This window comes from Silene latifolia, chromosome 3 (genome assembly GCF_048544455.1).
Source record: "Silene latifolia isolate original U9 population chromosome 3, ASM4854445v1, whole genome shotgun sequence".
NCBI classification, from domain to species: Eukaryota; Viridiplantae; Streptophyta; class Magnoliopsida; order Caryophyllales; family Caryophyllaceae; genus Silene; species Silene latifolia.
Window position 1 is genome coordinate 11079676 of NC_133528.1, and position 71937 is coordinate 11151612.

At 37.0% G+C, this 71937-nt stretch overlaps 6 protein-coding genes and 1 non-coding gene across 7 annotated transcripts; 4 read left to right on the forward strand and 3 right to left on the reverse strand.

The window, feature by feature from the left end:
* The first annotated feature begins 22845 nt into the window (after positions 1-22845).
* On the forward strand, positions 22846-29930 carry LOC141647179 (putative magnesium transporter NIPA6). The gene is made up of 9 exons (XM_074455276.1): positions 22846-23405; positions 23527-23583; positions 24459-24549; positions 24644-24804; positions 24887-25014; positions 25127-25264; positions 27535-27627; positions 27723-27837; positions 29494-29930. Exons 1-9 carry the CDS (start codon positions 23285-23287, stop codon positions 29622-29624), a joined length of 1035 nt encoding a protein of 344 aa, XP_074311377.1. The 5' UTR covers positions 22846-23284; the 3' UTR covers positions 29625-29930.
* Positions 29931-36053: 6123 nt separating this feature from the next.
* On the forward strand, positions 36054-40762 carry LOC141647180 (ammonium transporter 3 member 2). The gene is made up of 3 exons (XM_074455277.1): positions 36054-36761; positions 39437-39722; positions 39989-40762. Exons 1-3 carry the CDS (start codon positions 36147-36149, stop codon positions 40537-40539), a joined length of 1452 nt encoding a protein of 483 aa, XP_074311378.1. The 5' UTR covers positions 36054-36146; the 3' UTR covers positions 40540-40762.
* Positions 40763-41922: 1160 nt separating this feature from the next.
* TRNAA-UGC (transfer RNA alanine (anticodon UGC)) lies at positions 41923-41995 on the reverse strand. The gene has a single exon. It is a non-coding gene; the product is annotated as a tRNA-Ala (tRNA).
* Positions 41996-43776: 1781 nt separating this feature from the next.
* LOC141647181 (uncharacterized) lies at positions 43777-46869 on the forward strand. The gene is made up of 2 exons (XM_074455278.1): positions 43777-43981; positions 44962-46869. The coding sequence occupies exon 2, from the start codon at positions 44983-44985 to the stop codon at positions 46573-46575; it is 1593 nt and encodes a 530-aa protein (XP_074311379.1). The 5' UTR covers positions 43777-43981; positions 44962-44982; the 3' UTR covers positions 46576-46869.
* Positions 46870-51524: 4655 nt separating this feature from the next.
* On the forward strand, positions 51525-56358 carry LOC141647182 (fatty-acid-binding protein 1). The gene is made up of 4 exons (XM_074455279.1): positions 51525-52021; positions 53708-53957; positions 55591-55682; positions 56049-56358. The coding sequence occupies exons 1-4, from the start codon at positions 51628-51630 to the stop codon at positions 56204-56206; spliced, it is 894 nt and encodes a 297-aa protein (XP_074311380.1). The 5' UTR covers positions 51525-51627; the 3' UTR covers positions 56207-56358.
* A 764-nt stretch (positions 56359-57122) lies between these two features.
* LOC141647184 (ribosome-recycling factor, chloroplastic) lies at positions 57123-64186 on the reverse strand. Its single transcript, XM_074455281.1, has 11 exons — positions 64018-64186; positions 62532-62679; positions 62357-62426; positions 62162-62257; positions 61870-61967; positions 61017-61128; positions 60251-60292; positions 59736-59792; positions 59187-59237; positions 58113-58169; positions 57123-57421 (listed from the first exon to the last, which is right to left on the reverse strand). Exons 1-11 carry the CDS (start codon positions 64091-64093, stop codon positions 57404-57406), a joined length of 825 nt encoding a protein of 274 aa, XP_074311382.1. The 5' UTR covers positions 64094-64186; the 3' UTR covers positions 57123-57403.
* A 507-nt stretch (positions 64187-64693) lies between these two features.
* Positions 64694-70001, reverse strand: LOC141647183 (uncharacterized). The gene is made up of 8 exons (XM_074455280.1): positions 69588-70001; positions 68260-68395; positions 68039-68108; positions 67870-67963; positions 67123-67336; positions 66199-66340; positions 65396-65566; positions 64694-65255 (listed from the first exon to the last, which is right to left on the reverse strand). Exons 1-8 carry the CDS (start codon positions 69871-69873, stop codon positions 65064-65066), a joined length of 1305 nt encoding a protein of 434 aa, XP_074311381.1. The 5' UTR covers positions 69874-70001; the 3' UTR covers positions 64694-65063.
* Between the last annotated feature and the right edge of the window lie 1936 nt (positions 70002-71937).

Genomic DNA, 71937 nt, shown 5'->3' on the forward strand with positions numbered 1-71937 from the left:
CACAATCAATATAGATAACAATAATAAGATAAACAGAGACAATTTGAACTGTCATCACACACACACACACACCACCACCAACCAATTCCCATCATCTCAATCCGACGTCCCTTTGGACCGCCCCGCCATGGGGGACCGCACCCGTTCCCACCTAAGCCCCGCTCATCATACCGAGCGATAACCCTGTCCATTAATGTGCACATCCCCTTCCATGGCGGGTTCCACGAAGGGCGAAACTAGGGCGTGAAGTCACTCCCGCAAGTGACCCCACTCAGCCGAGAACGCATCTCGAGAACCATCAACAACAATCACAACCACAAACACAGTACAATCATTATATCAAACAACCAAATACAGCACATCACCAATATCCCATTATGGGACTAATGCTGAGTAGGAAATCCTACCGGAAAGCACACATGATCGGACGGTATCAACGGTGAGTCAAAAAGCCTCTTCTACGAACCCTCCTCCTATCATATAACACATAGAGGCTACTCATCACATACTACACACAAAAACCCCCAATCCCTAAATTAGGGTTTAACCAAACTTAACAAAACATTATAAAAATTATATTAAAAGCTTACCCTCGACGCAAGGAACTCAACGATACGAATAACGACAAGAACGACCGTCTCGAACTCCGGAATTGCTAAGAATGCGATAAGGAAGATGAACTGGTTGCTTTCTCTCTTAAACAGGGTTTTAGGTTTTGTAAAAGTGATTTAAAACAATGACGACTATGTTTAAATACCTTAATCGCATAATTAACAAAACCCGAGAAAACTCCCCGTAAAACCGGACACTCGATCGAGTACCCAAGGTACTCGATCGAGTACCCCCTTACTCGATCGAGTACCCCAGCTACTCGATCGAGTACCCAACAGGTCAGAAACTATTTTATTTCGCAACTTGCCCTTACTCGACAGAGTAAGGGCTACTCGATAGAGTACCCCAAGACATATAAATACGGAGTATTACAGTCTTCCCTCCTTAAAAGGAACTTCGTCCCCGAAGTTCAAACCACTACTAAACAAAGGTACTCCCATAAGCTTCCCGACTCGGCAACCAAAACAAAATTCAACGTAAAAACATGATACTAACCCAACTTATCCCGACAAACATACCGACACAACATATAAAAGGGGTATAAAACTCTTAAAAACTGCTCGCGATCATCTCCTACCCCCCTAAAAGAAACAAGGTTACGTCCTCGTAACCATACATACCTGATCAAAGAGGAAAGGGTAACGCTCTTTCATAGCTTCCTCTGGCTCCCATGTAGCTTCCTCGGTCTCGTGGTTAGACCAAAGGATCTTAAGCAAAACTGTCTCACCACTCCTAGTCTTTCTAACCTTTCGGTCTAGAATCTGCTTAGGCACCTCCAGATATGATAAGGACTCATCTAGCTCTAAGCTCTCTGCCTCCAACACATGTGACGGGTCACTCACATACTTCCGCAGCTGCGATACATGAAACACATTATGCACTCTCTCCAACGCAGCTGGTAAAGCCAAACGATAAGCAACTTCCCCAACTCGCTCTAAGATCTCATAAGGCCCTATAAACTTCTGACTTAGCTTGTCTTTCTTCCCAAATCTCATAACTCCACGCATCAGAGACACTTTCAGAAGAACCTTGTCCCCAACTTGAAACTCTATGTCCCGACGATGTAGATCTGCATAACTCTTTTGTCGATCCTGGGCTGCTCTCATCCGTTCCCTGATCATCTTAATCTGTTCCACCATCTCATGCACCATCTCTGGTCCTAAAACCCTTTGCCTCAAGACTTTGTCGTCCCAACAGTTTGGACTCCTACATCTCCTCCCATACAAAGCCTCAAACGGTGCCATACCAATCTTTGGTATGATAGGCATTGTTGTTGTAAGAAAACTCTATCAAGTCCAACCTCTGCTCCCAGCTACCACCAAAATCCATCACACAAGCTCGCAACATATCCTCAAGAGTCTTGATTGTTCTCTCAGTATGCCCGTCTGTCGCAGGATGAAATGCTGTACTCATCTTCAAAGTTGTTCCCAACGATTCCTGCAACTCCTTCCAAAACCTTGATATAAACCTCGCATCTCTGTCAGACACTATGTCCTTAGGGACTCCATGTAACTTAAGCACGTTCTTTCGATAGGCCATAGCCAATTGTGCCTTAGTCCATGTATCTTTCATTGGAACAAAGTGAGCTGACTTGGTCAGACGATCCACTATCACCCAAATCATGTTATTACCTTGTTGACTCTTAGGCAAACCCAAAATGAAATCCATGGAAATGGATTCCCACTTCCACTCAGGCACCTCTAAAGACTGAATCTTACCTTGTGGTCTTCTCTGTTCCCCTTTAACTCTCTGGCATGTCAAACAACGGGACACAAACTCAGCTGTCTCTTTCTTCATCCCAGGCCACCAAAACGTTTTCTTCAAATCCTTGTATAGCTTGTCTCCACCGGATGAATGAATATGGTGTGCAATGCGCCTCTGTCATGATCGTCTTTTTCAACTCCTCATCATTAGGAACACACCACCTACCATCAAACCTCAAACTACCATCTGTATGAATAGAAGCAGGGACACTTTGTCCCTTTCTCTACTCGACTCTCCACTCAACTATCTTAGGATCCAAAGCCTGTTTACCTCGAATATCATCATAAAACTCAAGTTTGTCTTGTCATATCACCCATGGCATCTCCTTTCGCATCATATGTATCCCAAAGCTCGCTACCTCATCCCTCAACCTCATCAAAGATAGAGTTGTACACAAGGAATGTACACTCTTCCTACTCAAAGCATCAACAACAACATTGGCCTTCCTTTCATGGTAGATGATTTCCATGTCGTAATCGCCAATCAACTCCATCCACCTCCTCTGTCTCATGTTCAACTGCTTCTGCGTGAAGATGTACTTAAGACTCTTGTGATCAGAAAATACCTTAAAGATTGCTCCATAAAGGTAATGTCTCCAAATCTTGAGAGCAAACACCACTGCACCCAACTCCAGATCATGATTAGGGTAGTTCTCCTCATAAGGCTTCAACTTCCTAGAAGCATAGGCAATCACTTTACCATTCTGCATTAACACACATCCCAGCCCATTGTTCGAGGCATCTGTATAAACCTCGAAATTCTCGCTCCCTTCAGGCAATGCGAGGACGGGAGAGCGTGGTCAAACGCTCCTTTAATGTTTGGAACGCCGTCTCACAACTCTCATCCCAGCGAAACCTGTTCTCTTTCCTCATCAACGCTGTCATCGGTCTAGCTATCTTGGAGAAATCTTTCACGAACCGTCTGTAGTATCCAGCTAAACCCAAGAAACTCCTAACCTCAACAACATTCTTCGGTGCTTCCCACTTTGTCACTGCCTCAATCTTCGCCGGATCCACAACTACCCCATCTTTAGAGATTACATGCCCCAGAAAAGCAACTTTCTCTAACCAGAACTCACACTTGGACAGCTTGGCATACAACTCATGATCCCTCAAAGTCTGCAACACGATCCTCGGATGCTCCTCAAGCTCCTCCTTAGTCTTAGAGTAGACTAAGATATCATCGATAAACACTACTACAAACTGGTCCAAGAACTGTCTGAAGATTCTATTCATCAAATCCATAAACACTGCCGGTGCATTAGACAACCCAAACGGCATCACCACATACTCATAATGGTCATACCTTGACGTGAAAGCTGTCTTTGGTATGTCCACCTCTCTAATCTTCACCTGATGGTACCCCGACCTCAAATCAATCTTAGAAAAGACTGTTGCACCACTCAACTGATCAAACAGGTCATCTATCCTTGGCAAAGGATACTTGTTCTTTATCGTCACACGGTTCAGCTCCCTGTAATCTATGCACAGCCTCAAGCTCCCATCTTTCTTCTTCACGAAAAGAACTGGTGCTCCCCAAAGCGATACACTTGGTCTAATGTATCCCTTCTCTATTAAATCATCCAACTGCTTCCTAAGTTCCTCCATCTCCTTAGGACCCATACGGTACGGTGCCTTAGAGATTGGCCCCGTCCCTGGCTTCAACTCTACGGTGAAATCTATCTCCCTCTTCGGTGGCAACCCCGGAATCTCTTCGGAAAAACATCTCGCAAACTCTCCCACCACTGGTATCTCATCAACTGTCGGGCTCTCTATCCGGTCATCTCTCACATGGCACAAGATCAGAGGACATCCCTTCCTCAGATAAGACTTCAAGGTAACAGCTGCAATCAACTTAACTTTGGGTTTGACTAGAAACCCACGATAAGACACACTAACACCCTTTGGACCTCTTAAGGACACCTTCTTTTGATGACAGTCTATCTTAGCTTTATACTTTCCTAACCAATCCATCCCAACTATCATCTCAAAACCGTTAAAAGGAAACTCTAGCAAGTCTACAGGGAAATCAACTTGCCCAACTATCAAAGATACATCTCTAAACAATCTCCCACACGATACAGACTCACCCGAAGGTATGCAAACTTGCTCACTAACGAGACTCACATACTCTCAAACCCAAACTGTTTTACATGACTCAAGACACAAACGACCGAGAAGCCCCCGAATCAAACAAAACAAACGTAGGAATACCATTAACAAGGAATGTACCGGTGATAACGTGCGCATCTTCCTCAGCTGCCTTCTTCTCCATCATGAATAACTTGCCACTGGTCTTCTGTCCACCTCCCTGGACAGTACTGGCTGATGCGGTCGGCTTAGCACCCGACCCTTGATTGTTGTTGTTGTTCGTCGGTGTTTTCTGATAAGAATTACCTCCGTTGCGGTTGCCTCCACTCGATAACTCGACTTCCCGGTTTGGCCATGATCCGCCCGGTCATTGTTGCTCGCGAAGCTCGTGCGGGTCTCGAAAAGATCTGGTGCACTCGTGCACTCATGTCTCTTGTGGCCTACACCACCACAACCAAAGCAGATCACTCCCCAACTATTACTCACACTTCCACGGCCACGCCCAAAGGAAGTCCCAAAGACTAAACCAGGACCCAGGAAGAAAATCCTTTAGGCGATTGTGGTTGCCTTTCTTGTGATTCGATTGGCCACCACCCTCGCTCTCGAACTTCCTCTTCTCACCACCCGACCTCTCCGAGCCATCTCCACCAACTTCTCCGCTCTCCCGGCCCCTCTCATAAGCTTCCTTAACATCGGTAAGGATCCCCACGGGTAACTTATCCATAATCTTGGTGGTCAACCCCCTCTCAAACCTCAATGCCAAATTCTCCTCACTCAAACCCATGTCCTCAAAGATACCTAGACTTCTCGTTGAACGACTGTAGTACTCGACCCACGGACATCTCAGCGATCATCTTAAAACCATCAAACTCTTCTCTCATCTTACTCCTCACATGTTCCGGTACAAACTCCTTCCTCACGGCCCTACGAAACTCCTCCCAAGGTATAGCAGGTAAGCCTTGGTTTGCATATATCTCCCTAGCACTCACTTTCTTTGAATCCCACCACTTGCCTGCGCCTCCCTCGGATAGAACGCGGCTGTTCCACTCTCATCTCATCAGGACAATGAACCAAGTCTAAGATGTTCTCCATCTCTCTCAGCCAACTATCAAGAAGGTTAGGTTCCCCAACCCCCTTGTATTCCTTCGGGTTAAACCTCGCAATGTAAAGGCTGATTTTTGAATGATCAACCTCCTTTTCCTTATCCTTATTCTTGTCCTCATTCACTCTCTTCAGGGTCTCAGTAAGAGCATCCTGGTGCTCTAACATCTTAACGATGTCATCCACGGTCATAAGCTCAGCTCTCGCATACAAAGCAGTTCTCTTGGGCGGCATCTTGAAACTATACATATATAAGAAAAGGGGTAGATATGAACATACGTACTAAACTTCAAAACACGAAGACGCGACCCCCAGAACCTACTCGATCGAGTTCCCAAACCCACTCGATCGAGTAACGGGCTACTCGATCGAGTGCCCCACGTACTCGATCGAGTACCCAAACTCAGGACCCCAAACGGACCTTCGATCTCTTACCTACTCGATCGAGTATCTAGGCTACTCGATCGAGTGACCCCCTACTCGATCGAGTACCCCTAGTTACTCGATCGAGTGCCCCAAAACTCGATCCTGGACTCAAAATCGCCAAAAACCCACCCGATCGAGTCAGTCCCACTCGATCGAGTAACACTAATTCGTAAGAGCTACCCGCATGTTACGTCATATGCTAACATGTTAAACTTTATAAATCACATATTATATCATAACAATCATGCTACACATCTTTTCTATATCTACGAGATCATTTCATCATACTATTAATTGCCACGTTGTAAAACATTCAACATGTTATCATTTTATCAACAGTTTCTATATATCATCACTTTTCTTTCACCTTCTCAACTTCCAACTTCGAACATCCAACAATCAACACATTCCATCACATTTGTAAACAAGTTAACCAAACACACATACGACTCGACAAACACTTCCCCCATGTGACCGGTTCAAAGTTGTAGGGCGACCCCTGCGACTTTAGGACGTCTCCCAAGCCTTTGCACTAGCTCCCACAACTTTTACCCCGGGTTCATTTTAATTGACTCCCTATGTTTATTAAGTTCATTGGTTACAGGTTTCAGGATCGTCGCTCTGATACCATTTGTAACACCCCCATACTCCAAGTGCCTTACCAGGACCACTCAGGTATGAAGACATTACCATCTCGGTTACCCGAGGCAATGATAATCAAACAACAATAAAGAAACAACGTTTAATATAAATAGTTTAGTGAATAGATACAATCCTCAAACCAAACCAAAAGTACGATACATCATTCTCAAACTAACTGTCTAACTGAAATGTAAATAAACTAAGGCTACAGCGGAAGACTCCTATCATCATGTCGTGGCATCCCAGCTATCCCAGTACTCATCTCAATACCTGCTCAATATCTGCTCACCATCCCCGAATGGATCACCGCAAGTTTACAAAACAACACCGGGTCGATACTAATCACACAATCAATATAGATAACAATAATAAGATAAACAGACATTTGAATCACACACACACACACACCACCAACCAATTCCCATCATCTCAATCCGACCGTCCCTTTGGACCACCACTGCCATGATGGGGACCGCAGCCGTTCCCACCTAAGCCCCGCTCATCATACCGAGCGATAACCCCGTCCATTAATGTGCACATCCCCTTCCGTGGCGGGTTCCACGAAGGGCGAAACTAGGCGTGAAGTCACTCCCGCAAGTGACCCCACTCAACCGAGAACGCATCTCGAGAACCATCAACAACAATCACAACCACAAACACAATACAATCATTATATCAAACAACCAAATACAAGACATCACCAATATCCCATTATGGGACTAATGCGAGTAGGAAATCCTACCCGGAAAGCACAACACAATGATCGGGACGGTATCAATTTGAGTCAAAAAGCCTCTTCTACGAACCCTCCTCCTATCATATAACACATAGAGGCTACTCATCACATACTACACACAAAAACCCCCAATCCCTAAATTAGGGTTTAACCAAACTTAACAAAACATTATAAAAATTATATTAAAAGCTTACCCTCGACGCAAGGAACTCAACGATACGAATAACGACAAGAACTGACCGTCTGAACTCCGGGAAATTCTAAGAATGCGATTTGGAAGATGAACTGGTTGCTTTCTCTCTTAAACAGGGTTTTAGGTTTTGTAAAAGTGATTTAAAACAATGACGACTATGTTTAAATACCTTAATCGCATAATTAACAAAACCCGAGAAAACTCCCCGTAAAACCGGACACTCGATCGAGTACCCAAGGTACTCGATCGAGTACCCCCTTACTCGATCGAGTACCCAACAGGTCAGAAACTATTTTATTTCGCAACTTGTCCTTACTCGACAGAGTAAGGGCTACTCGATAGAGTACCCCAAGACATATAAATACGGAGTATTACAGCCATGGGGTCAAACCACCATAGGGAAAGGACTGAGGCGTCCCCCAAGCTGACTGATCCACTCCGTAAGAGTGGAAAACCCCACTGTAATCCCCGACTCCACTCCACCAAACCGGATGCGGTCCCTCGGTCCCAATTCCCTGAGAGTATGCCATCTCATGTATGTTCCGGAGTGTCAAGGTAGATGACACTCTCTCTGCTAAGTAGCTCGATCGCGTCTCCGGGTTGTCGAGGTAAGGGTAACACGGGAAAGGGTGCTGCTGTGGTGGTGCTACCGGCCGTGGTCTGGTCTCAGCGGTCCGCTCTCTTACTCTACGGGGTCCTCTCCCCAACCTGGGCCTCTCCTCCCTGATCGCCGCGTTCTCCCCTTTCTTCGGCTCGGGCATCACTTGGAGAATCACGTCATCGATGAGATAGGTCAGCAACTGGCGGGGCACGTCATCATCCTCCTCCTCCTCGTCGGAGTCAACAGCTGTCACCACCGGCTCTAACGGCTCGGTTGGTGGAAGGTGCTCAGGAGCCGGGATACCCATCCAACTCATCCCCACACTCTCCAGGCTAGGCTACCGTCGACCAAAGTTCTCAACCATTTCAGGTCGAGATAGTAGTCACGGTCCATCGTAGGCACCGGTGTAGCCAGAGGCACATAATCCGCACAAGCCTCAAAGGAGGTTAGCTTTTCAGCTAACCGAGTAGCGATGGCGCCACAACTCAGGTACCGGGAAGAGGCAGTAGCCATCAAAGCAAGGCTAGCGCAGACGATGGCGGGAGCATTGAAGACCACCTTCCTGGCCCGCTTCGGGTTCAAGTAGGACATCAAAAGCAAAACCTCATGGTTGTTCAGCTTACTGATATCCGGTCTATCATAAACGAGGTTCGAAAGAGAACGGAGAAAGACCCTCAAGGTAACATGCTGAACGTCATTAATCAACATGTTACTTGAGGTGGGAGCTGGCTTTCTGGTCAGACAAGGCATTAGGCGGCAGACACCGCACTCAGCAGGAATATCAGTAATAGAGTCCTTGGGAGGCTTGGCCAAACCAAGGTGAGAAGCAAAAAGGTCCATAGTAAGTAAGAAACTGGTATTCATCAACCGAAACTCGACGGTCTGGGCAGCTGGGTCATAGTTAAAGGAGATCATAAACTCCAAAGTGAGAAAAGGGTAGGAATGTTTCCTCAGCCGGTACAACCCCGTAAAACCCAAAGTCTCGAATATATGACGGACATCCGTCTCTATTCCCAAATCCTCCAAAAGTGTAGTATCTATACACCTCGTCGGTCTCATTTTGCGTTTTTGCAAAGCTATAAAACGTTCTCTTTGTTTGAAATCTACAAACACTACTGAGGGGTATTCCGGTACCGCGGGTACCACGGGTCCACTCCCCTCCCCAATCTCAGGCTGTGTCACCCTGCCCCGTTTACTGTGACGGGTCCCTACGTTCGGTCTCGGCATCTGTTTCACTATATAACTTAAACAAACTTGTATAGGCATGTGAAGCAGATAATTCATACATTTGAACTTTGAATGCAAAGCTAAGTACACACGTCACCAATGAATTCCCAATTTGATATGCAAACTCAGTTTATGGCCACTCATGTTCAAAAGTTGTGAAAAGTTTATCATGGTGAATATACATGCTTAACAAATTCCAACATCCTAGCATGATTCTAAGGTCACTCCATACACACTCCTAACAACATGTGAGGCATTTGTACAAGCTCATGGAAAAGTAACTTAGGACATATCATCATCACCTTCAATATTAGAAACAAACAACTCAATTAAACCTGTCAGACGGTCTCTACAGCTGTAATTATTTTGACATATTCTTCCTCAATCATCATCACTACTATCATATTGAAGTTCAACCTTTACTTAAACAGCCATATACAACACCAAATTCCAAATATAAATAATGAATTTCCATTTGGGGCACTTTTAAGACGGAGTTTTAAGGCAACTTTCTAAGGTGAAAATCATCAAAATTCATCCTTTATGTATAGTACTTAATTCCATCATCTAATCAAAGTAAAACAACCCAAATCGATTTTGATTTTTGTAAACCCTAGAAATTTCGGCTTCCATTGGGCAATTTCTAGCCTAATTTACAGCAATTAATCACCAACATTCATGAAAGGGAAGCATGTGAATCATATTTCAACAATTAAAAACAACAAATTGATCATATGAATCGAAGTTTCAGATTATACAATCATTCTAACAAATTTAAAGCAACAAAAACATGTAAATAGGGAAGAAATCATACCTTGATTAAGTAGTAAAGTAAAAGAACGAAATCAAACAAAGAAAATAACCCCAAATTAACCACTACCAACACAAGAATATGAGAGATTATGAGGGTTTTGAGAGCTTAGGTTTCGAAATAGAAGAAGGAATGAGAAGAATAGGTAGAACTAAGGGTTTTAAGAAACCCGTAAGATTCGCTGTACAGTAACCTACTCGATCGAATGTCTAGGGTACTCGATCGAGTACCACCCTACTCGATCGAGTAGGCGCTATTTCGTCGAGTATCTGCAGAAATTTTTCCACATCCCGACGTCATAACTTCCTAACTAGATCGAGTAAGGTCTACTCGGTCTAGTAAGTACTCGCACTCGGTCAAGTATAGTTAAGTACTCAGTCAGAAATACGAGATAAACCGAAGATTCCTGCAGAAACAACATCGCGTGTCGATTCCAAATTAAATTCGGAATTCGGCACTAATTATCACACTCGTTCACGCATTACTATCATTACTCAAGCATAACGTATCGTCTCAACAAATAAGGCGTATGTCACATTACGCTATACAAATTACCCAACTCGGTTTACCTGCTACCGAATCATTCATAAGCATAATCACGTCATCATACTACACTTAAACTTATTTTACACATTACTACCAAACTCGTGTTCACTTCAACTTGAATCATATAATTAACATTAATTCATTCTTTCATATATCATATAAATGCATACTCTTCATCACCAATTAATCTATCATGTTCCAAATTCAGTCATAAGCAAATCATCTTACACCAATCGATTGTCACGCAGTGGAAAAATTTCAACTAATAAACAAGGCATATACGCATTACTATATGCTATGTTTCATATTATAACTCAACAATTCCATAACTATCATCGTTGTAATTACGGTAGGGCTTATAAACTCGTATACGACTACCGTTATTATCAACACAAAGCAAACCCTAACATGTTCACTCTTCTATTATAGCATACACTTTCACATTTCCACGCATTAACTCCACCTTTACTCACTAATTCCATCAACGATTACCATGCACGGTCCAAATACAACTATCACACCCCTATCAAATCTAACAAAGACTCAACCAGAGGTAGCTCCGACCCAATTAGCATACACGTCGCATACAAACACGAGAACTCCACATTCCCATACCCTGTGACTGGCTTAAGTACCATGGGGCCAAGATTTTGAAATGGGGGCGCCTACTCACCCAAAATCTAGCATCAGCGGGGCTCCCATTATACATACACCAGGTTCATTTTATTAGACTCACTACGTTCATTGTTTTCATTTGTTAAAGGTTCCAAAATCGTCTCTCGGATACCACTTTGTAACACCCCCATATTCAGAGGAGCCTTAACTAGGCCTTCCTTAGCATATAAGGGCATTACCATCTCGGTTGCCCGAGGACAGCAATAATCAAATGTCAATAAAAGAACTATTATGTTATATTACAAGTGATTTAAAACCAACTGATGATACAAACGATACAACTCAAAGACTACTCGCTATAACTATCAAATCTCGGTAGGACTCATCCCTGCCCGGACTCCAGCTATCAACGATATCAACACCTGCTAAGACAGACTGCTCACCATAAGGGATCACGGCAGACACATAAAACAACAAGACAACCACACAAGGTCAGTACTGAGATGAGACACAACAATGCCAACAACATCTAACAATACAATGCAACATAATCAGCCACACACAATCACACCCACTCCAGTCAATCTCTGTCACCGACTGTCCACTGGACCAGCCCTGCCAGTGGGGGACCGCAGCCGTACCCACCAAATCCCCGCTCATCATACCGAGCGATAACCCTGTCCCATTAATGTGCACATCCCCTTCCGTGGCGGGTTCCACGAAGGGCGAAACTAGGGCGTGAAGCCACTCCCGCAAGTGACTCCACTCAGCCGAGAACGCATCTCGAGAACCAGAGACAAACAATCACAATTACAATACAACATCAACAACCGCCTGAATCAATCAACAATCGTATACACGCTGCCGCACAAACACAACCACGGCACAACAACAACGACACGACGATCGACACACTAGACTATCTACAGAAACTGAGTAGGCGAACCTACCTTTAATTAACTGCAACCAATCCATGCCAACATATGACATATCCAGCAACCAAGCAAAGCCTATAACCACAACACAATCATCTATTACTACCAAGCAAACCCTAATCGTAAAGACAAGGACACGGATGATGATGACGACATACTTATGAAAAGAAACCCGGCAAAAGACCGCTACCCGACTCAAGCTATGCTCTACTAAGGCACAAGGACCTTCAAAAGGCTTCCATGGAGGTTTTATGGTGAAGGGAAGGGAAAGAGGTGACCAAAGGATAGGAGGAATGAGGCGGAAATGATTTGCGGATTTAACAAACAACAACAACAACAACATCAGAGCCTTAATCCCAAAATGATTTGGGGTCGGCTGACATGAATCATCCTTTCGAACCGTCTATGGGTGAACGCAAGCCTCAAAATGCGAATAAAAAAAGGGAAGATGAAAAACAAAAAGGAAGAACGAAAAATGTAATGGAAAGGCAAGGTAAACTTAGGGGTTTTAAAATCGAATTCCGTCTTTCTTTTATAAAAACTTAAAATTTAAATCGAGAGAAAAGATTAAAACGATTTTTAAAAACCGAAATAGAGTTAAGGATCCGGAATGAACCGGGTAAAATCTATAGGAAAGTGGTTGGTGAAAAAGTGTAATAAAGGAGAGAAAAATAAATAATTTAGTTTCTTTAAATTAAATAAAACAAAAAAACATTAAATCTGTCAAAAAACATCAGATACTAAAAATCCACATGTATCCTTTCCCTCCATTGTGCCCTCTCCGTCACCATACTCTCCTCAAGCCCCAGAACTCTCATATCGTGCTCTATCACTCTCAACCATGTCTGTCTCGGTCTTCCTCTGCCTCTAGGGACCTTTTCTGTTCTCCAAGTCTCCAGCCTCCTAACTGGTGCGTCCATAGGTCTCCGTCTCACATGGCCAAACCATCTTAGGCGGTTTTCCATCATCTTGTCCTCTAAACTCGATACTCGATCGAGTACCCCACATACTCGATCGAGTGACCCCCTACTCGATCGAGTAACTACGCTACTCGATCGATTAGCCTCTACTCTATCGAGTACCACACACAACACGTAACCCAAGATAGTTTTGGCACGCACTTCTAAGAACTATTCCCGCTCCCAAGGTCAGTCAACGCTGGTCAAAGGGTCCCTAAAAGGGCGGGTATTACAATAAGGTCTTGTATTTATTTTATGACCAAATAAATTGTTTCATATATGAATATGTAAATTAATGAGATTAATGAATCTAACACTTATACCTCGAATAATTTTCTTTCAAAACTTATACCGAAATCCTCATTTTTTTTATACTCAATACCAAATCTCAAAAACAGACTTAAATTGACGGTTTTGTCCTTATTATTTAAGCTTCAATCCCTCTTTCCTCACAACATTGATCCTTACCTCCCTCTCTCATCCACCACATATACCCACCACCACCACGACTTGTTCCTCCTCTGTCAGCAGCACCACCACCACCAGTATCGGGCTGTCGCCGCCGCCGCCGCCGCAAATGCTACCATCGGCCGACTGGCCCTCCTAATGTCACCTAATTAAATATTCATAACCCCCCAAACTCAAACCCACATACCCTCACGAGTCACGACCAGCACCTTTTTTTTTTACTTGATTCATTGTTTTCTTGATTGAATTGCATTGATTGTCATAGCCACTGATTATTTGATAATGTTAACCAAAAAAATGATCATTTGATAATGTTGGACGAACTTGATTTGGGGGGTAGTTCTTGATTGAATTGGATTGATTAGTCACTGCCATAGAAGAGAGGGAAATCGCTGTTCGAAAGGAAGATAGGGTCACAAAAGGCATGGGAGTCCGAGTATTTGTTACTTCTTACTCCTCCGTCCCAATCATTTGTTCCCTATATAGAAAAGAATTGGAACGAAAACAACGTACCTTTATTCCCTCTCTGAGTTAGGGTAAGTGGGTTTGAGTTTGGGGGGTTGTGGGTATTTAATTGGATGACACTAGAAGGGCTAGTCGGCCGAGGGTAGCATTTGCGGCAGCGACAGACCGACACCCGTGGTAGCGCTGGCAGAGGAGGGACATGTTGTGGTGGTGGTGGGTATATGTGGTGAGTGAGAGAGGGAGGTAAGGATTAATGGTGTGGGGAAAGAGGGATGGTAGCTTAAACAATAAGGGCAAAACAGTCAAATCAATTCTGTTTTTGAGATTTGGTATTGAGTATAAAAAAAATGAGGATTTTCGGTATAAGTTTTGAAAGAAAATTATCCGGGGTATAAGATTTGAAAAATTGACTTATAATAGGTATAAGTTATCAATTTATCCTAAAAACTATTCTAAACATGTTAACATAATAGACTAGACATGGTGACATATTTGTGATTATCGAAAATGTGACCACCTTAACGGGATATGTACCTATGTTTTTGTGGTTTGACCCCACTTTAACGTGCTAACATCTATGTAAAATATGGTCACATATGTTATTATCTTTAAAATGTGACCACTTTGCCTGTAAATGTACCATATCTCTTATGGTGAATGTACTATAGTTAGAGGTTGAAATAAATCTTAACATTCTAACATATACTAGTAATCTTTGTGATATGTCTTTGTGATGAAATGTGGCCACCTTAGTTGAGGAATGTACCAATATGATAACGCCTTAACATGGTAACATAATAGACTAAAGATACTCACAAATAGGTGATTGTTGATAATGTGACCACTTTATAACATATGTACCTGTATTTGGTTGTTGTGTGCTGAACTTAGCATCATAACATCTATGTTAATACATAGTGACATATTATAAATCTTTATTATGTGACCACTTTTGTTAAAAAATGTACCATTTCTATAATGTATTTTAGTTTGAGAATGAAATAAATCTTAACATGGTGACATATATAGTTAACATTGTGACATATGTGTTATTAAAATAGTGACCACCATAGTTTAGAAAAGTACCTATATTTGAGTTTGTTAAACATTAAAATTGTATCACTAGTTTAACTTAATTTGGTGACATCTATGAACAACATGGTGACATATTTATTAGTGGTGAAAATGTGATCATCTTATTGAGTTGATGTACCTATTTTATGATGTGGTTGATTATATGTGACATCTAAAAATGGTAATCATAATAAGTATGGGTGACATATACTTTAGTGTTAACATGTGACCATTTTACATGTGATATGTATGTATGTTGTAGTGAGTTTAATATTATAGTAATGTAAATAGATTAGCTTAATATAGTGACATCTATGATTCCAAAATGATGACATATTTATTAGTAGTAAAAATGTGATCATCTTATTGAGTTGATGTACCTATTTTAGGGCGTGGTTGATTATATGTGACACTATCTGAAAATGGTAACCATAATTAGGAAGTATCATGACATATTTTTTAGTGTTAAAATGTAACCATCTTAGTTGTGATATGTACATGTGTTTAAGTGAGTTGAACATTATTGTAGTGTTATCAGTTTAGCTTAATATGGTGACATATTAGTTAGTAGTGAAAATGCGATGAACTTATTCCGTTGATTTACCTATTTTAGGATATGGTTGATTATAAGTGATAGCATCTGAAAGTGGTAACATTTTTGGAATTAATGGTGACATGAGTGTTTCTATAGCAACTTTATAATCTGATTCGGAAATGAGAGTATATGTCTAACATTTACATTTTGATCTCGTAGATATTCATGTGCAACCAGAGCCTCTGAAAGTGGACAGGATAAATGCAACTATTAGACAAAGCTCGAAGGATGTGGAGGTTGGCCACAGCTTGAAGAGAAAGTCAACCGAGAGTGCAGTGGCTAAAAGACGACAAAATAATTTTGAAGAAAAATCAACTATTATATTAAATTTTGAAGATGTTCATAAATGTTACCATGTTATCAAGCAGATGTTTTTCATTTTAAGTCAACGTTGTTTACATATTAAGAATAATTTTAAACATAACATTGATATATTCTTCAAGTAAGGTGGTCATTAATTCAATTATAAGATATATGTGATCATGTTTACTCATTATGTTGCCAAAACATATGTTTTTATAACCTTTAACAAAAGCAAACATAGGTACATTTCTCAGCTTAAATGGATTCATATTGAACCCAAAGAAAAGGCAATTTAAATAGCAAAAATTGGTATTTAATTTGTACATATCTTGCTCTTGCTTAAGGTGTTCACATTTTCAACAATCACTTATGTTAAGAATAATTTAAAATATAACAGTGGTACATTACTCAGCTAAGGTGGTCACAAAATCAACCTTAATATATATATAATCATATTTACTCATCTATGTTAGGAAAATTTACATTTTTATAATCTCTTAAAAAGCAAACATTATACATTTATAGTTAAAATGGTAACATATTGAGCAAACATTGATACATTTTGTAGCTACAATGGTCACATATAGAGCAAAAAAGCAAACATTGGTATATGTCACAATGTTTACACAAACATGTTAACATGGTAAGTTTCGTATTAAACCCAATGGAACATCAATTTAAATAACAAAAACATACAATCAAACATAGATAAATTAGTCAACTACTTTGGTCACATTATCAGCCTTTCCTATCCTATTGCTCATATCAGACGCGGGACAACGATGTATAAGGTACTCTCCCCTGACCCAACCTCAGTCCCTTTCCTACCCTTCTTTTTCGGCCTCGTTCCTTTTTTTCGTTGACTGCGACCCTTTATCGTCTAATGTGGGGTCTAGAATAGGAGGCATGATCTCCTCTACGGTTGGTTTATCTTCCTCCATATTAAGGTTAGAAAGTAACAATTGGACCTCCTTATTAGCCTTGACAATTGGACCTCCTCATTAGCCTTAATTAACAACCGTTGAGGCATTTGTTGAATAAGTTTTGGAACGGCCGATCACCCTTTAATATCCCAAAGTGCGTGAGATATGGCGTTTTGTTGAATAATGTAACACTAACATAGACGATGTCTCGTTTCTGGATAAACCTGTCACCAATTTACCATTATTAGCATTAAAACATGTGCTTTTCTGCATGAATATAAATGGTGACATATACACTGCATGCTCTAAATGTTACCGCTCTAAGGAGTAAATGTAACCATAATATTAATGCTTAATTGGTCTTAATATAATATGGCACAATGTAACCATATTAGCTTATGTTGCTACACACTAAGATGGTAACATTTATGTAAGAATGTGGTGACACGAGAAAATATGACACAATGTAACCATGTTAGATTATGTTGCTACACACTAAGATGGTAACATTTATTTAAGAATGTAGTGACATGACAAAATATGACACAATGTAACCATGTTACCTTATGTTGCTACACACTAAGATGGTAACATTATTGATGTAGGAACGTGGTGATACAAGACAATATGAAACAATGTAACCATGTTCTCTTATGTTGCTATACACTAAGATGATAACATTGTAATACATTTTCCTTTAAACAAATATGTGACTATGTTTATGCAAATATGTTATTATGGTGACAATTGTATAATCAGTCTAAGATAGGTACATATGTATGATAATGTGGTCACATTCACCAATTATGTTAACAAGTTAATAATATTGGTACATTTCTCAAACATAGATATACATATCTTTGATAAGGTGATCACATTTTCAGCAGTCACATATAAATGTCCATGTTTAGTATATTATGTTTACATGTTAAGAATAATTTGTAATGCCAAAAATCATAATATTATTTGCACATCTCTTTGTTAAGGCGGTGACATTTTCAACAATCAATTACATGTCACCATGTTCAGTTTATTATGTTTACATGTTAAGAAAAGTTTAAAACATAATTGGTACATTTGTGGCTAAGCTGGTCACATTGTTAATATAACAATCACTTATATATTAAGAAATGATATCATCTTAGTCTAAAATGTTCCACTTTTGTAGCTTTTATTCCAAGTAAACACCCTTAAAGATCAGTATCTATGACAAGAGCAACCAAATTTTAAGATTTAGTTAAAATGGTAACACTGAACTCTAAAATTGTCAGACTGTACGCTAAAATGGTAATATATATGAAGATTAGTACCTATGAAAAGAGCGACCAAATTTTAAGCTTAGGTTAAAATGGTAACACTGAACTCTAAATTTGTCACATTGTAAGCTAAACTGGTAACATATATGAAATAAAGATCAATATCTATGACAAGAACAACCAAATTTTAAGCTTTAGTTAAAATGCCAACACTGAACGCTAAAATGGTCAAACTGTTGTTATCACCTTAGTCTGAAAACATATATGGATACAAATGGTGATATAAAGGTATGTAACCATTTTAAAGACTCTTAAAATGTAAATATAATTGGATACAAATGGTGACATGAGAATATTTGTACAATGTTGTCATTTTAGAGTACAGTGTTATCATTTGAATAAAATTAGTCTGCAATTATTTTAAATCAAACAAACATAATTATAAATAGCAACACACTCAAATATAGTTACATTTTCAACAAATGTGGTCACATTATCACACGAAGGCGGTTACATTTTTCTCATGTTATGGCAAATTTATTCCAGATTAAAGTCATACCGTCTTCCACGCATCTCGATCTCTTGCTCTTCTTTTTCGCGTCAGCACCTAACGACGACGTCAAGCGCTTCTACATAACAAGTAAAATGCATTAGTAGTACACACAAACAAATCTAGTATTAACCAACAAAACTTGTTATGATTTTTTACAAAGAAACTAAGATCTTGAATTAAGATTTTTTACAAATGAAACAAAAATTAGTATACCACAAAAATTAATAATTAAATTAATGTGAAAGTTTTAACAAATGAAACTAAGATTATAACATTATTTGCCAAAAAAATATCACCAAAAATTGTGAGTTATGAATTAAAACCAACATGTTCAACATAATACCTTCAATTGCTTTTTTTCACAAGCTTCTTGGTTGGTATTTTAGCTTTGTGAAGATCTTAAACTGAAAATGTTGCCACCTTAGTTCGACCGAGCTGAAGATGTGACTAAGACGGAGAGATGATCGAAGATCGTCAGGATGAAGATCTTGATGAGGGAGATATAGATTTTGAGGTTTTGTCTTGGGGAAGTTAGAAAAGATGAAGATTTTCAGATTATACCACTTTATTTTTTGCGAGTTGAAGATAGTGAGTTATAAGAGATGACGAAGGTAGAAGATGAACATATTGAGGGAGATGAAGATTGACTTTTTTTTTGGGTTTTCAGAGAAACAATATTATTTTGGTTTTCAAAATGAAAGAAGAGTGAGGAAGTGACGTAATGAGTAATGGACACAAAAGTCTTCATAGCTGTAACACCCCAAGTTATTGAGAGTAAGGTTGTCCCACATCGGGAAATTGAGAAGGTTGTGATATGTTTATAAGGGATTTCACCCACCACTTAGTAACAAGGCCTTGTACTTTTGGGCTTAAGTGAGGACAAGTAATGGGCTCAAAGGTACATATCCCATCTTATTGGGTTGTGTTACGACCGTGGTGGGTCGGGTTGTTATAATAGCCCCATGTTTTGCATGAAAACAAATTTTATTTTTTATTTTTTTATTGTGTAATGTCACATCAGATATTAATTAATTAACATGCAAAATGGATCACTTATATCCATATAAACATAATATGGTATGTATCCGCCCCGTCTCCAGCCTGTGACGGATAACTTCCGTCACAAATGAGAATTTGTGATTAAATGGCCATGGGTCAAAATTTGTGGAGCGGGCCTTCATGGTCATAGATCATCCACTTTAAAAATTCCAGTTGTCCACCACGTAGTTACAGAACTATCACTTTCAAGTCTCGTATAATCTTCCCTAATCATCATTTGCGTAAGAAATATGGTGACCAAATGAATATACAGTTACTATTTCTACACTATCATGGATCAAAACTTAAAATTATTTCACGAGTGTTTATATTTTACTATACTTTTCCAAAGTAGATTCAGGGTCGTTACATTCACCTTCCTGACTTCCTCCTTTTTTTTTTTTTTTTTTTTTTTTTTTTTTTTTTCGGGTAAGTGTAAAAAAAACAATTACATTCTCATAGCCCTACTTGCTAGACTATGAGCGCGTTTATTAAAATTTTTAGGTACGAAACTAAAACATGAACGCTGAAACGAAGCTAACACAACAACAATGTCCTAAAGCACTCTTGCGGTAAGATGATAAACCTTTTCGATTCCCGCAATCTGCAATAGAAATTGAAGACAATATGAGAAGATATCAACATGTAGGAACCCGCTATTAGAGGACCACTCAAGACCTCCCGAATACCCAGAGTTTCTGCTTGGAGAGCCGATTCAGTCATGAACCTAGTGCCACCTTCATAAATAACACTACCCATCGTGACTATTGGCAATCCAACCTGCCGAGTATAATGATTATCCCGACAACTTGCATCCACTTTGATTCTCGAACAATGATACGAATTACCATTCCCAATTAGATAGAAAGGATAACAACTTTTAATCCTATCTTTAACTTCATCATACGGTTCATGTCATGGTTAGCAGATTATCGCCTTTTAACAATTTTTTATTTACTTTCATTTTTGTTTTGTTTTTTTCCAGATGAGCGCACTATCTCGCGAGCAATAAGAATCGAACTCCAATATCACGGGAAGAAGAAAGCTTTAACGCTCCCAAACAGCCCCCAACCCCACCCCAGCCTACGCCACAAGCACCCCTGGCTCAGGTGGGGGTCAGAAAAGACCTTTCGTTTTGCCTCCTTCGTCGGCCCTTGGAATAAGAGAGCTCTGATATCAATACACATTGTTTGTCTAATATATTCAATATTGTAAGTTAGGTAAAGTTTTAAAGTGATCAATTGTTACACTTACACAAACAATGATTACATTTATATGGTAATCATCTAGATAATTAATCATGTGGTAAAAAAACTTTTTAAAACAAATTTGAAAGTTTGGATTATTTTTATCACTTATATTAGTTTCATTTGCTCGAAAGTCTAAACATAAATTTTCAATAATTTTCCCGTTTACAGCAGGTTACGAGTCTTAACCCCAAAATGTACGGGTTATTATCAATCAAATCATTTTTAGGGTTTGGATTATTTTCGGACGGGTAATGATCGATTATTAACATCGGATCATCTTTTGACGGTCTAGTTTGAATAAATACCCGGGATGAATATACCCAACGCTCATGGGGACCATGTCTGAAATGGACTACACCCAATTTCATAACCTGGCTGCTAAAGGTCGTCGACAATTTACTAATTATCGTCGACAATTTTAATGAACTTCCTAATCTACCCCTCCCTCACACTCCCCCTTATATTTTTCATATTCTCCAAAAATCAACCTTTCCCACTTCAAAATTTTAAAAAAAAACCCGACTCACATAACAACAAAAAACCGTTTCAACCACATCATTTCCGTCATCAAATTTTTGAAAAAAAATATCGTAATTTAATTTACGAACTTTTCGAATAAAACGGTTTTAAACATATCGACTAATGACGGTAACAACAATCAAGCTAGTAACGATGTTCAAGAGATATGTTTACGTTTCAAGTTTATGATTTAACGAACGGATTAGCGATTATCGATTCACGCACCCAAAACTAATTTAAGACGGAAATTAATAATTTTTTTTTTAAAAAAAAAATTGTTGAAAAAGGGCCTGGATGAAGAAATTTTTCGTCCAGGCCATGGTCCGCAATAAAGAAATTTTTCGTCGGACCATGGTCGGACAAAAATATTTTTCGCCCGGACCAGTCAAGACGGAAAATATTTTCGTCCAAACCCAGGTCCAGACGAAAAATAATTTCGTCCGGAAAAAAAAAAAAAAATTTTTTTTTTTTTAAAAAAAAAAAATTTTTTTAAAAAAAAAAAAAAAAAATTCCCGGACGAAAATATTTTTCGTCTGGACCTGGGTCTGGACGAAAATATTTTCCGTCTGGACCTGGGTTTGGACGAAAATATTTTCCGTCTGAACCATGGTCTGGACGAAAAATTTCTTTGTCCGGACCTTGGTCTGGACGAAAATGTTTTTCGTCCGGAATTTTTTTTTTTTTTTTTTTTTTGAAAAAAATAATCATTTTCTGACTTAGATTAATTTTTGGTGCGGTAATCGATAATCGATAATCCGTTCTAACCATAACGATTCTATTCTAAACTACCTAAATCGATTGTTTTTTTTTTAAAAAAAAAACTTATTTTTCCGTCTTGTTTTGTTATCGATCTCGTTCATGTTGTTAATTACAAATCCCACTTTTTTTTTTTTGAAAAACCGTCTTTTTTTTTTGTTGGAGAGATTTTAGTGAGACGGAAATTGATTTGTGTTTTAGTGAGACGGAAATTGACTTGTGTTTTAGTGAGACGGAAATTGAGTCGTGTTTTAGTGAGACGGAAATGGAGTTATGTTATGAAGGGCAAACTTGGAAATTTACATTAAATGTCGACGATAATTAGTAAATTGTCGACGACATATAGCAGGACCCTTTCATAAACGAGTGTATCACAACTTTACAAATGTATCAGACAAATCAACATTTAAGATACTGCAGTACAAACTTAAAAAATGACAAAATTTGAGACAATTTAGTTAAGCAAACAGGTCATTTTCCAGCCAATCACTACTTCTCTTTTCATTTTTTACAATCACACAAAACCCAGATCCAAATTTCTCCAATAAAATTAAATAAATTTACTGTTAATGCTGAACAAATCAGCATTACAAAATACCCAAAAAAAAGAGACAATTTCCTCTAAATTACGGTCAACTCACCAAAATTCATTAATTTGGATGATTTCTGAAGTGGGTTTGTGAAAATTTTGATGTTTTTGTAATAAAGTTAGGAACTTTGGTTAGTTTTGGGTGAAATTTTTCTGGGTATTTGTTAATCTGTGCGATTATGATAAAGGGTAGGAGTTTATATCATAATAATCGTCAATTAAGTACGGTTAAAAGCAATGTACAGCAGTAATTTGAAAGGGGTTATACTAGCATGTGTGTCAAGTGCTTTTATTGGATCCAGTTTTATCATCAAGAAGAAGGGTCTTAAACGTGCTGGTGCTTCGGGTCGTCGTGCCGGTATATTTTCCGTCTTTTTAATTTTCCGACTCCCCCTTACCTCGCAATTTATGATAGCATTTGGGGTAATTATGTTGATAATGATGTGAGCTAATGATTGGTGTTTATTGTTTGGTTGAAGGTGTTGGTGGTTATGGATATTTGTTTGAACCACTTTGGTGGGTAGGCATGATCACTAGTAAGTTATCTCTTTTTTGCTCCATTTTATGTAATTTGTTGGTTAATGTAGTTTAATTATGTTGAATTTGGAATGGTTTCGAAAGATGGGATTTTGATGATGGTGGACTTGGTGGTTGATGACATTGTGGATGATAAGGCACAAATTGTGAAATCTTAGTGGTATCATGTAACTTGAGCTATGAGATGGACTGATTTGGAGTTTGTATGTGGGATTAATGTGGGATGATTCGATAATGTACATGAAGTTCTAAGTGATGCAATTAGGATTGCTTGGATTGTAGGGAATCATTACTAGGGTAATGCAGGTCAACATGAATATAAAAAGGAGAAAAGCGGTGGTGGCAAGTGGTGGTGGAAAGTGTAAAGAGGTGGTGATGGGGGAGCTATTACCCACATATGTGGGGAATGCATTACTCGCTTCTCCCCTAGGGGAATGCACTACCACCATATGAAGGTAATAGTCCCCCCACTCCTCATCTCTTTCCACCCACCATCAACTTTAACACTTGGGTTTGACCTCCATTACCCTAGTGATACTCACCCTTAATCCAAGCGAGCCGTAGAGTTTTCTGCAACTTGCTTTCTCCTCGGAATTTCTTGTGCTATGGCAATTGACTGCTTTGAATTCTGTAGATTTCAATTGTGTTTAGGTCGTTTACTCACGCTATTCAATTGCTGCAAAGTGTACACCGACGTGCAAGTGATAAGAAAATGTTTTTGACAGTTTCCTCTTATCATAGTTTAATAGAGAAGTGTTGGAGTTTTTGTGGTTTTACTTTTCGGAGAAAGGACCAATCTTGGTGCTTGTTTAAGTTTTTCGTCCCGGATTTAAATTACTTATTCCTGCATTTTGGGATAAACTTTTTTGGGCAGTGATTGTTGGAGAAATTGCTAATTTTGTCGCTTACATTTATGCGCCTGCTGCTCTAGTGACGCCACTTGGTGCACTGAGTATAATTGTTAGGTAAGTTTTACTTGCTCTAATTGGAATGTATTATACCAATAATCAACAAAGTAGCTGTCAAAACATGCTTGTAACTCGTCCGTGATTTGAACAGTGCTGTTTTGGCCGATTGTTTATTGGATGAAAAGCTAAAGAAGATGGGAATGCTTGGGTGTCTTCTATGCATAGTGGGTTCAACAATCATTGTACTTCATGCACCAGGAGAGCGTGAACTAAATTCTGTTGATGAAATATGGGGATTAGCTATTCAACCAGGTTTCACCACATACTCTAACCAAAAGCTTTCTCATTTCTCATCACCCTTTTGTCTAATTTTTTACTTGTTTATGCAACCCAGCTTTCCTGTTGTACACGGCATCTGTTATAGCTGTAGCTGTGGTGTTAGTCTTGTACTGTGCTCCTCGGTACGGTCAAACCAACATATTGGTTTATATAGGCATATGCTCAATAGTTGGATCGCTTACTGTAAGTTTTTTCGTGCTCTTTATATTAAAATATATTTCATTTCTTTTTGTATATTTGTTTTTCACATTGTCCAAGTATTATGCTACTTAATTTTGTCGTGTATGCTTTGTAGGTAATGAGTGTTAAAGCTATTGGCATTGCAATTAAACTCACCCTAGATGGTGCAAATCAATTCAAATACTTCCAGTCATGGATTTTTGGAATGGTTTCTGTGACATGTATTATTGTTCAACTAAATTTCCTAAATATGGTATGTATTTCATTGCCAAACAACACAATGTCCACTAATGTGCTTGCACAGTTGCACCCCTACCCCTGCAAGATTGACATTGGTTGCTTTCAAACTCTAATTTCATCACGCTCAAAATCACTGGTTCTAATATACTCCCTCTGTTTTTTTATATATGACTTTCTCACATTTCGAGACACTAACTCCTCTCTTCAATATCTCTTAAAATATAAGACTAAATAATATGATATGTATACTCATATGAAAGAGCATTTCGTAAGGAATTTAACGGTAACATTTTTATAATTTTTGAACAAATATATTTCTCTAAATATTAAAGTCAAAGACTTACCTCGTAAATGTAAAACGTCATATATTAAAAAATGGAGGGAGTATTTTATTTCACTTAGAATTTTTTTCATAATATTCGCTAGTCTCTGGCTTTCAAACATGATGTAATAAGGAAAACTGGCTAACTAAAACCGACTGCTCTTTTAATATTGCGAGTAATTGTAGATCTATGTTATTTGCTTCTTAATTTTCATTACGGTTCATCCAAAAATCTCTCTTTGTTCAACACTGGATTAGCCCGTGTACATCCGACTTAATTTTCATTACAGTTAATTTTATTTGTTGGTTAGAGAAAATGGATTTGGAGAGAAGGAAAGACAGATCTTTCCGTTTCCCTCCCTTTAAGCAAATTAAAATCCCTCCAAGATAAAGAATTTTGGTGGAAAGACTTATTGCTCCAATCTCCTTTCCCTCCTCTTTTTTGTATCCTCACACACTCTGAGGCCTGTGCCTGATCTTGATGCAAGAGGAAACTAGAGAAAGCAACTAAAAGATGAGATTTTTAACATTTGTCACGCCACTCATATGCTGTTTATGCTTCACAAGTCACAACAACAGTCATTTTAATATACGTGCAAGTGCTGGGTCATTTGAGTATCTTGTGAAATACCAGATCTCTCCTAGTTTATGTTGTATTCTAGATTAGACATTGGCAATTATTTGGTGCCTTAGTAAAAACATGGCAGCTTGTGAGTTGTAACTAGGGGTTCTTACGTATGTTATTTCAGCTTGATTTATGACAAGTTGTTGAGGTTGTAAGATTGAATTGTCAATTTTTTCGTTGAAATCAGATGGCTAATATGAAATTTTCCTCAACTTCTGTAGTTCTGCTTGTTTCTTATTTCTTTCACCAAACTTAAAATATTTCTCGTGTTTTGCACATGAAGGAGCCGTGGACACCCCCCTCCCCCCCTTTTTTTTTCTCGAGTTCCTTTGAACCGACCATTTTTAGCCTTTCATATCTCTCTGATTAGGAATGGCTCTTTGAATAGCAAATCGCCTATCCAAATACTCGAGCATTTCACTCATGTAAATACTCCATGTGGGATGTGAAATTGTAAATAGTTTGGTTGATAATAACTTTACGTAATCTGTGAAGTCTATATGGCACAAAGTTGAATATGGTATTAGTGCGGCCATGAACTCTATCTTGAACATTCTGCTGAGCCAAATTTTGAGCCTACAAAATTTGAAGCCCATCATCTGTATCTTAATGCTCCATGTATTTATATGGCACAAAGTTGTGTTTAAGATGTATAAATTCGTTAAGCAATGTCCTTTTGAGTTTATAATACCCTAATTTCTCTCTATTAAGATGGACTTCAATTTCTGTTCACGATTGAATATCAGCAAAGTTAATTGCAATGATGAGGTGTTCTAAGCAACTATAGAAGTACTCCCTCCACATTTTAATGTTCTTCCCATTTCTCCATTATATGTGAGTAGTATTATAATGAAATGGGAAGAACATAAAAATGTGGAGGAAGTACAAGAGATAATCTCATTTGAAAAATAGGGGTGACATTCTGATGTAATATTTGGAATTACTAGCCTATCGTGATTATTTAAAATTCTTTTTACCAGCTCTGTTATTTGTCATTCATATCAAATTGCATACATAGGAATAAAGAGTAACACTGATCAATGGATAAGGGCTTAAAGATAAAAGCTTTGTAGGTTTAGACTTTAGGTGAAGTACTAAATATGTGACGCTTAAGCCAAGGGCGGTACTGCCGGTACCTAGTAGAGTGGGGAAGGTTCCATGTCATAATTCCATTGTTTTTTTTTTTTCGTCTTGTTGATGTTTGTGTATCAAGGATAATGCCTTGCTGAATCTATCTTGTGTGTTTTTTCTCCTTCTGTTGCCTCGTTCCCGCCTTTGATACACTCAGCACGTTGTGCTTTGGTTAATCTAATATGGGATTTGGAAATACTTTCAGGCACTTGATACATTCAATACAGCTGTGGTGTCGCCAATCTATTATGCACTATTTACCTCTTTTACTATCCTTGCTAGTGCAATAATGTTCAAGGTAAGCTCTTTGCATGAACTGCCAATCTGACATGCATATATTTTGCATATAATATGTACTGATGATTTTCTACATGGATTTCGCTCGAATGGTAGGATTATTATGGTCAAAGTGCGAGTGATATCGCATCAGAGCTTTGTGGATTCATCACTGTGCTCTCTGGTACTACAATCTTGCATAGTACAAGAGACCCTGATCAACCGATTACAGGTTTGTCATCTGGCTTTTCTCCCTATCTTATGTTGGAGATTTTGGTAGGTATAAGCTTTAGAGAACATAATGTTCAAAACGTAAGATGCCAAAATATTTTGCAATGATTTTATTTATGTTGTTACTGAGCCTTATCTAGAGTAACATTGAATTTTTTTTTCAAAAACAAAATCGCTGAAAAGTTAATGATGTTAGATTTAAGTCAATTTCTGAATGAAAAACAATAGTTTTTTTTATCTATTTTTTTTTAATAATGGATATCAAATTGACATGTTCTGTCGAGAAAATCTTCACAATGAACACCGAGTAGGGGGATTCAGACGTCTTCTTTAAAGTAAATTATCTGCGCGGATATTCCCTTTTGCTTCTGCCCAAGTAAAATGCAAGCTTTAATAGAGTCTTGCACTTCCAACTCGCACTTGATGAAAGTTATATTCCTGGGGCTTTTCTAGTAGATAACAGAATAGTCATTCCCTTGTGGGACATATTTTCCGTTCAAAGTAACTCCAAAAGCCTCGGATTTGAGGATTACTCCCACTTTGGTGCTGCCATTCCTTTGATGAACAAACGTTTTTTTTTTTCCCTTTGCAATGGATAATATACGTGAACCTATAGCTATAAACCTTATACCTGATACCGAACATAGTTCTAGTATTGTTTCATGGAATTTGTTACTTGACCAATATTTGCTGAAACTTGTGAATATTGGGGTCGTCGTGGCTGTTGTGACTTTCGATGGTGATCTAAGGGGTGAATATGATTTAGAAAGTGAGTTTTTTTTAATCTCTAGATGTCCCAAGCAAATGAATTTTCGAAGTCTTATGCTACAACTTTGTGGCAGCTGGAAAAATGAGAGCTATTATCCCAGTTTCTAAGCTTCCGCCTATGGGAGGGTAAGGAGCGTCAGAAGTAAGTAGATTTACAGGGATTACCCATGAGAGACTGCTACTTATACAAGAAGCACAACCAGTTTAACGAGTAGTTTTGCTTTATTCAATTGTAATACAACACCCGAGAAGAGTGATGGAAATGGAAAAAGGAACTGGGACTCTCATTTCCAAAGAAATTTCCAATAATGCGAACTATGGTGTTAATTCTAGGCTTCTAGCCTTTGACATTGCGAGAGGCAATATCGGCTGCGTTAATGATGGATGATGCAACGACCTAGATTAAGCCGATTCAGAGAACAAGTGTAAAATCAAGATGTAAGGACTAGGAGTTCCTAGGATGGATGCGGTGAGAACTTATAGTGCCTGCTTCTAAGCCTAGCTATTAAAGGAAGAGGCACAAATATACGACTAATGAGTTGGTCAAGTTGCTTGGAAATGCGACCTTTTTCACCTGATACATGTAGAATATGTTTTCATGGGAGCTGTGTGAGATTTTCCAGTCTTGTAATTTGCAGTGTGTTTATTGATTTCAATTACCCTGAGTATCTTGATACCGCGTTTGTGGATTTTATCTTACATGAAATTCTGCATCCTCTTAATCTGAAGATAAACATGATTACGTGATTTAGGCAGTGACTAAGATGGGAGAATGGACTGATCTAGGAGTATTATCGTGCTGCTTTATGATAGTCACCATTTGGTAGATCCGTATAAAGATGATCTATCGTCACCATTTTGATACTAAGCATATATTATTATCATGCAGATTTGTACACGCCATTATCTCCAAAAGTATCATGGCACATTCAGAACAACGGAGACCTGTGGAAGCAAAAAGACGACGATGGCCAGTCTCCGAATTGCATCACAATCATCCGACAAGATTACTTCAAGTAGCTACATTGTCGCTTTTACAAACACTGCCTTCTCGATTTGCTTGTGTACAGATATAAGCTTTGGATGCGGTCTATGAGGCCAATTTGATCAGCTAGATTAACCCCCGATACTAGCTTGATGACTTAAGATGCAGTGATATGCCTGCATGTTAGTATAGCTCATATTTATTATTTATGGTGATTTGATTTTCACTTGTAAACTTGATTATGCTACATTTAGGGATGATTTCGAAACAACACAATTTTGATCTTGGCAATTGCAGACTCAAAAGTATTGAGCAGGAAGTTTTAGCTCATTATTTTCTAACTGAATTTGGGTCAATGTTTTTTCTTAATTGTCATCATCAGAATCTCCTATACATTAATATTCCATGTAATTCTAGATGCAATTTTCATCTTGGATCATTCGGAAAACCTCTTTTTGTTCCTAACACAAGGTTATGATGCATACATCCAACCCCCTTACGGTCTTACTTCACAATTTGCGAAAGTTAGTGGAGTAATTTTGTTGTTGCTGTAAATAAGTTATGTATTCATAGCTCTAGGACTGGACACCGGTCCAAAGCCGGACCGAAATCGACAAAAATTCCGGACCGGATTATAAAAATTCCAGACCGGGACCGGACCAAAAAATTCAGGTCCAAGACCGGACCGGAATTTGCCATAATATGCCACCTTTTCAAATTCCGATCCATTGGAGCGTATCGAACCGGTAGAATCGGATTATAATACTCCTATATTTTTAAGAAAAAAAAAATAATAATAATTCCAGTCCAAACCGGTCCCGGACTGGACATGACCGAAAAATGGAATCTTAGAAAATGTTGGACCGGAGATCGGACTGGAATTTTCAATTCCGGTAGATTCCGGTCCAGACAGGTCCATTTTCCCAGTCCGGACAAGATTTTGCCCACCCCTGATGGTCAACACAAATTCTCATTGAAGACGGACACTATCCGTCACAAGCTGAAGACGGATAGTGTCTTTCTCACAAAATGCAAATGGATAGTGCAAGTGGGGGGAAATAGATACCCCACTTGCCTTCCCACTTGCATTTTGTGAGAGAGTTACTATCCGTTTTCAGTTTGTGACGGATAGTGGTCGTCTTCAATAAGAAGGACTGGATACTCAATGAGACCAAAACGGAGCAGTAGAGTGCAGCAAAAACAAAAGCATCCTTTCAACTATGAGATCCACAAGATATCCACCTATAAAGTGCCTCAATTCTATGTTTGACTAGTATACGATTAGGGTACATGGTGATCATAACTACAAATCTACAACCTCAAATTTGTTGGCAAAGTATTGGTTGTAAGAATGTAAATCTCGCTACCGGTTAAACTTTGTTTATCTTTTATACGTACTTTCATTATTTTAATATAAAGGTTTTGTTAAGATTATAAGGGATAGAGAAATTGCATAAATGTAGAGATATGTATTATTGATTGTTATCATTCTAACTGAATACATTGGCTAGCCTAATATGTATATATAATACATCTACTATTATAAACCCTAGACGATAGCCGCCATATCTTGTAATCTTAACGGGCCTAGCCTAATATCCTAATACCCTCCCGCAATCGTAAATGCAGTATGTAGTACGAACTTTACGATTGGAGAAAGACAAAGAAAAAATATAAAATGAAATCTTCAATCTTCATCTTTTTCGATCTTCATCAATTATCTTCGTCTTCGAAAAATGGTAAGATAACGAGTATAAAGACTCGCTAGAAATTTATTCGAACAAGAACGTTAAGTTTTTCGGACTTGTCGAAAGTTGAGTTAATTTGCAGGAACCCTAATCGAACCTGACAAATATCAATAAAACGGAAAATTATCCGTCAATTTCAAGATTTGGAGAACGTTAATTTTTTTCGGACTCCAAATAAATCAAGTACCACCTTAAAAGAATGATTTTAAACGGATTTCAAAGAGAAGAGAATATTTCTTTTAGGATATTTTTACGAACAAAAGTTAGGGATTTTGCTTATCATCTTAGTGGATGATAACATAAATCCAAAACATTATTGAGGATGGAATTTGCATTGCTAATACTTATTGAACATTTCGCAGAGAATTAGAGATTAATATTAGTTTTTTTTCTTTTTTTTTTGGCTAAATTTTTGAAATCATACGAAGATCCCGTCGGTGGACATAATAGGTTTAGTGTCCACCGGCAAGGCAGCGGAAGCGATTTAGAGTCCTCAAGGAGGAGACTCTGATACCATGATAGATGAATCATCTCAACCAAAACCCTAAGGTGATGGTTCAGGCCCACCTATTATAAATATTTCTATTGACGCTTACAAGTTACAACATACGTACTCCGTACTAATAAGAGAGATTTCTCGAAGTTAAAGTGTGGACAAATGCAAGAATAAATGGTGTTGGTATATAGTGTGGAAAATATTGTGCATTTTTGTTTAGGTTGAAAAGTATTAAAGACTTTGCTTGTTCTAGGAATGGAGACTACCAAGTCTACGCAAAACGACCATTAGACAACATAAGTGATAATAGATTAATGGACACCATTTCTGCAAAGCAAAACTTTCTATCCAAGTTGGATTCTTTTAAGATTCCCTTCACGAGGCAGATTCTTTAAGATTTAATTCACTACAAATTCAATACACTACACAGCACAGGTATCATACACCGAAATTAAAGTTTCTTAAACCATACGAGTATATATAGTGAAGGTGTTGGTCTCTCTTAAAATGAGCTATTTTCGTCTGAAATAATAAGACGGAGTTTTAAGACTATTTTACAGTTAAATGTGCTTTTGGAATAAAAGTTACCAATAAATTGGAACCTAGGTGAACCATTGTGGTTACATTTGATAATAAAATAGTCACAAAATTCCGTCTTATTATCTCAGACGAAAATGACTTGTTTGAAACAAGAATTTGCGATAGTTAAGTAAGTTGTGGATCTTGAATAATTGGGATCCTCTTCGTTTATTCTTCTCTCCATTTCCTTTCATTTCCTATGAATGGTTTAGATTTTGCTCCGAAACGATTTAACGGTCTGCTGAATGAAGAGCTTAAGATTGGATAATAAATTAAATATTGCTTTACTAGAGAAAGTGGAAGGAAATGGAAATGATCTATACTCGATTTTGAAATAAATAATGGGTAAATAAGAGGGTCAAAATTTGGCCATTTAATTTTTCTCCTAACATAACTAAGGTCTCCACTGATTATGTTCGTTAGTACGTTGTAAAAATCTCTAGGAAAAAGCTATAGATAAGTGCAAAATAAATAGAAAGCTCAAATTATATTTCAAATACTACAAAAACACAACTACTTGTATGAAACTCTTTCTTGCGTACTTATATGTAACTAAGACAAGACCAACGGCTGAATTAATGGTGTTTACTTTGGACTTGACGAGTGATTAATGGACAAGAATAAGTTATGTGAGAAACGGTCTCTCAATAAATTCATTGAAATTAAAGACCGTTTTTTCCAAATTAGTGAATGGACAAGCTCTCCGATAGTACAACTGAAATGTCACTTGTGAGATCTCTTTGGATGCTTTCAGGGTTCGAAATTAAATCCTCCTAATTATTAGACTCTTATACCATGAGATAAGATCATTTCAAGCAAAATTTAAAGTGATGGTCCAAACCCAGTTAATAAGTTTTACCGAAACTCGGTAACACCTTAATTAAAAAATGATAAAAATAAAAAAATAATAATCAATTTTTAGATTTTGCGCCAAATTTAATGGGCATTATTGTAACTTAATCTAATTAAATTTGGGAAATGTTATGATTTGAAAAAAAAATCCATCTATGATAGAGATTATTTTTGCGAAGTAGGCAAATTTAACAAGCTGATTCGTAGACAATCTTGTAAGGATTATCAAGACTTTATGGCGCTACTCTTCATCAACGACTTTGGGGAATTTTTCATGTTTACTAAATCAGCAATCCATTTTTGCAGCATATGATTACTTTGTGAATTTTGGTTGATTGATTACGCAGATTCCCAATAATTAATGACTACACATAGCCTCAGAAAATCAATTGAGGGACAATTTAATGTCGATTTCCTACATCACAAAACACAAAGAAAGTTGTAAATTTCAATAATGGACCCTAAATTAATTACCTAGAATCCAGATTCACTTAAATTCCTAACCTAGTAAATTAATCTTCCTAAAATACCCTTCTCAAGTGAAAAGTTTTAAATTTTAAAAATACCTCAAAAATGGAATGAATTTACTAAAATACCCTGGATGTTACTGAAACTCGATAATACCCGGTGTCGCCATCTCATTTTCCATAAGTTTTATACCTTAACAAATGACTATACAGTTTTGCTGCCCAAGGCACGTTCTCTCTCTAAAATCCTCTCTCCCTAAAAATCCCCAAAAAACCCACAAAACCTAAATCTTGCTCCGCTACAGCCGCCACCCACCCATCTTTCCTTCCTTCTCCTCAATCCTTCCGCCGGAGATGTGGCTATGTCATAGCCCATCTCCGGGAACCTTCACTCCCCTTCAATTAACACACTTTTAACCAATTTTGAGGTTTCCTTTAGGGATTTGGCCTTTCTCTTGATTGTGGTTTTGATCGATGAACTTTAGGCTTCCCACCTTTATCCTTTGTTGTCGTCGTTCCTGTGATGCCATCGTCGGTGCTCTTCTCTTGTTGTGTTCCCTTTTGGTTCGGTTTTCATCCGCTTGTTGGCGGCGGGTTGTCATTTGTTTCCTTGTGTTCGTGTCCCTCCGATTCTCGTCGTCCGTCGCCGAAAACCTTGCATGCATCCTAGGGAGAGGTTCTGTCATTTGTTTCCTTGTGTTTGTCTATGAGCATAGCTCATCGGGTTGGTTAGCAACCGATTGGTGATCCCCCCATTTCCCCCACCAATCGGTCTCTAGCCCTTGTTGTGTCTGTCTTTGAGTTTTGCTTTCGGGTCAGTTTGGGACCGATTGGTGATCCCCCCATTTCCCCCACTTATCGGTCCTTTGTCCGTTTGTCTCTTTCGTCTTGGGTTTTTGCATGTAAGGCGGTGGTCCTGGGAGGATTCGTTTGGTGATTTTGGTGTCCTTTGTTTTTCTGTGGTGTTTACTGGACTGTCGGGTTGTGTTTGTTGAGTCCGTCTGAGTGGCATCTTTGGTCAGTAATTCGGTCCGTCTTTCTTTGTCTTCTCGTCTCTGGGTGTTGTGGGTAGAGCTGGAGTTTGTTTGGTTCTTTTGTTTGCTGTTCCCGGTTGGTTTGGTCTCTTGTTGGGTGAAGTGTGTTAGTTTGTCTGGTTGTGTCGGTTGGATTGTGTGGGTACGGGTTGGTTTATGGTGTTGGGTGGGCTGGATGTGGTGGTTTCCTAACTTTTCAAATGTTGTCCCTTTGCCTTTTGTTTCTTTTGCATTTCCTAAGAACCTCCTCCTATAGGAGCCTTGGTCGTCTCTTTAGTGGTAAGTCAAGTCCATGTTACGGTGTTGGTGCTGAGGTGCTTCTGTCTGTGAGGGTTCGTGTCTCACATTGCATGTTGGATTTCTCGGTCCGTCTGTCCTACGATCAATGGGTGCGATCTCTAAGGTGTAGGAGATTTATCTCCGTCGAGGGCAGACTTCGTCTTGCCTCTCATCTTTTCTTTCTACGGTCTTTTCGCAAGAGCGTAAGTACATCTTGTTATCGTCTATCCGGCGTCAGTATGTTTCGACGGTCCTTGGAGGTCTTCTGTGTTGATGATGATGATACCAGCGTTCGTGACCAAGATGTCGTCCCGTGCCATTCTACCATCGTTTATCTTGTTTATCTTAATATCGCATCTTTTCTTTTATATAAATGTTATGTTATCTCGATGTATGGCTTTGTAGTGCTAGATCTGGTTGTTAAGTGTCTGGTGCTACCTAGTCGAGTAGCTTACTCTGTATTATTTACAATAATGTAAGTTATTCAACCTTCTGTCAAAAAAAAAAAAAAATGCAAATGAATATACACTATTTTTTTGGTACATTGAATAACACGATTTGTTAATACATATATATAAATGACAATGTTATCATTTATGTTTAATATATTACAAACGGATGACATAATACATATAACAACAAATCCTTGGATATTTTAGAATTCGAACTTGAGATGTTCAGATTATCAGACTCTTATATCATGAGATAAAAAAATTCGGATCAATTAAAATCTTAAGTGACATAATGATTTTTTTTCCCTTAATAAATTGAAATCAATTAACATCATTAACATAGGTTAATACACTTAAATTACATCACTATCATTCACATATAACAACAAGTCAAAGTCAATTTATCACCAAAAATCTTCCTAGTACGACTTTTCTTCCCCCATGTCATAATTGACGTGGGAGGAACAAGTGCCCAATATACTAGTCACATACTCACATACTCCTATATAAACACGTAAAAAGATCCAATAATTACTTCAAAATTACCAAATTAAATTCCTAGGTGATCTCCTTATTCTTGGCGATCTCCTAGTAAACTCGTTTTTTAGAAGAAGGGTAGTGTATATCGTATCCGCGGATACGTTAACCCCATGGCTTACAACTCTACCTCGAGCTCCGTACCAACATGGCTAAACAAAGGCGACAACGCATGGCAAATGACCGCGGCTACCCTAGTAGGATTACAAAGTGTACCGGGTTTAGTAATTTTATATGGTAGCGTAGTCAAGAAAAAATGGGCCGTCAATTCGGCCTTCATGGCATTTTACGCCTTTGCGGCCGTTGTACTATGTTGGGTAACATGGGCGTATAAAATGTCCTTTGGAGAGAAACTTTTACCAATATGGGGCCGAGCAGGGCCAGCACTGGATCAAGAATTTCTCTTGAGCCAGTCTGAGCTCCCTGCTACGGCCACCCATGATACACCTATTGCGGCCGCGCAATTTTACCCTATGGCCACCAATGTGTGGTTTCAAGGCGTGTTTGCTGCAATTACACTTATTTTGTTAGCTGGGTCGTTGCTAGGCAGGATGAATATTCGAGCGTGGATGATGTTCGTGCCGCTTTGGTTGACGTTTTCGTATACCGTAGGGTGTTTTAGCTTGTGGGGAGGAGGGTTTTTGTTTCAATGGGGTGTTATGGACTTTTGTGGTGGCTATGTTATTCATCTTTCTTCTGGTATTGCTGGTTTAACTGCTGCATATTGGGTAAGCTCCCTTTTCTTGACTTTTCTACTCTATTAAGTCATGTTAACAACACTGGCGGAGTCAGAATTTGAATTTAAGGGTGGTGAAAAATTTTAGGGGAGGCGAACGACTAATTTTATAAGGCACCCTCGAAAAAATTTCGAAAATTTCATCCGTCAGGGCTCCACCCCTGGTTAACAACCGGTCTTGCGTCTTTTTGGACTTTAAATCATACTCCCTCCAATTCAATCCAGACTACCCATTTGACTTTCCACGGTCTACGAGACGACACTTTGACTACGTTTTTCTTCATTTATATATATATTTTTTTTTTGTCGAAATTATAATTTTCCGAAGTTTTTTTTATAACAAACGTAAATATGTCAACTTTACGTATAAATTTTAAAATTTTGATTAAATATAATCGATGTCAAAATTTAACAAGGTTGACTTTAAAAATTGAGTGAGTAGTTTGGATTGGATTAGATGGAGTATTATACTCTTTCGCTTATTAAAGGGGTAAGGTGAGTTTTGATCTTTAACTACAAGTACCGTACACAATGATCTTACAAAATTAACACGACGGTCAACTGCCGCATTTAGGTGGGTTGGTGGGTAAGTCGAGCCGAAAAATATAAGGACAACGTCCAAATTTAGGAAGGTTTTTGTTTGTTTGCTTTAGCTATATTGCTACTACAAAGTAAATGTAGTTGGTGAGGGTTGTCCCAAGCTACTTGGAAATTAAGGCCGCCTTGATTGACAAAGGACGTACAACGAGGAATCTTAAGTTGTAGGATTCATAGGAATCTGAATCTCAATTCACATGTGTATGGATTTAAATTGGACCGATCTTGCAAATCAACATTTAATAACCACTTTATAAAATGTTCGATTTAGACCTTAGGTTATATTCGGATAAAATTAATAAAGTAGTCGGTTTATTTCCGATTTTCCATCATATTATATTTTGAAATTACAAAGTACTCCGTATAATAGCGCAACAAATTTCCTGAGAGAGAGCGTGAATTGAGGCTTCTTTTATCGCGTTTTTGGAATACAATAAAGCTGTAAGTTTGTAACCACATGATTTTTTCGAACACTTAATACTTTTTCTATTTTTTCTAATAATAAATACTCGTATTTAGGCGAGGCTAATGAGATTTCAGACGATTTTTTATTAGTTTCACATCAAGTATGACGCGAACGAAAGGTACAAATATGAGAACAAGAAAAGTTGATTGGATCAAATTTTAATTTTAATTAGGACTACCCTAGCATTTTAGCAGAATCTATTACGCATCATATATAGCCAAAATACATTACGTTGTGCATGCTACATGCCAAACTATATGGCTTATTGGCTACATAAACGTTACGTTTTAGTAATAGTAGGGTCGAGAATCTAGAAATAAAATTTTGGAGTAGCGAATTTTTCTCATGTTGTTTTATACTTGTATTAAATTCTATATTTAAGAATTTTGGATAGCAAAAATCAATAATTTTAACCATTTTTTTTAGATTTAGGGTAGCAAGTGCTACTCTTTGCTACTAATTAGATTCAAAGAGTATTATATTTTAAGTGAAGGTAGAAACCTAAGAACTATCACAAACACAAATGATAGGAATTTAACTAAAAGAGAGAATCTTGATGTAACTCAAAAAATGAGGGATTTGTGGGTTCAATGCGATAATTGTTATTTCTTAAATTTTTAAAAAAAATTCACAAAAATCCACCTTAATATTTGTGAATAATGTGGATATCATTTAAAAATGAGTAGTTTAGATAGAATTGAACTTCTGATTAATCGGGGACTTGGAATCCTATGGATGAAATATTATTACAAAGTAAACGTTGACTTGAAATTCCAGAAAGTTCCAGGGTTTCATTTCGTAATATTTGTTATGGCCGCCTTAATTGACAAATAAAATTAGAACGTTTAGATTGAGTGTGTTGTAGTTGAAATAGAAGGTCATTTGACTTGTAAATATACTTTATTTGTTGATTAATAGAAAAAAGCTAATGCACTTTGCCTGGTTCATTATAAGGAAATGATATTGTCTAGAAAATGAAATTTCTCCGCACTTTATCGATAGTCAACTTAAAACACGAAAAAGTTTATTATTGTAAATTTCCATTGAATATTGTAAAATACATATTTATATGAATTTCCATTTATTGATATTTGATAGGTATGTAGTACCAATTATCGAGGAATTGAAGTTCCGATAAAAGTTCCATATCATATTACTCTGTTGTAGATTACATGTGTAGTGTAACGTGTCACCAAATTACATTATCACATTAGAAATTCGTGAATTGAAAATCGTCGTTCTTAATTTGTTGACGACTAAACAATAAGTTTATTTTATTTATTTTGCGCTTTCACATTTGCAATAAACGACAAACAAGCTAAGATAGTGAAATGTATTTATAAGTTACTCCTACTAATTATTTATACTATATGAATTCTGTAACGGTTTTTCTAACGTGTGCTTCAAAGATACACATTAATAACCTAAATGGGGAAAAATTCACAAGATATTCTTACACGATATTCAAGTTTAAACTCATTTTTATCATAATAATTAATAAGAATATTTATGAAACTTACCACATTTAGGTTATTAGCGTTTGTCCTTAGAGCTCACGTTAGAAAAACCGTTCTGTAATAACAACTGGTTGCTTGAAAATGTAGGTTGGACCAAGATCAAAGAAAGACAGAGAACGGTTTCCTCCAAACAACATACTGTTGACATTAACCGGAGCAGGGATGCTATGGATGGGATGGGCCGGATTCAATGGCGGTGGTCCGTTTGCCGCAAACACCATCTCCTCTTTAGCCATCCTTAACACTAATGTTTGTACTGCCACTAGCTTGCTCATGTGGACTGCCCTTGATGTTATTGTATTCGGTAAACCCTCGGTTATTGGTGCTGTCCAAGGCATGATTACAGGTCTCGTTTGTATTACTCCTGCCGCTGGTAAGCCTCAAAATTTTATTAAGAATATATCAAAAATAAATTCGTAGAAAATTACATCACATTTAATTTCATGACAACTTAAAAACTTTAAATTACGTCAGTAGACAAACAAAAATTCAGAGGACCTTAAAATTACGAGATGGTTTTAATTGAATCGGATCATATGGGGACAGTGCACATAATTTCTCGTAATTTTATGATTCATATATTCCTTCGTGGACATCTGATATAATTGGAACGATAATTTTATGATTCATATGGTGTAGGTCTAGTCCAAGGATGGGCAGCTATAATAATGGGAATACTATCCGGAAGCATACCATGGTTCACAATGATGATAGTCCACAAAAAATGGAAACCAATGCAAGCAATCGACGACACCTTAGGCGTATTCCATACCCACGCCGTGGCAGGGTACCTAGGCGGGATCTTGACCGGGATATTCGCCCACCCCGACCTAGCCAACATGTTCCTAGCCGTACAAGGTGAGCATGGCGCGATATATGGTCACAATGGTGGTACTCAAGTAGCCAAGCAAATAGTAGCCGGTTTATTTATCATAGGTTGGAACATTGTTGTTACGTCTATAATTTGTATTGCAATTAAAATTGTAATGCCGTTACGTATGTCCGACGAAGAATTGCTTATCGGAGATGATGCGGCTCATGGTGAGGAGGCCTATGCGTTATGGGGTGATGGTGAAAAATATGATACTACTTTACATGGTAACTCGGATGGTCCGGTCCTGAATAATAATAATAATAATAATAATCATAATCATCATCATTCGTCAATTGGGGCTACTCAAATTGTATAAGATCTTTGAAAATTGGATTATTTAGTATAGACTAGCTATTATTTGAATTTCGGTTGGAAATTTATTGTAGTGTGTGTATATTTTCTCGTTTTTTAATTATGTGTTGTAATGTAATTTACAAATTAAGTGAGAATTAATTTGTGGATCCGTGTAATTTGATATGGTTTGTAAGTTAAAAATGTAGAATGTGAAGATATAATTGAAAATGTCTTTAATTTAGTGAATGTTTTTTATTATCTTCGATATGGTGAGAGACGTTTTGTTACTAGTGATGAATTAGTCTTTTGTAAGGCAGTTTTACGCTGTTGTAAAATGGATGCAGATACAACCCTATTAGAGGATAAAAGTAGTTACTAAAGAGATCTCCTTTTACCATAAATCCCCCTACTACTAATCCCCCTACTACTAAGAGAATAAAAACTCTTAGTAGTTTTCCCGCCTAAGAAAATAACTCTCAAAACTATATATGGAAACAATATTATATTTATATTTACCTCTTTTACAAAAAAAAAACAGTTATTATCCCTAATTTATTAGTATACAATCATTTCCATAAATGTTATCCTTCATCAGTTACACTCTAAAGTTACACAAATCTCATTTTTATAGTATTATCCTTCATCAGTTAGACTCAAAATATGGTTTTCTATGACGTAACAAATTTTTATGTAAATAAAAAATAAAAATAATAAATATTAGTTAATTATTTGTAAATTGTCTTTTTAAATGCGTAGTATACTATTTTTACCTGTTTTCGTTATAAGGCAATACGCATTTTAATTAGATTTTACATCACTTAATTTTATTTATGTCATATCATATAACGATATAACATTATACAGTGTCAGACAAATAAAAACTTATAAAGTGTCTTTTAGGCTCTGTTCTTTTGGACTGAAACTTATAGAATCTGAACTGAACTGAACTTATAGGATCTGAACTGAACTAAACTGAACTTATAGAATCGAATCGAATCGAACTTATAAGATCTCGAATCGAATCGAACTTATAGGATCTCGAATCGAATCGAACTTATAGAATCGAATCGAATCGAATCGAACTTATAGGATCTGAAGTGAACTTATATTAAGTGACTTTAAGTCCAAAAGAGCCTTACTAAGATTATATTTAGTACTCCGTACATTATAACATTAAACTCCAAGTATAGTTAATTTATACAATTAATTTAATAAGAAAAATTATTTATAAAACAAATCTAAAAAATACCGTGCTGTAGCAGGGGAACTATACTAGTTTGTATTATTTCGCCATTTATGATTGAGAAAACACATTGAAAATTAAGTCTATAAATTTCTTTGAAAAGTAAAAGCAATGCAAAAATCATCAATCAAAAAAACAGATTGTGAAAACGTTAAAGAAATATGGAGATGCGGGGGATCGAACCCCGTGCCTCTCGCATGCAAAGCGAGCGCTCTACCATTTGAGCTACATCCCCATCTTGTCTCTTTAAGTTATACAGAATATAAATTCCGTTTTCTACTCTTATGCGGGTTTGTTCTTGGTTTATTGTTTCAACAATTTTATTCAACGTTGATGATTCATGTTATGAATATTGTTTTGACAAGTTTAAGGATGATATATGACATAATTGAAAAGATCAGGTAATAAATTTAGTGTTGAACTTACTACTTAAGATAATGTTCGATTTTTTTCAAGCACGAAATTTGGAGAAATTGAATTTGAGAGCAAAACCCTAAAAAATGACAAGAAAAAAAAGCCTTCGGAATATTGTTATATCAAAATTTATATTTCACTTTTTTTACCGACATTTAACGTTTTCAAGGAAAAATAGATATTTTTTCCATTTCAATAAATTTATTGTGCTTGCTTTTACATAAAACCCGACACGACACATGAACCAAATGTATAAAATTACTTACAAATTATAAGAACTCTTTCAAAATGTTACTAAGTAAAAGACAAAGCCATGTACAAGAATGTGAAGAATTAACTCAGACACTCACATACATAATATATAAATAATTTACTAAAATGGAAAAAATAAGAACACTAAAACACCAGAACAATATGAATATAGAAAAAAGATCATTTGAGATGCAATAAAAAATATAAGATATACTTTGATCCATGTGATAAAAAATAATGGGCAAAGTAGCAAGCTAACCCAAAAGTTATTTGCCTTACGTGCATTTAGACCCCATAAGTCTTATTAGGTGTAAATTGGTGCCTTACGTTTGGATTAATGTGCAATTAAGTGTTATGTTCATGGTGTGCATCATTTGCCCACACGAAGGTAAGAATGCAAGCAACAGGAATTCCGTGCTAATGATGGATCGTCCTACACATTGTGTTGGAAATTCTAGTCAAGATTGTCAACGACCGACACATAAAATAATAAGAGTAAGCAATACAGTTATTAAAAGTATATAACAAGCATTAACAAACTTAGAGGTAGACAATAATTTTCATTAACTAACACTCCTTAATGAATTTTTTTTGTTAGTACAACTTGTAGCAGGAAACATTGATTGTACAGGCTAATGATATTCCTTATGCGATTTTTAAAAAACTGAACTCAACCAAGAATCACAATCCAAGTTCCGACATATAAGAAAAATATTTGAGTATAGACTTTTCAAATCCTAATTTATTAGAAAATAAATGTATTTAAATAAGATCTACAAGATTCTAGGGTATGGATTATCGAAAGTAGGGGCGATAACGAGCTGATCCGAGCTCGGCATTTCTCGATATGTGCTTTTGAAACAAATTTCGAGCTTCAGCTTACACAAGTTTGGAAAAATTGAGCTCATTTTCATTCTTGCAAGCTTTAACACGAGTTCGAGCTCAATTTGAGCCCGTATACAATTGATAGGTTATTATTTTTTTTTTCTTTCGATATTTTCAATAACATGATTTCGAGGTTATATGTAAAAATATTGGGCAACAATGAAAACATTTGATATTGTTATACAAAGATATAATAATGATAACTTTTTTTATAAAATAAGAACAAGATAATATCTTATTACACGTGTTCTAGCCGCTCGTGAGTTTTTCGAGCCGAACCAACGTTTGCTCCGCTTGACTCGTTAAGTTATCGACTCGAACCCGAGCACAAACCAAGCTCACATGAGCTGCTCGTGAGCTGTCTTATCTAATTATCACGCTAATATCAAAAATCTATATTTGACATAAAACCGTCTCATATCAAATTAACGATAAGCAAAAATAAGAGAAAATTAAAATTAAAATGTTAGTGTGGGTCGGTGAGAAACGGGTGAGGTTTATTTTTGCGGGATCCTCACTCCTCTCATTTTCATCATCGTCGTCGTGGTCATTCCCCTGACAATTTAATCATAATATAATAGTATCCCCTCTCAATCGCGCCGCCACAAACACCACCGCACAAACCACCATCGTCGCCACCACCGCTGCTGCCGCCGCCTGCCGACTATTGGTATGAAGAACATATCTTTCAATTATCTCCTGTTTTCGTCTTTTTTTCTTCTTTTTTCTTTCGATTTTGTATAAAACTCTACTTATCAGTTATCAATTATACTCTAATTATGTTCTTTCGCTTTTAATTACTGATGAGGTGTAATTGCTGTGAATTTTGGAATTCTACTTAGTTTGATTTTGCAAACTATAGTTTGATTGATCTTTCGATCAGTCAAATTGCGATGAATTGCGTTGTTCGTATGTTATTTTAGCTGATTTCGTCGCTTATCCGAAGCGATTCACTATGATTTTCATTTTGGAGAATTCAGGAGTATTTTGATGAGACTGTTTAATGTTAAGTTGATAAAATTTGATTTCTTTAGGTTTTAGATGAGCTTGATTGTTGAATACTGTCAAGCTGTTCTCAATTGTTAGATCTTGCCTTGTCGTACTGTCGGATCGTTACTGGAGACTTGGTGTGCCGTGTTTTATTGTTTGAATTTGTTTATTTAGCTGCAAATTGGCTTACTTGGCGCTTGGTGCTTATTGTGTCATCAAATTGTCGATGCAATTCACGACGTAATTTTTTTTATTATGTGTGGTTCGTAGCTTTAATCCCACTTAGTCTGCCTTAGGTGATAGCGTTTGAGGCTCTAGGGTGATGTTATTGACTTATTGGTGCTTATTTGGCCACGAGTTATTGTTCTTATCTAATTAAAGTAATATATAAAAACCGAAAACTATGGCCAAACAATTGTACCGGAGGTCACGTAATGTGAAAAATCATTGTGAATAGGAGGGAGTATTTTTTTTCATTGTGTATTTTGTCTCTGAATGATGTTGCTTGAGGCTTGAGGATTGAGCCTCTAGTCCTTGACGGAGTGGGTTAAAGAGTAATCACATTGCATAGAAATGCATCGATGCTTACCTTCCACCATGACATTATGCTTTCTAAATTTAGGGCTCCTTACAAATCCAATGTTTGTGATATGGTTGTAGGTTTATATCCACCACAACAGTATGCTTGCCAATTCCAGCACATCATTACGTTCAGAACAGTCTCTTTCACTAGTTCCCGGAGCTAATATGGTTAATGTGGCATCACCTTCTTGCACTGTACCACGGCAAAACAATTCCTACCAGGGTCCTGTTGCTATTCTTTGGGATATAGAGAACTGCCCTGTACCTAGCGACGTGCGTCCTGAAGATGTCGCCGGTAACATTAGGATGGCGTTAAGGGTACACCCTGTTATTCAAGGGGTTGTCACATTGTTCTCTGCATATGGTGATTTTAATGCGTTTCCCAGGAGGCTAAGAGAAGGGTGCCAGAGGACAGGTGTTAAGCTGGTTGATGTTCCTAATGGAAGAAAGGATGCGGCTGATAAGGCTATCTTAGTTGACATGTTCCTTTTTGCCCTTGACAACCCACCGCCATCTTCCATCATGCTTATCTCCGGAGATGTAGACTTTGCCCCTGCTCTACATATACTTGGTCAGCGTGGGTATACAGTAATCCTTGTTATTCCTGCTGGAGTAGGAGTTTCATCAGCCTTGTGTAATGCAGGTCGGTTTGTTTGGGATTGGCCTAGTGTTGCGCGTGGAGAGGGTTTTGTGCCTCCGGCAAAACCTCTAATCGGCCATCGGGGTGGAGTAAATGATGCCAGTGGTTTGTTTATGAATTTCCATATAGGCGAGAATGCTGATGGAAATGATGAGGAAGCGATTGTGTATCGAGGACTTGAAAACTATTACGGCCCAAGGAGGAGTATCACAGTGGTGTCTCAGGAGTTAGCGGAGTACACTAACTGCAACTCAGCGGATTTGCCTTTCTATAATACAACATTAAGGTCACATTCCCTTCCTTTTGGTTTGAATGAAGTTACAGCATGTCCTGAAGGCTCAACTGAAGCAATAGACCATAATGATCCGGTTTGGTGGGTACAAGCTGGAGATGTGAATGGTTTAAAGGGGCAGCTAGTAAAAGTGCTTGAATTGTCTGGAGGATGTTTGCCGCTTGCTCGTATTCCTGGGGAGTATCAGAAGGTGTTTGGTCGCCCACTCTGTATGTCCGATTATGGGGCTTTAAAACTTGTGAATCTTCTCAAGAAAATGTCGGATGCCTTGGTTGTCGAAGGGAAGGGGCAGAAGAAGTTTGTGTACCTTCGGAATGCCAAAGCAGGACCCAGTGTTCAGTTACTTCCTATAAAGAAGGATAAGAAAGGGAAGGAAGTTCAGGAGCAGAACATAGAAGTTAATGCTATTTGTGGCTCATCTGATGAGTTCTCCGATGAAGAGAGGGTGGTAGTGGAAGAGCAAGAGGGAAGAAGAGTCGCACTTAAGCAAAATTCAAATGCACGTACACTGTTTGAAATTCAAGACCAGATCTTGGGAGAGTTCAAGAATGAGCTAGAAGAGATGTTAGTGAGTTACTCGTGTAGGATCGACCTTCATAGTTTTGAGAGCATATACCAGCAAAGGTACAAGAAAGCTTTCGATTATCAAAAGTTTGGGGTAAATGAGCTGGAGGACTTGTTTGAGAAGGTCAAAGATATTGCTTATGTACATGAGGACCCAGTGACTAAAAGGAAATTCATAACTTCCGTCCTTGGTTAAAGCGAGCTTCTGCTTAGAGGCGGGTCCAAACTCCATTTGCAGTTTCAGTTAAATTGTTGTGAGGAATTTTATTACTCATGTGTGCACCAGATGTTGCAACGTTACGATGAAAAGTTTTTAATTCAGAGTAACTGTTCAACATTAAAGTAGAAATACACTTATTTAGTCAGTTGTGACGTTCAGTGAATTGTAATATACAAGTTTTCTTAGACTGTTGAGACTCGATGCATACTTCATTATGTCTGTCAAAGGAGCAGACATGGTTAATATACTAATATGAAGCATTTCAAGAAACCAGGCAAGGAGTGATCAGCACTTAACATTTTCTCATTTTATTTAGTTAACACACAGCTGCTTTCAGAGTTTCAGAAAGTGTAGAGAACGCATGGTGTCGATCAGAAGCATGAGGAAACTGAGGTTGGCCATCTATACTCTTTCTGCCTTTCCTTTTTGTTCGGTTGCTGTCTCTAGGAGTTTCATTATTTGAATGATTACTTATTAGATTTACCAGATAGTACAAATTATTATTGGCAGACTGAATGTTTACTTTATCCTCTGGCCATCTGAAATTTTACAACATTGTGATTTTTTTGTCTTCATCATAATTCATAAGGAGTAAGGACTCTCACGACAACTATGTAGTGAATATTTCACTGAAACAGGGTCCATTGAGGCTCAGGCTTATGCAGCCTTACTTGTAGAGAGTCTGTTTGATTATTATCTTTCAGATTTTTGTGGTAAATAAATGACTCTTCATTGCTTTGTAAGAGTGGAATTTTTGCGGTGTCTGTTTTAAGCTCATCAATGGCGTTGAATGATGATATGACTAGATACTCTTAACATATATTTGCATTAATGTGGTGTTTTGACTGAGGTTATGTAGGATCTGCCAAATTTTATTAGTAGAACATTCAGTATCTTTGTTGTCCCTTGCCTTTTTCCCCTGTACTGTCTTGGAAGTATAATTAAGCTGATAGCCTGATAGGACCCTGGAATCTTTTTCGGTTCCTACATTGTATACACGTAGGTGTAGGAATCCATGACAAAATTGTAATAGCAACTAAAAATCTGAGATGCCTATTCCTAAGTTTGGTGTGACCGTGTGAGTATTGTAGCATTTAGTAGAAGTTTCTAGGTAATAGCTATTGTGGGCTTTGGACATAAGAATGTGTCAATCTTAATGTGTACTGTGCCCCCAGTTTGCATATTGTACAGAGTTAGGGGCGTCATCTATAACAAGAAGTTTATATGATGTCATCTGTACACAACTACACAGCAATGTCTTTTAATAAAAGCATGTAAGTTGATTCCCAGGCAAGATTTTCCTCGCCACTTTCTGTACGAAATATTTCAAAATGTTGACAATCTAAAAGTGAAGACTGATATGCATTTTAAAAACTGAACAAGTGAGGCAGCAGGTCAAGGCCACACCACCTTAGCCATTTTTTGAAGATTTATAAAATCACTGCGACCACATTTTGATGCATTATTAGCCGTATTTAGCACCATTTAACGGCAAATGCGGAAAGGCGACAGTGACCGAAACTGAGATTTAATAGTATCGACCAGGTAATTGTCCATAGTCAGAGGGTCTGTCCGGGAAACTGCTTAACTTGAAGCAATAGTTTAGATGCTATATTATCTCTTCCCTAAGATGCTTTCACCTTGTCGGTTCATTGTAAGAAATGATTTCAACATATGGTGCACCCATAGTTGCAATTAGACACTGATAATTGTTCTTGTTTTAATTCTATTAGAAACATCCTGTTGTCTGCGTATCTGGTGATGTATGGCAGTATGGGTAGACTCATATTAGGGCTGTTTTTCGAATTGCTGAAAATATTCTCAGACTAGAAAGATTAATTTTGCAAAACTTTGATTGACTTGGCAGATACCTACTGGTTTGCTTATAACTTTCAGGAGTACATTCAGCTGAAGAAACCCCTTCAGGAAAAATGAATATATGCTGTTTTCTCTTTAAAGCGTGTGGACAGATTTCGAGTGCCAACAAGTGAAAGTATGCATTCTCTTTATTGTCTTTATTGGTTTATTTCTATGTCCAGCATGACTTTTACAATTCTGTCCACCAATATTGGTGATCTGAGCCTCTGTAACCCGCAATTAGACTGCCACTATTTAAATGTGACCGTCATCACCTCATTGGCAACAACTGAAATCTCAGCACTGGCTTAAAGGTTTTGAAGGGGTGATGTGATAACTGGAAAGAGACCGAGGGAAGGCAATGCACCAAATAGGAACAGTTGGGTTAGTTTCTTGGAGGGCAATAACAAGAAGAATAACCGGAAGAGAGTGAAATGCACCAAAAAGGAGTAGTTGGGTTAGTTTTTTAAGAAGGCAACAGCAACGAGAAGAATAATAAACAAAACTTCTGTTAATTATAAATTTTGGCTCACAGTTTGCCATGCACCGTTCTAAAGGATGATTCATGTCAGCCGACCCCAAATCCTTTTGGGATTAAGGCTCCGATGATGATGTTGTAGTTTGCCATCCTGATTTAGCCTTTTTTTCCCTGAACTTTTTTTTTTTTTTTTTTTTTTTTACTTTGTTTCGCAGCTGCCAGGACCGTGGTGTTAACTCAGTGCTTCCTTCTGTTTCTCACGTTCCATTTGCATCCTCATTCATTGTTTATATCCCTGCAGCATCTCAATTCTCAGAGCTCTAGAATTTGGGCCTTTGCTTTACATTTGGTGCCTTTTACACGTGATTTTACATGTCAATTAATTGAGGAAAGTGGGGGAGACATCTCGGGTCTTTACATCCCCCGTCTCACAAATTCTTTGTAGCTAGAACACAGTGAAAGCCGTTTATGTTATCGTCTTTTAATTGGTTACAGTCTTACAGATGACTGAATCTTGAAAACATATATGATGCTGGATTTTGTTCTTGTTGTTACTTTCCAAATACTTTAATTGTACATCAAGTTTTGATAAATTATTATTCCTATTACGTTCTAACTTTTCTCATTCCTTGCAAATAGTTACGTTTTGCCTCGCATAGTCGTATCCTTTTGGCTTTGGGAACGAGCTCATCGTGGTATCAGATTACTTTTCCTGGCCGGAAAATGCTAATCTTGTACCTGGCTTAATGTCGTGCAGTTTAGATCGTGCGACATATGATTTTGCAAATTGTTACATCGTTTGGACTAAAGTCGTCACTGTACATCACGCAGGCCTACCAGACATACCTTGCTTGAACACAACTTATTCTTTTCTTATTTACCTTGTTTTGCATATGCAATTTTCATTTCCGAGTATGGTAGAATTGTGAACCTAGGATGTTATTCTTATAATTCGAATTAATAGTGTTTTTCCTATTATAATTTGCAAAATTAACGTGATGTTCCTTTTCCACACATCCAATTGTATATTCTATTTGTTCTCTTAAATATTTTGGGTAAGAAAAAAAATGGCAAACCGCAAATGCCTAATGAAATGCAATTGTTATTTCTAATTACGAATATATTTTAGGAGTTGAGCAAAGGCTCAAATCCGTTAATAAATTTTAAAAGTTAAAATTCCCTTGATAAAAGTAAGGTTATATACCTTAACTCAAGCTTGAGATATCCCTGTGAAAAGAAAAAGAAAAAAACTAAAGATTGACATAGGTAGAACAATAATCCGTAAAATTTTGTAAAACGGGAAATCACCCATGCTCACATCAGTTAGTCTTGCACAAAACGTAGCGAATAAAATACTCCGTAATTATTATATACCTTAAGATTATATTCGAGTTTTCGTAAACATACAAAGGCAATACTCAGCAAGTCCGTACTTTCCTTTCGATTCGATTATATACATTTCAAAATCCTCTTCACATATTTTGAAACTTAGAAATTTCAAAACGCAAATTATAAAAAAAATGGTCTTAGGCCCTATTCTTTTGGACTTAATTTCAGTTCTTATTAAGTTCAGTTCAGTTCAGTTCAGCTCTATTAAGTTCAGTTCAGTCAGCTCAGCTCCATTCAGTTCAGTTCAAACCAGTTCAGTTCAGTTCAGTTTATTTCAACATTAATAATACTATTCTTATTTTATATTCTTACTGTTATCATTATTATTATTATATTAATCTGTTTAATATTTTTATTATTATATTAATATATATTTATTATATTACTATTGTTTTTTATTATTATTTTTATTATTTTATTTATATTTAATATATTTATTTATTATTATATTATTGTGATCAATGGCAATATTAGTAGTATAAAGTATTAATATTTATTATTATTATTATTATTATTATTATTATTTTTACTTTTATTAATATTATTAATATTATTATTATGATTATTATTAATATTGTTATATTATATTTATTATTTATTAATATATTTATTTTGATTTTGATTTTGATTTTGATTATTATTATTATTATTATTACATATATTATTATTATTATTATTATTATTATTATTATTATTATTATTAATTGTTAAAATTATTTATAATATTTATATTATATTATACTTATCATATTTATTTTTTAATTATTATAATTAATATATTGTATTATTTAATATTATATTATTATTAATAATGTTATCTTTTATATTACTAATATATTATTATTATTACTATATTTATTATTATATTACTATTTTTTTATATGTATTATTAGATTATTATCATATTATATTAATATATGAATAATAATGAATAATGAATAGTATTGTTATAATATTTATTATTATTATTGGTATTAATTCTATTATTATTATAATCTTTTATTATTATTTCGGTTCGGTTCAGTTCAGTTTAGCTATATTAAGTTCAGTTCAGTGCAGCTTCATTAAGTTCAGTTCAGTTTAGTTCAGTTCAGACAATTTCAGTCCAAAAGAACAAGTCTTCACACGGCGAGACAATCCTTTTTTATAAGCAACCATTCATTTTTCTGCTATCAATAGATAAATACGAAATATTTTTTTATACAAAGGAACCGTCTATGAGCGTGTATAGGATACGATAATTATTGGTCCGAAAAACGTATAAAATCAATTGTGACACTCTGTAATTTCATAACTAACAAAAAATGGTGTCATTAAGGTTTCCATTCTCCTCCTGGTTTTCTCCGCACTCAGCAACTCCCAATTTCCCCTCCAAACCTCGCCGTGCCATCTTCACCGCCGCCGCAGCCGCCGCTGCAACAACCGCCGCAGTTGCCGTTACGGTTAAAACCATCAAACAAAAACACCCAGATGCTGAAAACCCAGTTGTTGATTTAATACTATCTAATTTTTGTTCATCCGCAGCTTCATGGGCATCAATGTCTTTATCTTCAGGAGATTCTTTGACGAAGACGGTGGTGGAATCGAAAACTGGGGTGGAATTTCCTTGTGTGATCAAGGATTCTCAGACATTGTTGGGAATTGGGTTGAGGAGGAAATGTGTTTTTGGTCTTAAGAATATTGATGTTTATGCTTTTGGTATTTTCAATTTCTCTACGTTTGGTTATTGATTGTTTTATTAGAATGTTTGTGTTCGAGGCTCGGGTTTTGATGGGTATGTGAATGTCAGCTAGTTTAGTTGATAGAGTTTATAATAGTGTAGGTTTGTTTTAATGGATACTTAGATGTCTGCTAGCTTAGTTGGTATTCTCGTGTTTATTGCCATGAGAATGTTTGTGGTTGAGACTCGGGTTCTGATGGGTATGTGGATGTCAGCTAGTTTAGTTGGTAAAGTTTATACTAGTGTGGGTTTGATTTGATGGATACATAGATGTCTGCTAGCTTAGTTGGTATCTGAGACTCGTGTTTATTGCCATGGGAATGTTTGTGTTTGAGACTCGGGTTTTGATGGGTATGTGGATGTCAACTCGTTTAGCTAGTTAAGTTTATACTAGTGTAGTAGTGTGTGTTGTTTTGATGTATATGTAGATGATAAAACTCGGTTTTTTTATTGCCATTTGCACCTCTTAAAAACCAGGAAATTTAAAATTTGATGGGTCTTTAGAATATAAATTCCGGGAGATTTTCAGAGGTTGAAAGATGCAAACTTTGCTATGGAACAGCTCAGAATTACTCAACTTTAAGGGTTTTATTTCATTTTAATTCAGGAGGAGGTACATTGTTTGAAAGATGGAAGTTTTCCTATGATAAAGCAATATATTCTCCTACATAGTATCAAATTATATGTATATGATACAATTCGACTATTTCGGAATAGGTTTATGGGGGTAAAGATGATGCAAATGTGCTTAAGAAAGCGTTTGGGTCATTGTGATTAGGTTCAGGGATTTTATAGGATATCTCATACTGAATTTACTACAATGCTGTACAATGTTGGAACAGTATGAAGGCTCCAAGATTGTAGGAGGCAGTTTGTTTGAGGGATTACTCGTAATGTTTGGCTTATTTGAAACGTATCTGTTGGACTAGTATATGAATGAAAATGTAATGGGGCTAGAAACCATTTGTTTTTGTTGCATTATTAGCTGCATACTTATATTCTTTCATTATGAATTTCGATGACATAAAGCAAAATAGCTCATCAAACTAGTGGCTAACAGATTTAACACAGGGTAAAGCTTCATATATCCGACTCCTCTACCTCGCCATTCGCGGGAGCCCTTGGGTAAAGTTATTGTTGTATGAGCTGCTTAGTTTTAGCAGTTTCTTGATTGGAGAGGAGGTTTGGTAAGTTCATTTCGTACCTAAATCAAGTATGTTCGTTTGGGAAGAGCAACGAGATGATTCTTTCTAGTGCTGTATATCTTGAGGAAATAGTCATATCCAGTGGTGCAATTAGATACGAGTACAAGATTTCCATCATCAGCTCTATAGCTAATGCACTTCTCCAAATTAGGAGAATTTTCTGTTAATTACCTCATTACTTTGTACTTTGTGTCTGTCCATCCATTACGTATTCTCAAATAAAATTATTCATGTCAATAGTTAGCTTCGTAAATCTTGTCTCAGTGATGTATTCATAATGCTGCAATGGTGTTTAATAACCTCTTGAAATACAGGGAGTATTAAATATATTAGTTTTGCCTCACCATCGCCTTATGTCGGACCTGTTTCTGCCAGTGGGCAGTGTCGTGGGAACATCTAGTAAACTTGGTTTGGTACAACATGTGTGGACACTTAGTGAGATCTTTTTGAGATGGCTAGGTGTATATGCTGATGAAGATGATGTGCAGAAGACTCTCAAGGGGAAATATGGGAAGCAATCAGCCGATGAGTTGAAGGTGAATAAAGAATTTAATGAAGATATCTTGGCGAGTGACGTAAATGTCACCGTTAGACTACAGATAGTCTATTCTAAGCTGAGCATTAAGTCAGTAAGAAGTGCTTTTGAAGAGTCAGTTGGAAGCAGACTTCAGAAGTTTGGGGGTTCAGACAACAAAGAATTGCTTGAGAGGTAATTCTCTTTACATTTTTTTATGCTCCCTCTGTCTATTAATAAACTTGCTAGTTTTTTTCTGCGCAAAAAATAAGGAAAATAGTAGGATGTTTGTGAAAATGCAAATTGATAAAAATGCGATTCACAAACCAATGACTAAGTAACATGCCAAAAGGGAAAATTTTAAGTGAAAAGTTTATTCACGGACACTCTGAAATGGAAACCAAGTTCATTCGTGAAGGGATTACTAGTTTAGAACCTAACCATGTCTTCTAGACAGTCTGAATTGCAGTCATCATTTTTCGGAGACCAGAGTGCTTTTTTGCTGCTTTTAAATCTGCTTTAATTTTGATATTTTGCTGGATATGTTTGCCTAAACTCCTTAAATGCCAACTTTTGTGATCTCTTTGAGCTGCATTGCAGAGCAAAAACTTGTTTAGTTTTAAAGCATTTTATCCCTATTATTTTTTGAACTTTTTGCTAAAATGGGGTTTAAACCCAAACTATTTAACAAAATAGGGCGGATTTCAAACTATTTACCAAAAATGGGTCCACGTCACCATTTCCGGGATTTGTTTTTTTTTTTTTAAGAAATTCGACATATCTCGCTGTCCCGGACAGCGAGAATATATAGAGGGCAAAAGGCAAAAACAAGCATAATGTACAAAAGCCGGACCTGTACATACTCGCTGTCCAGGACAGCGAGAAAGCTTGTATATTAACATACTTGACAAGCTACTTTCGTTGTCTCCGTTCTCCTTGCTCCGACAACCAAATGACGAAATAGAACCCACATTCTCTTCTACTCACTTCCCTTATCATATACACATCTTTGTTCGAGTTATTAGCTCTGTGGTTTGTGCAAAAAATGACCCGCAATATCGCCGTTCGCTAAGAATTTCGGTTTCGCAAAAATCCATTTATATTGATAGTGAGTGATATACAGCAGGAATTATGGTAATAGTGTAATACAATACGGTAAGAATTATGGCCAGCTTTGAAAGATCATACTCCTTTTCTGATAAAGCGTGACTAACGACACCGTCATTGAAGAAGAGAAGGAAAGTGAGAAGAAGAGAATTATTAGTAAACGGCAATATTGTGAGTCGTTTTTTGCACAAACCATGAAGCTAATAACTCAAACAACGATGTGTATATGATAAGGGAAGTGAGAAGAAGAGAATGGTGGTGGTATTTCATTATTTGGTTGTCGGAGCAAGGAGAACGGAGACAACGAAAGTAGCATGTCAAGTCGTCTAATATGCAAAATCGCCCACCGTATATTCTCGCTGTCCCGGACAGCGAGATATGTCAAATTTCTTAAAAAAAAAGGAAAAATGCGGAAATGCTGACGTGGACCCATTTTTGGTAAATAGTTTCAAACCCGCCCTATTTTGTTAAATAGTTTGGGTTCAAACCCCATTTAAGCAAAAAGTTCTTATTTTTTCTAGTTTACATGATAGTTATTCAAATTATAGTTTATTTACACACTTGATTTGGAATCTTATTGTTTATGAATTTTTCAGGTTCATGAAGTACGTTTAGATTTCTAGATTTTGATAGTTGATAAGTTCTCTATGGTCTTCAAGATGGAAGTATGTTATCGTTTAGTCATGGAGTATTTGAGCTGATACTCGATTACCTGCTGCAGGTTCACATCTCAGTTTAAGGATGAACTGAAAATACCCAAAGGTTCTGTTATAGAACTCTCCAGACATCATGGTCATGTACTTCAAACAATAAGTAAGCTCGTGACGCTTTCTCTAGTCTTACCTTGAATTTTCTTCTGCATAGTTGAGTACTTGTACTGTTCGTGGCGCTATTTGTCGTGTATGTGGCTTCTATGAAAATAACATGGCTCGGAACTACTCTCAAATTTTCCTTTTGAGCTGTTTTAGAAAGGCCATATTCCCCTCCTTTTTTTGATTAATAAGACGGGATAAACCCAGAGACCTACAGCGAGTAGGGCCACTTGCACAATTATATTTCCATTTTTTTTTTGTTCGTCTTTGATCTTTTGTTAAATGTCATTTGAAAATTGACCGAAATTCTAGCATCAAACACACTTCGGCACTTACATAGTTACATGTTCTTAAAACTTGTATGCAGTCGATGGACAGGAAGTGGGGAACATTCAGAGCAAACTTCTGTGTCAATCAGTACTAGATTTATATGTGGGTGAAGATTCATTTGATCAACAGGCCAAGGAAAGTGCAATGCTCAAGTTAGCCAACGTTTTCGACAAGAAGAATGCGCCCCTGGGATAGATAGTAAACGATGAATAATCGTGTTTTACTGGTTGCAGGACTTTGTATACTATTAGTCGAGTATGAATATAAACGAGCATGCAACTCAAGACTTTGCAAGACATTCCGTATCATATAACAATAAATGCAATAATTCATCGTTCTTGAGCAAATGGATCGACTTTTGTAATAATTTTTTAAAATGCATCATAATATATGTACTTTTGCGGGTTGGACTATCAGAATTCGATGTCCCCAACATATCTTAGATGGTTAGATGTCCCAGAACTCGTTTACTTCGCAATTTAAAAAGTGAAAACGGTTTATTGTGTCATTTTCTTTTACGTAATTGCTAAATCCAACACGGCATTTTACTCAATCTAACACATTTTACCCATTTTTCCACCACTACCCTTCAAATAAAAAAAAAAACATCAAAAAACAAAGAGCAACCACAATCCCAACCCCGTCACCCTTCTAACAGCCCCAAATCACCACAGCCTCAATCACCCTCCACCACCACCGACCGCTTGACCTCGGCGCCGATCTCCTGCCTCCTCGCTGTCAACTCCATCCCAGCCCCGTCGCCGATAACACCTTCGTTGCGGGTTGAAGGCCGGTGGATCGAACGATGATGATTGTGGCTGAATCGAGGCGACGAACATGGCGGGGAGAGTGTGGTCGGCGATGGTAGTGGGTGGGGGAGGATTTGTTGGTTGTTGAGGGTTTGGGTTACGTAAATTTTTTTTTTGGTTTTAATTTCTCCCTTTCTTAGAGCAAGAAATTAGGTTGAGAAATGAGAGGGCTAAACTCGAAATAAGACAGAAAAATGTGCGGGATCTAGTAAATTTGTGTGCGGGATTTAGCAAGTCCCTTCTTTTATTTCATCATTATAGTAGATAGTAGTAGAATAAGTCAGTCGTCGGCTCACTGAATATAAACGGTACTGAAGAATCTATTTCAAGATCAAGTGGTAATTATCTACCAGTAATCGTACCCTTTTAAGACAGGGTGATAAACAAAATGATTACATCAAACCATGCTATTAAACTCTGATCATTAAGAGCCTTACCATAAGTTCTTAAATCTATTCACAAGGGAGAGACGGAATCGCAAAAGAAAGTTGTGACATCTTGATGCCACAAACTTCACCAACTAAAGACATGTTTTTGTTCAAAGTTCATAGGAGTAGTTCATAGTTACAAAGTCTCGAAGTTCCTAAACTTTCATCAACTCCTGAAACACAAATCAAACATAATCATATCAATCATTAAATAAAGCGTCTTGCTTGTGACTGACGGGTACATTTCGTCACAAGCTGAAGACGAGGTAAAATGTGACCCATTTAGGACGAAAATGTAACCATTTTACCTAAAAAGTTACCAGAACAATTTCCTAAGCTATAATAATTTGTCCTTAAAATGGTAACATTTTGTCGTTAAAATGGCGACATTTAGCCCGTTTTCAGCTTGTGACGAAAAGTGTCCGTCTTCAATCAGAATTGGTGATCATTAAATGCATTCATCACGTAAACCATGATAAAGTTATAAGCATCGAGATCGAGACTAAGACCAAACAAAACATTATCTATCGTATTAAATCTTGGGTGATTAGATGCACAGCAACTAAACTAATCTGTAATGGTTAAATGTTGCCAGCCTGCCAGGATACATTGAAGCGGTATTGACCATATTTATGCGGCAAGTACGCAGCTAGCTTTTGTATCAAAAGAAACATGGCTTATTTAAAATCAGTGGCCTTGTCAACGAGGAGTATATGAAAAGAAACATGGCATACTTAGCTTGAGTAGCTTCTACATGAATTGATGAAAACAGGTTTCTACACAAAGCATCAAACTCACACACAAATGCACGGATAATGGAAAAATTCAGGCTCAGCATGCAGGAGGAAGGTTATAGTTCCATACCTGTTCTTTCTGTTTATAGACAGATTCAAGTTTCTTCATATACTCCTCCATCATTTTCTACAATCAACAAATAAAAGAAACACAACTGAATCATTTTGGCAGCAACCCAATCAAGGCTGGGCTCTCAGATAAACAACATAAAACACTCCGTATTAGAACAACAACTCTCCTATAGGATCGTCCTATAACATAGAACTGACCCAACAGAAGAAAAGCCCAAACAAAAGACATTAATATATTAAGCTCTTGATTATATATACTCCCTCTGTCCCGGTCATTTGTTGTCCTTTTCCATATTGGGGTGTCTCAGTGAATTGTTGTCCTTTCTATTTTGAGAATGAACTTGATGAGCAATTTGATCATACATACTCAATTTGTTCCACTTGTCATTTAGTAATTGGCCTCTTCCTCTTTCCTTGGTCTTTGTGCCAAAACCAAAGGACAACAATTGACGAGGACAGAGGGAGTATTTGATAACTTTATATCTTATAATGAAAACTAACATATTTAAATACTAAGTTATTAATTTAAAATATTAAGTTATTAAAATAAAATTATTATTTTATATTTTTTCTAAGTGATTTTATTGGGCTTATGTTATTGGGTCAGTCTTACCTACAAGCAGGTCTTGCAACACAATTTAAGTCGCCACTATCTCAAGTCATTTCCACATACCAAGAGGTTCAATTATGTACATCCTTCAGTAGTCAAGATGCAATACAGCCTGAATCGCTGGTCCAAGATCATGCGCATGGTCCGATGGCTCGTATTTATAACTCAACAACTAGAACTATCTTCATGAAACACACATATAATAGCAGACAGGCCATGCAATTAGCTACATACTGATTCATCACAACCAGTACACTCTATTGCGACTGTAAAGGGGATAAAAAGTTCGACGTATACTAATTTCTGAAATATCCACTTAATTTCAAACATTCCCAACGGATAAATAAGCAAGGGCCATGCTATAATGTCCAGAATGACTCATCCAAAAGTAAAGAAAATATCTGCAGAGTCATTTCTATAATAGTTCCATAACATACGTGATGCTTTGAAAAATGATAGTACCTGCAGATCAGCAGAAAGGTCTTTAACATTATCTTCTGAAAGCTTTTTATCCTATAAGATAAAATCACAAAAGAACCCCACATCAAGTACGAGTAACAACTTAAAAGATGAGGCTTATAAATAAATACTAACTCAAATTTTGACCAGATGAGATAACTAATTAAAAAATTTGCACCTAGGACTCTAGTAGGCGTAGGTTTCAATCAAACTAGACCTAGGTGGCCCGTTGACTAGACCTAGGTGGCCTGTGTTTACATAATTATACTTGAGATTGGCAAGTTATATTGAGGTTTGACCTTCGGCAATTTAAGCGAATCTTAGTACTCTTCTCGTATAATTGATCATATCAAATTTCAGAAAATCAAAGTATACTTACCGGGATAATGGATTTGAATAATATGTTTTAGTTAACTTCTGAGTTATATGACACCCTAGTGTAATTATGTAAACATCACGTCACATAGGTGCAATTTTGTAAAATCTTAGGCCAACTAAGTATTTTCCCCCCAATATGTAATAACACCAAAACACGACTAATAAAATCAATACCTTCTCAAGTTTTTCATAAGCCTTCAATGCATCTCTTCTGATGTTCCTCAATGCAACCTACAAATTGACAGATTTTGGAGGTCAAACTGATAAGATAGTATGTCTTATACAAGATTGGCCAGAACCCAGTTGTCTAACAGAGTCTCAATGAGAGATAATCAGGCCTTGTATTTTACAATTGACAGGCATTTTGAATCATGCTCAGAAGAGCCAATTAGGTTTGGTTCTTTCACGAGATCACTGAACAGTTTGGGCAAGCCACCAGTAACTTTTTCTTGTCTGACCCAGGAGTATACAATAATGTAAACACACTTAGCAGTCCATATCCGTACATTCAAATACAGTTATTCAGCAAAGGTATTTTGTATGATGCATCACCTTCGCAATGCAGAGGAAACGAAAATTCACTTTCTCAGTGTTTGACCAAACACTGATTGATAATGAAAACAACATTTTCCAGAATGTACCGTTTCTAAAAATGAAGGAGAGTAAAAAAAATCACACGAAAAACCTACCTTTCCTTCTTCCGTAAGTTTAGAAACAACTTTTGAAAGCTCCTGCATCAAATTGTGTTTGATCAAATCACAGGATGATTAAGAAACTGCATGTGACTATTTTAGTATTTAAGCAATCATTCCTATACCATCGCATGTTAATCTCTTGTAAATGAAGTATTCGCATAATTAGAAAAAAAGTAAGAAAATGGCAAGAATAAATTTCCATTTGTGCAGTCTAGAATAAAAAAATGACCTAGTCACAATACCACCAACATCACTCAATGCCTCAAAAGCTCCCGCCTATTGGAGGGTAAATAGGGTTGAATGAATGTAGTCTTGCCTTTGTATTGATGCTTAAATCCAATAATCTAAAGTGCATCAGAAATTGTCTTATCTCCAGCTACTTCACAATATAAGAAGCATAAAGTTTAGCTAGCCATTTTGCTTTGTTGCATAATATGTAAAAGTAAACTAATAGTGAGTCTTTAGCGCCCTATGACTAAATGTCTAAAAGCATTTCTTCAGATAGGTATGGCCGTATGGGATTTAATGAGAAATATGCATTACAAAACTCAACAACTGTCTGTCTCTAAAACAAAGATTTGACACGTAACAAATTAACAATACCAAACATCTTGCAGAAGGTGGGTTTTTCTTTTATTAGACCTTGTAAGCTAGATAATTAATATTCAATTCTAGTCATAAGATATATGTTCCGTAACGCATAGATTAAAAGTAAGTTAACGTTACTTGATTCTCAAGTCAAAGGCTTGTTGAGGCTTACCTTCCTTCTGTCGGCAGTTAGAGGGGGTATGGATAGTCGAATAACTTCTCCATCATTGTTAGGATTTAAACCAAGTTCAGATGTTACTATGGCCTTCTCAATAGACTTCAAGCTGAAAAAACCAGAGATCATACCCATGTGATAATGTGCAATAAACCGAAGAAAATAGAATAAGAAACTGAAGTGCTCTATCACATTAATTCCAGGTGGTAGTGTGGTGATTAGCAACGGAAAAGGGTCCACCATTGACCATTCTTAAGTTAGGGCTTACTAAACATAAAAGCTACTCCGTATAACCTAATTAGTAACTTTTCTGACCAGCCTTGAGTACAAAATCAAAGGTGAACTTTTTCTCCTATGTCAATCACAAGTGAACTAAGTCAGAACTCTCAGAAGTGAATTTATCTGCCATCTGAGAGCATATATGAAATATAAAGGCGAGCTTCCCAAGAAAAGATAAGTAAATCAAGAACAAATTTTATATTCCAAAATCTGCCATCAATAAATAATTCATCAAAACTCAAATTATCAGAACTTTTCAAATTGAAGCATTCATATTTGAAATGAAGACCACTGGTAGCATTGACTCCATTCTTCCTAGGACGTTACAGATTTACAGTTACGTAATAATCTTAGGTTGTCAACAAATGTGCAAAACTTTTGAGAGCTGATGAGCTAACTATCAGCTGAGTTTTATTTGCATTAACATTAAATGTGGCTACTTAAAGACTCTTCTCCACCAGCGTTATGCCGAGTATGAATTTAATTGATGTTTTTTTAACAAAATTTCTCTAACATCTATCGCAAATTAGCAAGGTAGAATGTCAGCAAGTTTGACTTTCAGAAACTATACCTTGATTTATCATACGGCGAGATCAAAATAGAACTCGCATCTGGGGTAGTAATATTAGCAATGGTTTTTAACCCGACTGGAGTTCCATAGTACTCAACCTGCATAAGCATTTGAGTTCATTATCTAGCAGCAGTAACTTCAGAGAACTGAAATGTAGAACTCTATAGTGATGTGTTTAAGCTTTTCAGTAGAACACGAAAAAGAACGTGGGACGGTGTACCAACTATCACTCTGAAAAACTCCATAACATCACTTTGAGATTCCGTCGTATAAAAAGGTCAAGAATGCACACCTCTACTCGATCCAACATTGATGGACTAGCTCGGCTTGTCCTCACAGAGTTGAAATTTGAACGCATTGTTTCAATAGTTTTCTCCATCCTTTGTTTCTTATTAAAGAACACAAATAGTTAATTCTAAAACATTTACAAAGAAGCTAGTTCTAACACATCAGGAATCACTCGACCACTGTAAATACCAAGACTTACAACATCTTTCTCGATCGTAGATTTCTCAGCTTCAATTTCCTCAATGGTTGCCGACCTTATAATTCCTGCTCTGGAGAACAACCACAACAGTACAGACTGTTGAATTTAAAAGCACAATGTATCGAAGATGTAATTACACAACTCGAAGCTGTAAAACTCAACAACATCTCCTTACCTCTTTCGCAACTCTTTCACAATCGGCTTTCCACAAAACTTGCCAAGACCACAGTCAACCCTAACATAACTAGCAGAAGACCTCCAAAATGAAAGATTTGTTCTGGCACACTGATTTTCCAAACTATTACAGTCCAAACTGCTGACACCTTCAACAATAACAAATCCAATTCAACGAAACGAAACGATCCTCAATTCTAGTAAAAACAACAACACTGCTTATATCAACGATAAAATTACAACTCTTATCATTAACCCTAGAATCATTTCCAATTCCAAGACAATAATTGTTAGGTTAATTCATTTGAAAACAATAAAATCACCCCCAATACGGAACATATGTTCACACAAAGTGATTTTCCGAACTATTACAGTCCACATTGCTGAAACCTTCAACAATAACAAATCCAATTCAACATAACAATCCTCAATTTCCAGTAAAAATGACACTGCTTATATCCACGCTTAAATTATCACTCTATCATTATCCCTAAAATCACCTCCAATTAAACCTAATTCTTAGGTTAATTCATTCGAAAACAATAAAATCACCTCCAAAACAAAACATTTGTTGCGTAAACTGATTTTACGAACTATTACAGTCCACACTGCTGAAACCTTCAACAAAAACACATCCCATTCAACATAAGGACCCTCAATTTCCAGGAAAAAACAACAGCACTGCTTGTATCCACGATAAAATTATCTCTTATCATTATCCCTAAAATCACTTCTTAAATTATTCATTTGAAAACAATAAAAACCCCTCCAAAACAAAACAAAACATTTGTTTGTGCTAACTGATTTTCCGAACTATTACAGTCCAAATTGCTAAAACCTTCAATGTCAACAATATAATCCAATTCAACCTAATGATCATCAATTTCCGAAAAATTAAATGAACATGAAGATTCCTAACACCGCCTCTCAAACATTATTGCCGAAAAATTAAATGAACATGAAGATTCCTAACTACATAATTACATATATCCACAAATGTATCTCTATATCATTTATCCCTAAAATCACCCCAAATTTAACCTAGTTCTTAGATTAATTCATTCGGAAAAATAAAATCACCTCCAAAAACATAACATTTGTTCGCGCTAACAAAATTTCCGCATTATTACATTACATATTGCTAAAACCTTCAACAACAACAACAACATAATCCTCAATTTCCAGTAAAAATAACACTGCTTCTCCAACATTATTGCCGGAAAATTAATCGAACATCAAGATTCTTAACTACATATATCCACGATAAAAGTCCAACTCTTATCACCCTAAAATCACCTCAAATTTAACCTAATTCTTAGGTTAATTCAATCGAAAACAACAAAATCAATACTCAGTACAATACAAAACTTCGCATTTACAGCAATTGAAAATCTATGAAAGTGTTGCACATTATTCATACATAATATCGTATACTACATTAATTTCGAGCAAAAATGTTGAAGATTAGGTTTTGGGAGAAGACGAACCATGAAGAGAGGTGCGATGGCGGAAAGAGTGGAGATAAGTTGCGGATGAAAACGACGACGTCGACGCCATTGCCATTGAAGAGCTACCAAAGCGTAGTTTTTTTTTTTGCTGAATAAAGAGAACAGATACTGGATAAGAGACTGTAAGAGTGTGACTGTGTGAGACACAATGAGCTCTGTATTGTATTTTAACAATAAAATATTAACCCAAAAAAATACTCCGTATATTTTTTTATTAAAAATGTAAAAATAATATTTTTTTATATAAAAAAACGGAAAATTCACCCGGGAAACACGAAATAGTCAATACCTGCTTTTTAAACGGGAAAACTTTAAGAGACCATAGTCCATACCTCTTGTTTACGAGCTCAGAAAATGACGAGTTTTTTTTTTTTCAAATCAATCATCTTTCCGAGAACTGCGATTTGAAAAAGAAAAGTTGGTCGTATTTCAATCCTGTGGTTGGGAGCTTTTGTATGTCATTTTATTTTAGTGAAGAAACTTTGAATGACTATATCTCTTGGTCACAACTCACAACTTCCAAATTCGACAATTGTTGATAGATTATGTCTTTTAACTGTTAAGTACATCAGGTAAAGTTTTAATCTTATAGAAGGTTCGCGGGGTTGAAGAATACTGGCAGATATACCGTCCTGACAGTATATTATGCAGCAAATTTTAGGTCGCAACCGTAGCTCATATAACTTGATTGGAATAATTGTGGCACACCACAATTTCTGTACAAATTCACTCTTGTCAAGCATGTACAAATGGTTACATCACTTACATGACTTTGGTTGGGAGCCTGGGATCTATTGAAGCTTAACATCATGCTCGTGAACGCATTACAAACAAAGTCGAGTAAAATCATGCCCCTACTAAAGTCAGCAAATAAGTGTTAACACACAATTTATTCCCCGTTGTTTTATATGAGACGGTCTAAAACTGCCCCAAATACGACTATGACTTATGAGTGTGAATGTCTCCTACAAGACTGGTTATTACACTGCTTTTGACACCAGAACACGATATCCATCCTGAGCACTTCAAGCTATATCGACCACTGCTCGACCAATGATGGTTCCCTCACTGAGATCTTGGTATGCTTTATTTGCCTCCTCAAAGTTGTATACTTTTGAAACAGCTGCCTTGAGATCAAATGTACCTGTCTCTGCCAATTTAACTATCTTGGGTAGATCCTGTCTCGCCCTTGCTCCATACGAACCAATTATTTTTACCTGTTGAACAATGGATCATAGAAAATATTAGGACTATGGAGTATGGACGCAGGAGAGAGTCTTACAAGAGGCTCATGGCTGTGATGCCGAAAACCAGGCAAAATTAAATGCCTACTAATAAGGTTTAGAAACATATGCACCTGTCTACGAACAAGACGGTTTATATCCACTTCCCCTCTGGCATTGACATCAGCAAGCCCAATCATGACGGCTTTTCCTCCATCGCGAACACTTTGTGTGCACTGTTGGAATGTTCTTGGTTTACCCAAAGCTTCAATGGCGATGTCCACACCTAATCCTCCAGTTAATTCCTATACCAAACAATTCAATTTGAAAGCTGAAATACTAAATACAGACAATCAGGACAAGTTCATGGTCTCATGAAAGATATACATCAAGGGATCGAAATACTTGTAATCCTCAAACACAAGTCATAAAAAAGGATGGGAAGAAAATACAACAAGGACGTTCAAGTTAAACAGCGGTGCAGTTCTACGATAGGCACGAGGAGTGAGGTACAAATATGTCAAGTAACCAAAAATATATACTCCGTATTACAATAACATTAGTATAGTAAGAATTATTTTCAAATCCCCAGGGCTTTGGAGAGCAAATTCCAATAATGTGAAATGTTTCTTTTCCGTAAAAGAGGTGTGGTTGCATATTTGTGAGTTTGTGACCACCTTGCCTCGTCATAGGCAGAAGCCTTTGACACATTCCATATTGTCGTCATAGTGGTTTTTTCCATTAAGAAAGATGCAAAATTAGGTCTACTGGCAGAGGCATCTAGTTACAAGATAGTCATTGACCATGAACTAAGTCAGTCAGAATAAACAGTTGGTCTCATTAACCCTTTGTTTTGGATACAAGTAGAGGAGGGAAGGGAAAGTTTCATTAAGTTAATCAACAACACTAAAAACTGACAGAGGATGAAGTACAGTACTTTGACTTTTTCTACTGCATCTTCTTTCAGAGCGTTTACTACGTGAGTAGCACCAACAGCCTTCGCTTTCTCAAGCTTTTCATCACTGATGTCCACGGCGATAATGGGAGAAGCACCAAAAGCACGTGCAATCTGCAAACAACTGAGATATGCATGTACTATTAATGAGAAAAACACAGCTAACCAAAAAAAAAGTGTCCTGTTCTTAACGCGTAAAACATTAGCACGGTTTGTCCGTTTTATTATTTTCAAGAGTGAGTCCAACTCCAACATGAGATCCCAGATTATAAAATTGTCTTTGTGGAAGGCTAGCTTTAACCATGATTTACCGTCTCCTCAACATTAATCATAGTACCATACACTTATTAACTAATTACACATCTTCCAATTAATTTTCAAAGTCTTGCTTCCTTCTTTCTAACTAAACTATCCGATCTATATTGTAACATATAGCAGCTCAATGCAATAAAATGTCCTTAGTGTGTTTGCCGATTATAAATTGTCATTTCTTACTTAAGAAGGGCTAAAATCCTACAAGTATCCGATAGGGGCCCATGTGTGTCGGATTGGACTCGCCTTTGCATCTCTTTAGCTATACACAGAGGATCCATATCCATGTCCAAATGTCATGTTTGATAAATGGATTTCAAGAAAAAGAAGAATTGATTCTGATCACTGTAAAACATAAATAAATGCAGACTCTAAACGCTCATTCTGGTATATTTTTATTTATTTTTTTGCAGTAGCAATTGAGCAACATAGTATAGAACATAGTAATCAGGCTGTCGTCTCAAGTCCAAAATACAACTGCAAAAACATTGAGCATTTGAGCAAGTATATGGCTCAATATGTAGTGCTAAAAACAGTTTTGTAATCATTCTAACCATCATCTTTGACCAAAACATTGTAGTTCATATTATATACCTGGAGCCAACACCTCCAATGCCGATAACAGCAATGGAGTCCCCGCCACGAACATCAGCAGCATGAACCATGGCACCATATGCTGTAAAAACTGCACAGCCTAAAATTGCAGACTCGGTATATGGCAACGAGTCTGGAAGTAGTGTTAGCCCATGTGCTGGGATAACACAATATTCTGCAAGGCCTCCCATACTGTACATGTACACTGGTTTTCCTACACAAAGATACACAACACTTGTGTCATTCAACAAGAGAGAAAGGTATGAACAGTTTTGGTTATGCTTATACATTTACAACATGCAAAGATATCTGTTTTGAACAACGATTAGTTGATCACTCGTCAATTTTACACTAATCATTTCAAACCCTTAATTCTTATGGTTACTCTACTTAGTGAGTTGTACAGATAAATGACGGTTATGTGACTTCCTATTCCGGTGAGGGTTGAAAGAAGTTGGCCTATTGGCCATCCAGTTAACTACAGCTACAAAGAGAAAAGAAGAATAAATGGGAAATATTATACTCTGTATTACACTACATACAAGGTCAGCTCAAAAATCCAGTTGACCTCGTCTTGAGGTTTCAAATGAACTATTCAAGCAAAAGATATTTGGCCACAAACCTTAGCAAATGACAAAAACAAACAACACTAAAAATGCCAAAATGAGACAGCATTAGCAATTTAGCACCACATGCTAACAGTAGACACTAGTTCGGCAAATGTAGACGCATAGAACATATACTCACCATTGCTTCTAAGAAACAATCGTGTTTCACCATCATATAGCGTTCCTTTGGCTCTGTTATAAGCAAAGAAATCCTCACAAAGGTCATCTTGCCCCTATTTAGCACAAAAACATTAATAGCAGAAAATTATTAAAAAATAAAAATGGAAATCAAAAGCCTATTTATTTACCTTCGAACAAAAGGAGCAGTTACCACAAGGCATGATAAAAGCTCCAACGACATGCGATCCAACAGGAAATCTGTAAAATTATTATTTTACAGATTATGTCAACTCTATACAGTAGAAAACACCGCATGAGTATCACGCCTTTAGTTCCATTGTTTGAACAAAACATGATTGAACTCGCCGTTTTAACAACTATGAACATAATTAAGATACAATTTACGAACCTTTGGATCGTTCTGCTGTCTGTAAGAGGACCATGCTCAACGACTTCACCTGTGATCTCATGGCCGACAACACAAGGACTGGCAAAGGGAATTTCGCCTTTTATCACATGAAGATCAGAGTGACAGACTCCACAGGCTACAGCCAGTACACCAGAGATATCAGCAGTCAGTATACTGCTATCAGCTTATTTACATTGCATTCACCTTAAGCAATTAAATTAAAAATAAAACACATATGATACCCTCTTTAATCAACAAGCTTCTAATGAAAAAAGAAGATGCAAGGTCTACTAAGTATATGGGGCCTTCTCATCTAACTATTTGATCCGTTTCATGTTTAAGACGGATATGCCCGTCTTAAACAAGAATTCCTGTTATACAAATTCTCATTTCCATCAAACATTTGTCAAATTGTGCATCACTTGTCACTTTTCATGAATTTACACTCATGTTATAACATACAGTCAAATTCAGGTCCCTCGAATCACAAATAGTCTAAAACAAAATCAATCAAGTATGCCCCTCAAGGCCTCAACCCAACTTTGTCCCACTTATTCCATGTACATCCCCATCACATATGCAAATTCCTATTCAACTTAACTTTTTCCCCCTCCAAACCCCACTTCACATCCCCCTAATCCCCACTACTAATCGAAGATGTCTTAGGCTAGTGGTTAAGATGGAAGTAGTGTGGATATTAGTTCCATGTTCGAATTTCCCTTCCCCTTATATCGTACTATCCCTATCGCTAACAAAAACAAAAAAATCAACTGAGGAAAATGGGCAAACAACTCATTCTTCCAAAAGATCATAACTTCAGAAAAAATAACACATACCAAGTAACAAAAAATTCAATTATTCCAAAAGATCATAACTTTAAGCCAAAAAACAAATACCCAACAAAATTAAAGCAATAACAACAAATCCCATTTTTCCCAGAAGATCACAACTTCAAACATATAACAAATATCCAACAAATTAAAGCAACAACAAGTCTAGTTCTTCCAAAAGATCACAACTTCAGAAAAATATCAAATACCCCTTTGTCTCCGTCATTTGTTTACCTTTTCAATTATTTGTCAGCGGTATTTTAATTAAAGATAAACAAATAATTGGGGAGGCTGGGAGTACCCAACAAAATTTAAGAAAGTCAGTTTGTCTCTCCTGAGACGGTGTATCCACCTCAATCGCACTTGGATAGATGGGACAAGCTTCTTACTAGTCCGTTTTAAGTTTAAGACGGATACGTGTCTCAAACAACTACCCCATGCAATCAAAAGATCATAACTTTAAGCTTAGAAAAACAATCAAGTAAAACCCAAAATTACCCTTAGTTTTGACAAGAATTTCATTAGCTTTAGGCCTGGGCATATGAAAATCTTCAAAAGTTAAAGGTTGATTAGGTCCAGTAAACATGACACCTCTCATGTATTTTGAAGTTCCACCATTATTAACATTATATGAAGAAAAAGATGAAGAATTAGGAGATTGGATTGGGTGTGGTGAGGGTGCATGGCTGTGTAAGGTGGGTATTGTTGAGAGTGTAGAGTATGTTGATGAGATTAATGGAGTTAATATGGTTTTAGTGATTGATTTGCGGATAATTAACGCCATTGATGATGGGATTAAGAGTTTGTTTGATTTGATGTGATGATGATGATAGGAGATTTGAGAGTGGGGGTTGGTGGGGTGGAACTTGGAAGATAGTGATGAGTTGGATGATGTTGATGATGTGGAGTTGGAGTTTATCCAAGTTAAGGTTTAATGATTTGGAGTTCTAATCTGGATTTTGGACTAGGATTCGATTATTTCCTTGTGTTTGTTCAAAGTTCAAACTAATGGTACTGGATTGAGATCGAGATTTTACTTTAAATCGATAGATTGTAATTAAGTCGGGATTATTTTTTATTTTTTATTTTATTTTATTTATTTATTTTTTTGGCAGCAGTAAAATCGTGTAAATCTAACTATCCATAGCCTTGCTTCAAGGCTATGGGCAACATTATTGAAAATTCTAGGAACATAACTAAAAGCTAAGCAATGAAACGAAGAAAAACAGTCATAAATATCCTGCAAAGTCGCCTTAAGAAGATGATGTGGTCGTTTCATTCCTATGATCTGCAAAATCAGTGATAGACAGTCCGAAGAGATCTCCAAATGTCGTATTCCCCTTTCCCTAGCCCATAAAAGTACCAAGCACACACCAAGACCTTCCGCCTGCAACGCTGACTCCGCTCTAATCCTCCTGTCTGTGCTATAGAACCTATTCCCACTTTCGGACATAGCAATCCACCCAACCCCTGCCTTTTCCAACCCCTTCCATCCCGCATCAACCATCACACGAACATTTTCACAATCACTGATCCTACCCACAACACACACCGGATTACTATCACGAATCCAATTCAATTCACGCTATCCCTCCCAAATGTAATAGTATTGCCGTTCAAATCGCATGAACCTTTTTTAATCTCATCAATGGCGCGAATCCCGGTGCTTGCAATTTGTGACCAAAGGTTAAAGAACATCATAGGATGAAAATCCACTCCTTGAAACAGTATTCGGTTACATTACTCCAAATGCACCAAATCGTGGCTAAAAACCGCACCTGATGTTCCTCCCTACACTCTACATTTTCCAAGTAAGACACCCAATCAATAACCCATGTATCAATGCTCAAAAACGAGTCATGATTTGTACTAATACCAAGCTCAGAACTAACCCACAGCCTTCGGGACACAGGACAGTCCCTAAATAAATGCTCCATTGTTTCCATGGCCATCTCTCCTCCCCGACAGAAGTCGAGATTATTGGATTTGTGAAATGTTGTTAGTAATGACCACACTTTATAATTTGGATTGATGAGATGGTTATGAACTTAGGATCGATCAAATGGGATGATTGAGATCATATTGTGAAATCTCAATACCCAACAAGTTAATTAAAAACATAGTTACTACTTACTACAATGTTAGCAATGATATCAAATTATCAATCTAATGGTTAAAATGGAGGTATTGTGGATAATAGATCCCAGATTCGAATTATACTTCCCTCTCTTGTAATGCGATTAAGTGCGCTTGGTTAAACCAAAAAAAAAATGTTAGCAATGGTAAGAACAAGAATTAAGAATAAGAATTAGCTTAAATAGTATACTTCACTTATTTTCTCGAAAAACCGTCTTAAAAACCTTTGAGTCTCCTCTAGGGTTTCCTGTGAGGGTTCCGTCTTAGTTCGATCTTCGCTCTATCCTTTTTTTAAAGGTTCTTCCTTACGATCGACGTTTGTGTGGGATGTCGGAGGTGAGGAAAAGGATGAGAAAGACTCACATGCCATGCTTATTGGAAAAATCTTGTCCTTTAAATCAATTAATGCGAAAGCGGCTGTTGAGTCACTGGCAAAGCTTTGGTGTACAAAAGGTGCGGTGGTGGGGAAACTCATCGACGCGAAGGAAAATATTTTCACTTTCAAGTTTACTGATGAGAGGGAGAAGGCGAAGATTATCGATGGACAACCGTGGCACTTCGATAAATTCATATGGTGTTTTAGCGGGCCAAATTTAGAAGGGAGAATGACGGATGTTCCATTACACTTAGTACCATTATGGACTAGGGTATATGATCTTCCGCTTCGAGGAAGGACTAATATGGAGAATGTGAGGCGTCTTGGCTCGCAATT

What these genes read in the sequence shown, in the direction of transcription:
- LOC141647183 (XM_074455280.1), bottom strand. Translation starts at nt 69,873, where the DNA reads ATGGCGTTAATTATCCGCAAATCAATCACTAAAACCATATTAACTCCA. An exon ending in GACAGCAGAACGATCCAAAG is followed by an intron (nt 68,109 to 68,259) that starts GTTCGTAAATTG and finishes ATAATTTTACAG; the next exon opens with ATTTCCTGTTGGATCGCATG. An exon ending in ATGCAGTAGAAAAAGTCAAA is followed by an intron (nt 65,567 to 66,198) that starts GTACTGTACTTC and finishes TGTTTGGTATAG; the next exon opens with GAATTAACTGGAGGATTAGG.
- LOC141647179 (XM_074455276.1), top strand. Translation starts at nt 23,285, where the DNA reads ATGTACAGCAGTAATTTGAAAGGGGTTATACTAGCATGTGTGTCAAGT. An exon ending in GCACTGAGTATAATTGTTAG is followed by an intron (nt 24,550 to 24,643) that starts GTAAGTTTTACT and finishes TGATTTGAACAG; the next exon opens with TGCTGTTTTGGCCGATTGTT. An exon ending in CAATAGTTGGATCGCTTACT is followed by an intron (nt 25,015 to 25,126) that starts GTAAGTTTTTTC and finishes TATGCTTTGTAG; the next exon opens with GTAATGAGTGTTAAAGCTAT.
- LOC141647181 (XM_074455278.1), top strand. Translation starts at nt 44,983, where the DNA reads ATGCTTGCCAATTCCAGCACATCATTACGTTCAGAACAGTCTCTTTCA.
- LOC141647184 (XM_074455281.1), bottom strand. Translation starts at nt 64,093, where the DNA reads ATGGCAATGGCGTCGACGTCGTCGTTTTCATCCGCAACTTATCTCCAC. An exon ending in GTGAAAGAGTTGCGAAAGAG is followed by an intron (nt 62,427 to 62,531) that starts GTAAGGAGATGT and finishes GTTGTTCTCCAG; the next exon opens with AGCAGGAATTATAAGGTCGG. An exon ending in CTACGATCGAGAAAGATGTT is followed by an intron (nt 62,258 to 62,356) that starts GTAAGTCTTGGT and finishes TTCTTTAATAAG; the next exon opens with AAACAAAGGATGGAGAAAAC.
- LOC141647180 (XM_074455277.1), top strand. Translation starts at nt 36,147, where the DNA reads ATGGCTTACAACTCTACCTCGAGCTCCGTACCAACATGGCTAAACAAA. An exon ending in GTTTAACTGCTGCATATTGG is followed by an intron (nt 36,762 to 39,436) that starts GTAAGCTCCCTT and finishes TTGAAAATGTAG; the next exon opens with GTTGGACCAAGATCAAAGAA. An exon ending in TTGTATTACTCCTGCCGCTG is followed by an intron (nt 39,723 to 39,988) that starts GTAAGCCTCAAA and finishes CATATGGTGTAG; the next exon opens with GTCTAGTCCAAGGATGGGCA.
- LOC141647182 (XM_074455279.1), top strand. Translation starts at nt 51,628, where the DNA reads ATGGTGTCATTAAGGTTTCCATTCTCCTCCTGGTTTTCTCCGCACTCA. An exon ending in TATTGATGTTTATGCTTTTG is followed by an intron (nt 52,022 to 53,707) that starts GTATTTTCAATT and finishes TGAGATGGCTAG; the next exon opens with GTGTATATGCTGATGAAGAT. An exon ending in TCATGTACTTCAAACAATAA is followed by an intron (nt 55,683 to 56,048) that starts GTAAGCTCGTGA and finishes ACTTGTATGCAG; the next exon opens with TCGATGGACAGGAAGTGGGG.